General features: G+C 32.1%; 6 protein-coding genes across 8 annotated transcripts in view; 3 read left to right on the top strand and 3 right to left on the bottom strand.

Moving 5' to 3' along the window:
* Nucleotides 1-2,683, top strand: part of LOC107926155 (zinc finger protein WIP2) — a 3,201-nt gene extending 518 nt beyond the window's left edge. Inside the window, exons 1-2 of the mRNA XM_016856957.2 lie at nt 1-137; nt 2,061-2,683. The exon at nt 1-137 is cut by the window's left edge and continues 518 nt beyond it. Of these exons, the coding sequence (XP_016712446.1) occupies nt 1-137; nt 2,061-2,489 (566 nt within the window). The 3' untranslated portion in view covers nt 2,490-2,683. The remainder of the gene's footprint in view (nt 138-2,060) is intronic.
* Nucleotides 2,684-28,126: 25,443 nt separating this feature from the next.
* Nucleotides 28,127-33,450, top strand: LOC107926225 (putative RING-type E3 ubiquitin transferase C3H69). 2 transcript variants are annotated; one of them, XM_016857014.2, is made up of 8 exons: nt 28,127-28,359; nt 28,671-28,758; nt 28,847-29,640; nt 29,795-29,864; nt 32,053-32,141; nt 32,278-32,337; nt 32,932-33,017; nt 33,126-33,450. In XM_016857014.2, the coding sequence occupies exons 1-6, from the start codon at nt 28,343-28,345 to the stop codon at nt 32,312-32,314; spliced, it is 1,095 nt and encodes a 364-aa protein (XP_016712503.2). In that variant the 5' UTR covers nt 28,127-28,342; the 3' UTR covers nt 32,315-32,337; nt 32,932-33,017; nt 33,126-33,450. The 2 variants fall into 2 exon arrangements, with proteins under 2 accessions (XP_016712503.2, XP_016712501.2); XM_016857012.2 differs by lacking the exons at nt 32,053-32,141; nt 32,278-32,337; nt 32,932-33,017; nt 33,126-33,450 and adding an exon at nt 31,252-31,681 and having other exon boundaries at nt 28,146-28,359.
* Nucleotides 33,451-33,895: 445 nt separating this feature from the next.
* LOC107926185 (uncharacterized) lies at nt 33,896-39,411 on the bottom strand. Of its 2 annotated transcripts, XM_041075633.1 has the most exons (10): nt 38,947-39,407; nt 38,088-38,188; nt 37,575-37,929; nt 36,362-37,234; nt 36,220-36,277; nt 35,965-36,026; nt 35,767-35,873; nt 35,598-35,685; nt 34,479-34,794; nt 33,896-34,356 (listed from the first exon to the last, which is right to left on the bottom strand). In XM_041075633.1, the coding sequence occupies exons 1-9, from the start codon at nt 39,085-39,087 to the stop codon at nt 34,486-34,488; spliced, it is 2,094 nt and encodes a 697-aa protein (XP_040931567.1). In that variant the 5' UTR covers nt 39,088-39,407; the 3' UTR covers nt 33,896-34,356; nt 34,479-34,485. The 2 variants fall into 2 exon arrangements, with proteins under 2 accessions (XP_040931567.1, XP_016712469.2); XM_016856980.2 differs by having other exon boundaries at nt 33,896-34,794; nt 38,947-39,411.
* Nucleotides 39,412-45,524: 6,113 nt separating this feature from the next.
* LOC107926249 (zinc finger A20 and AN1 domain-containing stress-associated protein 5) lies at nt 45,525-46,579 on the top strand. The gene has a single exon (XM_016857042.2). The coding sequence runs from the start codon at nt 45,701-45,703 to the stop codon at nt 46,220-46,222; it is 522 nt and encodes a 173-aa protein (XP_016712531.1). The 5' UTR covers nt 45,525-45,700; the 3' UTR covers nt 46,223-46,579.
* Nucleotides 46,580-48,214: 1,635 nt separating this feature from the next.
* Nucleotides 48,215-51,506, bottom strand: LOC107926248 (sm-like protein LSM7). The gene is made up of 6 exons (XM_016857041.2): nt 51,120-51,506; nt 50,687-50,787; nt 50,468-50,549; nt 50,067-50,138; nt 48,792-48,844; nt 48,215-48,469 (listed from the first exon to the last, which is right to left on the bottom strand). Exons 2-6 carry the CDS (start codon nt 50,687-50,689, stop codon nt 48,380-48,382), a joined length of 300 nt encoding a protein of 99 aa, XP_016712530.2. The 5' UTR covers nt 50,690-50,787; nt 51,120-51,506; the 3' UTR covers nt 48,215-48,379.
* A 15,126-nt stretch (nt 51,507-66,632) lies between these two features.
* Nucleotides 66,633-68,176, bottom strand: LOC107926247 (DNA-damage-repair/toleration protein DRT100-like). Its single transcript, NM_001327259.2, has one exon. The coding sequence runs from the start codon at nt 68,025-68,027 to the stop codon at nt 66,915-66,917; it is 1,113 nt and encodes a 370-aa protein (NP_001314188.1). The 5' UTR covers nt 68,028-68,176; the 3' UTR covers nt 66,633-66,914.
* Between the last annotated feature and the right edge of the window lie 3,913 nt (nt 68,177-72,089).

Here is a 72,089-nt window from a genome sequence, read left to right as displayed (position 1 = left end):
CAGCTTCTGGGAATAGTACTACTCCATTAAGCAAAGGACAGTATTGGATTCCTACACCTTCCCAGATTCTCGTTGGTCCTACACAGTTTTCATGCCCTCTTTGCTGTAAAACCTTTAATAGATACAACAACTTGCAGGTATGCCCTTATGAATACGCCTCTCATTGCATGACAGCCATTCATAACCCTTTTTTACTTTGATATACCTTGTTGTCATCTTAATTAAGTGATATCTGTGATCCGTCTTAAGTTTTACACTGATCAGCTCTTTGGGTTTTTCTTAAAGATCATTTTGCATATTAATATATATGTGTGTCTGCGCATCTTATTGCATGGCAGCCATTGATACTTGATCTACCTTGCTTCCATCTTAATTATTAAGTGATATTTGTGATCTGTCTTAAGGTTTACATTAACCAGCTCTTTGGGTTTTCCTTAAATATCATTTTGCATATATATTTGTATATATATATATATGTATGTATTTGCAGGTATGGCCTTAATATGTGCCTCACATTGCATGACAGCCATTGATAACCCTTTTTACTTTGATATTCCTTTCTGCAATCTTAATTATTAAGTGATATTTGTGATCTGTCTTAAGGTTTACATTAACCAGCGCTTTGGGTTTTCCTTAAATATCATTTTGCTTAGATATATATATGTGTGTATGTATTTGCAGGTATGGCCTTAATATGTGCCTCACATTGCATGACAGCCATTGATAACCCTTTTTACTTTGATATTCCTTTCTGCCATCTTAATTATTAAGTGATATTTGTGATCTGTCTTAAGTTTTACATTAATCACCTCTTTGGGTTTTTCTTAAATATCATTTTGCATATATATATATATGTATGTATATGTATATGTCTTTGAAGATGTTCTTTCTGATTATTGGAACTTTGAAGAGTGTGCTAAAGTGCATGGTGAATTGCAAGACTGATAATGAGATTTCAGTGTTTAAGTTCAGTGTTTCAGACTGGTATCAATTGGATCTTTTAAGTGTTTCCAGTCTTTAGAGAACTGTTTGCTACAGCTATATATATGCATATACATATATATATATAGTTTTTGTTATTTCTCATGGCTTAAAAAGGAAACACCTTGGATTCAGATGCTTTTTTGCAACAGGCAGTCAGACAAATATATATATAAACTGACACTCCAGCCCCTAAATTAGTGGCCCTTATTTAGAGATAAACCTTCGTATAGGGCACCTATGGAATCCTCATTATAACCTAGAAGAATATACAAAATGTGCTGTGTCGTTGATATTTTTGTAGTGATGATCATTGGCTTGAGCTAAGTATATATAATTCGTTGCAATGCATGTTGATTCCATTACAAGTTAAAATATCTAATGGTTATTCGTCATATACAAGTAATTAATATATATGGGGTGAAAAAATTCATGAAAAAATTTATATAAAAAGCTTTTGATTGAAATGTACAAGTCATGATGTTATTGGGATGTAAGTATCGATTATGAGGTGTTTGGTTCACGAATTGTAATTACTTCGAAGTCATATTATCAAGTATGGATGAAAAATATTATTAATAGTATAAAGATATTGTAATATATTGTCTCTCTCAGTCCCATCATAGATTTTTGTCTTCATCATAGATGCACACATGCATGTATATGGCTCTCTTTCACTCCGATCTCTAATACTTGGTTTATATGCTTTTCATCTCATCTCTCTCTCAACCCCAGCATAGATTTATGTCTCCATCACACGTACATACATTTTGCAGATGCATCTTGGTTCATGGATGGGCTGTAGATTTTTTTTTTACTCAACAAAATATAAGATTACCAACATTACCAAGATACGAAAATATAGTATCTCTCTCAATCCCATCATAAATTTTTGACTTCATCATACATACATACATACATACATACATACATGTTATGGACCTTTTTCATTCTTATTTCTAGTACTTCGTTCATATGCTTTTCATCTCATCTATCTATACCCCATCATAGATTTGTATCTTCATCATGCATACATACATACATGCATACATGTATGTATGTATATATGGATTGTGCAGATGCATATGTGGGGACATGGATCTCAATACAGAAAAGGACCAGACTCTCTAAAAGGAACCCAACCAACCGCCATGCTAAGGCTACCATGCTATTGTTGTTCACCTGGTTGCAAGCACAACATCGACAACCCAAGAGCCAAGCCCTTAAAAGATTTCAAAACCCTTCAAACGCACTATAAAAGAAAACATGGCATTAAGCCCTTCGTATGTAGGAAATGTGAGAAAGCTTTTGCCGTCAAAGGTGATTGGCGAACCCACGAGAAGAACTGCGGCAAGGTTTGGTATTGTATATGCGGCTCCGATTTCAAGCACAAACGGTCTTTGAAAGATCATACCAAGGCTTTCGGTCCGACCGGTCATGGTGCGGTGGGTGGTGTCGATTCTTTAGACGAAGACGATGAACCTGGATCAGAAGTTGAACCGATATGAATCGAATAGAGATTATTCAAAGATCAAATTCGGGTTAAATTAGTTTTTTCTCTTCTATTGTCCCCACAAAAATAAATATGGATAAACGTTAACAGCCATGTCGAATTGTTCTATATATGTGCGTGTGTGCTTTGTATGTGTAAATTAATAAAGAAATGAATGGGTTTTAATTAATCCATGCAATAGTAGTCTAATTAATTTATCTCTTACCAATATTAGTTTAATTAGCATCGATGATTTCGTGAATGTTTAAAACTGCCTGTTGGAGTGGGGTGAGTTATGTTTTGTCAAGGGTCGTGATTTTGGGATCGGATTAGATTAATTGATTGAACCAATTAGATTGAAAATCAGTCTATATCCATCTAAATAAAAAAAGTTAAATCGACTTTTAAATAAACTGTTCAAAATGAAAAAAAAACTGATAGTTATAGTAATCATATTTTTATCTGAATTGTCGAAACCATTCTTTTGAAAAGGGGGATCGACTTTGTTTGAAAGTGAAAATTAAAACGGAAGTCGCCACCAATCTTTTATCAGGTGTGATCAGATCACCTTTGTTTTAATAAATCAATTTTAGTTTACTAAAACAGGGCTTTTGGTCTACGAAACTTGATAGAATGAGTTCGGGAGTCAGTTACGTGCGAGGAAGGATTAGCACCTTCGACACGCCCAAAAAATTGGTACCGAATTGATTAGTTAGTGTCTTAATGTCGAAAATTAAAAATCAGGAAGGGACTTGAAATACGATCTTTTCTATTAATACTGATTTTAAAATTCTTGAATTAGCTTAAATCGATTTGTTTAAAGATTTCCTTATCTCGAGATATCGGAGTATCACATCCCGTAAGTTAGGACACAATACCATGAATTCCCGAGCACAAGGTCGTCTTTTAATTTAAATTGGAAATCCGTGCATTTCAAAACTCAAAATGATATTTAGCTATTTAGAACCAATAAGAGAACCGAAACCCCGTAAGTTAGGGCACAATTCTTTGATGTTCCAAAATGCGAAACATTGTCTTATTTATTGAAATTAGTAAAAACATGAATAAAAATATTTAAAGTAATGAACAACAGAATGATATAAAATAGGCGGGAGACAAAAATAAACGAGTTGGAAATACATTGAAACAAATAATAAATATGACAACAATATTAAAACAATTACAATGCATGCGATATATTAAACGTAATAATAGTATCCAATGTGAAATAAAAACAACGAATATATACATAATAAAGATATTAAAAGTATGTACGTAAAATATATATATATTTATAAATAGTAATAGTGTTAGAAATATACTATATATAGTGTTTGAAGTATATACATAAAATAGTGAAAATATAACTAGTAATGTTAAGATATATATAATATATACATATGTATAAAATAGATATAAAAAAATATGTACATAATATAGTGTAAAAATACATACATAATATAATTAAAATATATACATAAGATAACATGTAGAAAAAAATATATAAATAATATAGTATTAAAGATATATACATAAAATAGTATAATATATATACGTAATATAGAATTTAGAATATACTTAATATATTAAAAGAATATATACATAATATAATATTAAGAAATATAATAATAACCAAAAAAAGAGAGGGAGAGAGTGGGTGATTTCCGGCCACAAGGCCGGCCACCGTTCGGTCACCGGACCGCCGCCGGCCACCATCGGTGCCACCGTACACTGCAGCCGGACCTCAAAAAAAACTTTTTCGGTAAAAATGAGAAAGCTTCCTCCTTTTATTTTTACTTTCGTATAAAAGAAACAAAATAAAACTGAAAGGAAAACAATAAGCAAACAAAGAACTTGAAACGAGAATAGACCAAGAAACCTTTTTGCTTTGATATTTGATTAATCTCCAAAAAAAACTAGCCTCTCCAAAAACTAGCCTTTACAATAACTCTTCTCCTTGATTACTCTCAAAAAACCTCTCAAAAATCCTTTACAATAACTTTCTCCCCCAAAACTTCTTCCTCCCCTAAATACAAAATATGAGAAGGCTTATATAGTTATTTACAAAATATTTTTTATTGTTTATATCTTCATTTGTAGGTACAAGTGGTGGTGGAGCAAGTGTGGCTAATGGAGTAGGTGGTAGAGCAAGTGTGGCTAGTAGAGTAGGTGGTGGAGCAAGTGTGGCTAGTGGAGTTGGTGGTGGAGCAAGTGTGGCTAGTGGAGTTGGTGGTGGAGCAAGTGTGGCTAGTGGAGTTGGTGGTGGCAAAGGCTAGGATTTAGTTGAGAAAAGTTTAGGTTGTGGGCTAGGGTTTTTTTATTTTAATTTGGGCTTAGGGTTTGGGCCATTGGGATTTTGATGTAAATTGGGCTTTGGATAGTTAAGATTTTGGGTTTTGGGTTTAATTTTGGTGGGTTAGGTAAGGTTAAATTGGGTTTTGATGTAAATGGGTTAAAATTGGCCTACAACAGCTGCCTCTCTTTGCTTATTATCGTGTAACGGGAATAAAGCAAAGACACAAAGAAAGGCCAATTTTGCCCGATCTTACTAAGTATGGACTTCTTTAGTGCTCTTCTTATCCAGGTAGTCTCTTTCCAAACCACTGTATCTTGTTGTATTGATCAAATCCACTGCATCTTCTGATATATGCCTTGTAGCTTCGATTTACTCCAAGGTGACTTCAAAAAGATAAGATCTACAGCTTCAATCTGCTCTTCCATCGCTTTAGTCATATAAAATTTGTGGTCTTCTCTTCTGCAACTTTTAGAAAGGCAAGATCTGATATCATCGATCAGCTCCACTGCAACTTCAATTAGCTCATGAGCTTAACTCATTTCTCGCAATATGAATTGACTCTTTAAAACTAGACATTAAAAACAGAAATTGAAAATAGCTCAGCACGTGAGCCAAGGCTCAACTCACTTCTCGCAATATGAGTTGATTTTTAAAACAAAATTTGTAAAATAAATTTTGAAAATACCTCGGTATGTGACCCGAGGCTCAACTCACCTCTCGTAATATGAGTTGATTTTTGCAAAGCATGAATTGAAAAAAAAATCAATTGAAAATACCTCGGCGTGTGATCTGAGGCTCAACTCACCTCTCACAATATGAGTTGATTTTTTTGACAAACATAAATTGAAAAAAAAAATTGAAAATATCTCAGCGTGTCCTGAGGCTGAACTCACCTCTCGCAATATGAGTTGATTTTTTGGAAAAACAGAATTTGAAAATACCTCAGCGTGTGAGTCAAGGCTCAACTCACCACTCGCAATATGAGCTGATTTTTTTGAAACACAGAAATTGAAGAACAGAAATGGAAAACACTTCAGCGTCTTGAGGTTCAACTCACCTCTCGCAATATGAGCTGATTTTTTTTAAAAGACAAAAATTGAAAATACCTCAACGTGTCTTGAGGCTCAACTCACATCTCGCAATATGAGTTTATTTTTGACAAACAAAAATTGAAATTACCTTAGCGTCTTGAGGTTCAACTCACCTATCGAAATATGAGTTGATTTTTTTGAAAAACAGAAATTGAAAATACCTCAACGTGTCTTGAGGTTCAACTCACCTCTCGCAATATGAGCTGATTTTTTTTAAAGACAGAAATTAAAAATACCTCAACGTGTCTTGAGGCTCAACTCACCTCTCGCAATATGAGCTGATTTTTTTTAAAGACAGAAATTAAAAATACCTCAACGTGTCTTGAGGCTCAACTCACCTCTCGCAATATGAGTTGATTTTTGACAAACAAAAATTGAAATTACCTCAGCGTGTCCTGAGGCTCAACTCGCCTATCGCAATATGAGTTGATTTTTTTGAAAAACAGAAATTGAAAACACCTCAACGTGTCTTGAGGCTCAACTCACCTCTTGCAATATGAGTTGAGTTTTGACAAACAAAAATTGAAATTACCTCAGCGTGTCCTGAGGCTCAACTCACTTCTCGCAATATGAGTTAATTTTTTTAGAAACATAAATTAAAAAAACGAAAATTGAAAATACCTCAGTGTGTCCTGAGGCTCAACTCACCTCTCGCAATATGAGTTGATTTGAAAAGCAGAATTTGTAAGACAAAAATTGAAAAACAGAAATTGAAAATACCTCAGCGTGCCCTGAGGCTCAACTCACCTCTCGCAATATAAGTTGATTTTTGAAAAACAGAAATTAAAAGCAGAAATTGAAAAACAGAAATTAAAAATACATCGGCGTGCCCCGAGGCTCAGCTCACCTCTCGCAATATGAGTTGATTTTTGAAAAGCATAAATTGAAAAAACGGAAATTGAAAATACCTCAGCGTGTAACCTGAGGCCCAACTCACCTCTTGCAATATGAGTTGATTTTTTTAAAAGATAGAAATAAAAACATCAAAATACCAAAAGATGTCATCTGGCGGAACTCAGGTATCCTTTCTTTTGATTCAGTACAGCTATTATCGAAATCTCTTGTTCTGCTGAAATAAATGTATATGTCATGCATGATGTTATCATGAAATGCACATGTTTGCCTTAAATGCCTTTATGCCTACATGATCATGCTATGTGCCTTAGGCTTGCTTGTCATATGTCCCTTTCCGTCATGATTTTTGATGATCTGCGTTCATTACTTTGACTCTTGACTTTCTCTTCAGGCCCTGTACCCATCCTCTAGCTTCACGACTAATCTACGTTTCTCAGATATCACTCTTTTGCCCCTGGTTGAACTTTGTCCTTGCTTTGAGGCTCTTGTACTTATCAAATTCTTATCCGGGTAATGCTTAGCACTTCTTTTGTTTAGAGTATGTCATTTCACTATTTATCATGTAAATGAACCACATAATGAGATGCATGAAAATGGTCAGGTAGGGACAAAAGGATACCTCACATTTATTCATTTCAAATGTAGCAAACAAAGAAAGTTAATCAATGATAGTTAAAAAAAGTGTCATAAAGAGAAAGGGGATCGCATTTCAACAAATACAAATGCTCTAGATATTCAACGCATGAACTCTTCCACGTTTCTCAATCAAGAATCTTTTCGAGCATGGCTTTCTTGCGTAAGAGATTTCGAGTTTTCAGAAATGCTTCAAATACTGCAGTCTCTCTGTTTGACCCACCGTTCAAAACACCTTGCTTTTTAAGCCAGTGCTTGCTTCATTAGAACGCCCTTTAGAGTTTTCATCCTAATCTTTTGTGTTAATCAAGACACCCTTTTCAGGTTTTCACCTTGATCCCTCTCTCTTTTTCTTTTTTCTTTTCTTTTCTCTTTTTTTAAGATGCCCTTTTTCGAGTTTTCATCTTGATTTTCCTTTTTTTAAGCATAATATTTCTTCACAGCATCTGAATTCACTGGATTCGGTAACTCCTTCCCATCCATCTCAGTGAGAATCAAAGCTCCACCTGAGAATGCTTTCTTTACGGCGTATGGTCCTTCCCAATTTGGGGCCCATTTTCCTCGGAAGTCCTTTTGTATTGGGAGAATCTTTCTCAGCACAAGTTCTCATTCGTGGAATTCTCTTGGTCGTACTTCCTTGTCATGGGCCGCGATTATTCTCTTTTGGTACATCTGTCCGTGACAAATTGCCTTTAGACGTTTTTCTTCGATGAGGTTTAATTGATCATATCGAGCTCGAACCCATTCTGCTTCTTATAGTTTCGATTCCATTAAGACTCATAGAGAAGGGATCTCAACCTCGATAGGTAGCACAGCTTCCATTCCATATACTAGAGAGAAAGGAGTTGCTCCCGTAGATGTCCACACAGATGTACGATATGCATACAAAGCAAATGGTAGCTTCTCGTGCCAATCTTTATATGTCTCGGTCATTTTCCCAATAATCTTCTTAATATTCTTGTTGGCTGCTTCAACAGCTCCGTTCATTTTCGGGCGATAGGGTGACGAGTTATGATGTTTTATTTGAAACTGCTCACACATTTCCTTCATCTTTTTGTTGTTCAGATTCAAGACGTTATCTGAAATGATTCTCTCAGGCAAACCATATCGACAAATGATTTCCTTTTTCAAAAACCTACAAACTGCAGTCTTTGTCACATTGGCAAACGAAGAAGCTTCTATCCATTTTGTGAAGTAATCAATAACCACAAAAATGAACTGGTGTCCATTAGAAGCTTTTGGGGAAATTGGCCCTATAACATCCATACCCCACATAGAAAAGGGTCACGGAGAAGTCATGACATGAAGGGGCGAAGGGGCTACATGAATCTTATCGCCATAAATTTGACATTTGTGGCATTTTCTTGCAAAACTAATGCAGTCGCTTTCCATCATCAGCCAGTAGTAACCGAGTCCCATAATCTTCCTGGCCATAGTGAAACCATTGACATGTGTCCTACAAATTCCCTCGTGGACATCTTCAAGTATTTTTTTGGCTTCAACAGCATCTACGCATCTCAAGAGCACTTGATCTTTTCCTCTTTTGTATAGAATGTTCCCATCAAGAACAAATCCTGCTGCCATTCTTCTGATTGTTCGTTTGTCATTCTCATTTGCTTGTTCGGGATACTTTTGGTTCTTGACATATTCTAAGATATCATGGAACCATGGCCGTCCATCTGGCTCTTTTTCAATGCTGAAACAATATGCAGGGACTTCATATATGCTCATTTGAAGAGGCATTATTTCTGTTTCTCTGTTTGCTTTGAACATTGAAGCCAAAGTGGCCAGGGCATCAGCCAATTGGTTTTCTTCTCGTGAGAGGTGATTAAAAGTTATTTCTTCGAATTCTTTAATCAGCTCTGCCACTAGATCACTGTATTTGACCAGTTTCGAATCTCTCACTTCCTAATCTCTACGGATTTGGTATATCACCAAGGTTGAGTCTTCGTATACCTCTAAAGTTTTGATGTTTCGTCCAATTGTTGCACGAAGTCCCATGATACAAGCCTCATATTCTGCTATGTTATTGGTACAGAAAAAGTTCAGCCTGGCAGTGAGTGGGTAATGGTTTCCTTCTGGTGATACTAAGACTGCTCCAATCCCATGCCCCAATGCATTCGATGCACCATCAAAGCTCATCTTTCATGACTTTTCTTTTGATGACTCACATTCTTTTTCTGTAATGCACATCAAGTTTTCATCTGGGAAATCAAATCTCAATGGCTCGTATTCCTCCGTTGTTTGAGTTGCTAAGAAGTTAGCTATTGCGCTCCTTTTTATCGAATTTTGGCTTACATAGACGATATCATATTCTGATAGTAAGATCTGCCATCGTGCCATTCTTCTTGGGAGTGCAGGTGATTCCATCATGTACTTTATTGAGTCTAACTTTGAAATTAGCCATGTCGTATGATACAGCATATATTGCCTGAGTCTCCGAGCTACCAAAACCAGAGCGCAACAGTATTTTTCTATGGACGAATACTTTGCCTTATATTCAGTGAACTTTTTGCTGAGGTAGTAAATCGTCTTTTTTTTCTTTCCGGACTCGTCATGTTGCCCCAGTACGCAACCCATTGAATTCTCGAATACAATCAAATACAATATCAATGGTCTTCCCGGCATTGGTGGTACTAGCACTGGAGGACTAGATAAATACTGTTTTATCTTGTTAAAAGCCACTTGGCACTCCTCGTTTCATTCTCCGGGATTATGTTTTCGAATGAGTCGAAAGATTGGGTCGCATTGGTTGGTAAGTTGAGCGATAAATCGGGCGATGTAGTTTAATCTCCCTAAAAATCCTTTGAATTCCTTTTGCGTGCGCGGAGGTGGTAACTCTTGAATGGCTTTTATTTTATCTGGATCAACTTCAATGCCTCTCTCGCTGACAATGAAGCTAAGCAATTTTCCTGAGGTAGCCCCAAACGTACATTTGGCCGGATTGAGCTTTAGCTAGAACTTTCTTAGTCTGTCGAACAACTTCTTCAGGTTCACTACATGCTCTTCTTCCCCTCAGGATTTAGCAATCATATCGTCGACATAGACCTCTATTTCTTTATGCATCATGTCATGGAATAACGTCACCATAGCCCTCTGATATGTTGCCCCAGCATTCTTTAACCCAAATGGCATCACCTTGTAGCAGAATGTTCCCCACATTGTTACGAAGATAGTTTTCTCCATATCCTCAGTGGCCATCTTGATCTGATTATACCCCGAGAATCCATCCATGAAAGAAAACAATGAATGTTTTGCTGTGTTATTCACCAACGTATCAATGTGTGGTAAGGGAAAATTATTTTTGGGACTTGCTCGATTCAGGTCACGATAATCCACGCACATTCGTACTTTGACGTCTTTCTTTGGTACCGGAACTATGTTGGCCACCCACTCTGGATATTTGGAGGTTTGTAGGAAGCCAGCATCAAATTGCTTCTTGACTTCCTCTTTTATTTTCAACAACATCTCAGGTCTCATCCGTCTTAGCTTTTGTTGAATGGTTTGCATTATGGCTTCAATGGGAGCTTATGGACCACTACATATTCATCCAATCCTGGTATATCCTAATATGACCATGCGAATACATCTTTGTACTCACGGAGTAAAGTAATCAAATTATGTCTGGTGCCCCCTGAAATAGAGGTCCCAATCTTCACTTCTTGCTTCCTTTCTTCAGCTCCCAAGTTTATTGTTTCAACAGATTCTTGATGAGGCAAAATCTGTTTATCCTCTTGTTCTACCATTCCTAGCAAGTCAGGAGATAAGACATAGTCTTCAGCATTTTCTTCGGCTTCGAATTCTCCTAAACAAGCAGCCTTCTCAAAATCGATTTCAGGACTCGTAACGGGTTTGTTCATGCAATTGATATCTGAGCACCTGAAAATTGAATGGAAAAGGAAACTATAGAGGGGCATCTAAGTATTGAAACCAATAAACTGAATGTTATGGTATGGTATGAGGCAAATGTAAAGAGAGGATATGAAATGATTATGGAATTAGTGATAATGCGAAAAATTGTGACAAAATGCATCTTCATTGATATTCATTTAAATGATAAATAGCGAATGCAAACTCTTACAAAAGAATTCTATTATATCTAAGGACATAACAGAATGTTAACGTTTGAGCATTACTCTAAAGACTTATAAACTACAAGAAGATCCTCGACAGTCCAATTGTTCAACATGAAACCCGGGGGACAAGAGCGTATCTTTGAGACGTCTTTACTCGCATCAGCTCCTTTGTCAATGACATTTATACTGATATTTTGAAAACCCTCTTCGATCAGTAACATTGTGCTTTGTGCACTATACTGCCCTGGGTATATCATTCCCGCAGACGTAAATGTTCTTGACAAATGAGGGAATTCCATGGGCTCCTATTCTGGTTCTTAGCCTAATGTTCTCGCGATCCTTCTTTCTTGATCTTTCTTCCACTGCTTTCTTTTTTGACGCATGTCCGGCTGGAACCCTAAACCGTATCGGGCCTTGTGGTGTACTAGTTTTAGAGCCCTGACTATTCCTTGTAGATATCTCCCTAAACCTCTTCTCGCTCGAGCTCCCCTTCCTACAGTCAACTTGACACCCATTCTGGTATTTCTTGACAGTTTTGGCACCGAAATTCTATTTCCCTCAGCGACAAAAGTGGCATTGACAAATTCAAGGGATCGGAAGGAACATTCCACTGCGTCTTTACTTACTTCAAGATATGGCCCATCAGCAGAGATAGATGCGATAATATCTTCTTCTCCCTCGACAGTGACCAAACAACCATCCATGATGAACTTTACTTTTTTATGGAGAGAGGATGGGACTGCTCCAGCAGAATGGATCCAGGGCCTTCCCAGAAGGCAGTTATACGAGGGTGTGATGTACATGACTTGGAAATCGACATTGTAAATGTAAGGGCCCACTTCTAAAGGGATATCAATCTTTCCCACAACTTCACGCCTTATCCCATCGAATACCCTTACTGTGGAATGACAGGGCCTTAAATAGGACAAATCTATTGGAATTCTGGAAAGCGTGGCCAAAGGCATGACATTGAGTGTCGAGCCATTATCGATAAGCACATTCGGTATTATGTAGCCCTTGTAACAAGTCGTAACATGTAGTGATTTTACGGAGCCTCTACTATTGGGTGGTATTTCGTCATTACTAAAAGAAATGAAATTATCCGCATTCAAGTTGTTCACCCATCTGTCCAGCTTCTCCACGGATATATTGTTTGCCACGTAAGCTTGATTCAACACCTTCAGCAAAGCGTTCCGGTGTGGCTCCGAATTTAGCAGCAGAGATAAAACCGAGATTCGTGCTGGTTGCTTCTTCAATTATTCCACCACATTGTATTCACTGTGTTTGATAAATTTCAAGAACTCCTATGCTTCCTCCTCATCCACAGGCTTTTTAGTTTCTTACACGGGTGGAATTTCTTGCTCGACTTCGGCCTCATGCATCACTGCTTTCCCTTTTTACTTTCAGTCACTGTTATTCTTCACTGGTTCGACCTCTTTCGAATAACATCTTCCACTTCGGGTAAAACGACCTACCTCTCCAACATCTCCAGTTATGGCTTTGAGCTTTTCATCCTCCGGTGTGACGATATTGATGTCATATTTCCATGGTACGGCTTTGTCGTCCTTGTACAGGAAAGGAGACGGTACTTCGATTATCATTTTTGGTTTCACCGGCTCTTTCGTCGCGTCGTAATAAATTACTAACGATCGATCCGCGCTATAAGGGAGACCTGATGACTGGTTGTCAGAGGTGCATACTTCTCTTTCATTGGTCTCTTCCCTCTTGTTAAGGACCTTAATCTCCTTATTATCCATCCGGTCTTGAAGTAACCTTTTAAATTCCTCACACGACATTCAGTCGTGTCCTACAATTCCATGAAAATTGCAAAAACTTTGACCTTCTTCTCAAAGAATTCTATCGGGGTGACAAAGTAATCCTTTCTTAACCAGTACCTCCCAGATTTTCTGCAGAGGCGTCCTTATTTCCGAAACACATCTTCTGACTTTCCATTCGTCCTCTTTCCCCACTGTGCTCACATTCCCTTCAGCATGGTTAGGGAACGGGTTCCCAATTGCGTTACTGGCACTATCGAACCGTAGGATACCCGCGTCAATGAGTCCTTGAACTCTTCTCTAAAAGGCTAGGCAATTCTTCGTGGAATGCCCCTGGTTCCCCCCGTGGTATGCACAACTAGCGTTTAGATCGTACCACTTTGGGTATGGAGGTTTAAGGGGTGCCATGTAATGGGGAGAAATCAGTTATTTCTCCAAAAGTTTTGGGATAGGAGTAAATTACGGTCTCTCGGGATTAGGCCTTACTGGTCTTGGTTCGTTTCTGGGCTGGCTTTGAGCGGGTACCGTGTTTTGTGGGAATGTGGTGACGGGCCTTTGGTTGTTCGTGGCGTATACGGGGTAGGAAGAAGGGGGTGCTTGGTAGTAAGGGGTTTGAGGGGGATAATAGAAATTTAGAGGTGGATAACTTCGAGGTCGGGGTTGGTTTGGATATGGATTAGGGGCATAACGGCTTCCCATTCCTACCATGTGGGCTTTTGGTTCTTTCTTCTTCATGCGTGCTACCCTTCTTGAACTTTCTTGACCTTCTATTTTACCATTTTTGACGGCGTTCTCTATAAGCACACCGGATATCCGCGAAGTCTTTCGTGGCGCTTTCCACTAGTTTGTCATAAAACGGCATTTTTAAGGTTTTGATAAAAAGGACGGTTATCTCCGTTTTCGTTAGTGGGGGTTCCACTTGGGCTGAGACGTCCCTTCATCTCTGCGCGTACTGTCTAAAAGTTTCTGACGGCTTTTTCTCTATCATTTGTAAAGTCATCCGATCAGGCACCATATCTGATACATGCTTGTACTGCTTACAGAGTGCCGACGCCAAGGCTTTCCAAGATCGGATCCTTTCCTTACTGAGCTGGTTGTACCACCGAAGAGCCGATCCTACTAGACTGTCTTGAAAACAATGTACAAGTAGCTTATCTTCGCTCACGTAACCGGTCATTTTTCGACAAAACATGACAAGATGTGCTTTTGGACATCTTGTCCCATCGTACTTTTCGAAATCAGGCACCTTGAACTTCGGAGGCAGGATTAGGTCAGGTACCAAACTGAGTTCTTTAGCACCTAGTACCGAGAATACTTGACTGCCTTCTATTACCTTGAGTCTTTCTTCCAAATTCCTATACTTCTCTTGAGCCTCGTGATCATCTATTTTCAACTTGGCTATTTCGACTGGATCATCTAAATCTGGAACTACAAGATTGGCAGGGGTTGCTCTGGGATTTGACATAAATGTTCCTTGCCCTAGATGAGCAAATGGCATAGGTCGTTGTTCCAAGCCAGTGGATTCCCCTTGAGTATAACCTCTTTGTGCTACGTGGGCATGTGGTGGAGTAAATCCTGAGGGATAGAGTGGATGCTGGTTATGATTAATTCTTGATTGAGGTTCCATACTGTCGGGGTTCTGCATGGGTCCTTTTCCTTTGACCAAAACTGATATCATCTTCATCATTCTAGCCATTTGATCCTTTTGTTCAAGTGATTCCTCTCGAGATCTTACTATCAAATCCCTCGTTTCTTGCTGTGACTTAGCCAGTTATTCCTATAATTCCTGTAATTCCTTTTAGACTCTTTCCATCCTTTCGATTCTTTCATTGAACTCAGCTTCCATTGCTTTAGCTTGTCGACGCGTTTTATACGAATGGCGAGGTTCCAGATTTGAAGTGTTGCAACTGCGAATTATATGATTCTAACCTTAGCGAATGATTATGGGATATGTATATGCAATGAATGGATGAATGGATGTAGAAAGAGGCGTTGATTCCAATTCAATATCATTAGAAGAACTTCACTAAAAGAAAAATTTCTTTACATAGAATGGATGATTACATATACGACTTCACCCTAATGCCCAAAGTCTTAACTTTCCTAAGAAGCCAAGCTAAGCTTCGGCCTCGGTCTGATTCCGACTCGTACTTTAAGCTTAATATATCAGCCTGAACTGCCAAGGTTTGCAAGTGATCAGCTATCTCCCGAACCTGAGTTATAACTTCGCCCATAACATAGTCTCTATCTCTAATCTGGTTTTGAGAGTGGTGAAGCTGTTCTCTATAATGGTCGTTGTTTGTCTCAAGAAGTTCCACTCGAATTTTTCTATCTCGCAGTGCGGTCTTGAGTTCTTCTATTTTCCCTTTCAACTCTTTGATCCTGCTCAGACTAGCCTTTAGCTTAATTATCGAATTATGGCTACGATGTTGCTGAAGTAATCTTTCCAATTCAGCCACCCGAGGTAGTAACTTCTCCTTTTCGTTTTGGGTTTCTAACAAACTCTTCTTCAAAATGTCCTCTCGTACTCGGGCATCTTGAAATCTTTTATCCCAATGGTCGGCTCTAGTCTTTTCCTCTTTAATCTCTTGACGCCATTGCTCTGACGTTTTACCTAATCCGGCAGTTTTTATCGTTATACGAAGTTTCTTGTAATCGGTTTTCAGACTATCTAAATCTTCCTCGGCCTTGTTCTTTCCTTTCCTTAACTTCTCGGCCTCTAGCTTATGGATATCGACGTCTAACCCCAACTTCATTTTATCTTCTTCTAGCTGCTCTATCTTCTTCCCCAACTCCGAGTTTCTTTTCTCAAAATCTTGCTTAATGATCTCTAACTCGGATGGGATGACCCGTAAATGCTCCTCTATCGATTGTGTGTTCCCTTGATTCTGCCTAGGGATGTTGTCGTTGACTCTCCTACCCCACCACTATTCATACTCGGGGGTCGTCATCGGGCCTGCAGTGAATTTTTTCATTCTTCGAGTTTGGTTCCATACATTTGATATCTCGCGAACCCTCTTTTTATAATTGTTGTCTTTATAGGGGAACTCACATTGTGCCAACCTTTGTGTCACCGGTATAAACTGCCTTGATCGATACTGCCTTAACACCATCAGTGAAGCGTATCCAATGGATCCCCATATTCCAGCGAGAGGGACCCAGTCAAAATCACCGCACTTATATAAGATCTCGTCAGGAATCAACCACGGAGCCCTCCATTCAACGTCTTCGATCCGTAAATTTTGGAGAATAGTTATCCACCTCTCTTCGGAGATGTCGTCCCGCCTCGATGTGGCCACTAATTCTCTTAATGGGGAATAATCCTTAGAGAATACCCGATAGGAGACCTTCTCCACCTTCCAAAAATGACTGTGGAACCAAGCCAAAAAAAGCTGTGCGCAACCAATAAATCTTCCTTCGCCCGCTCTCCGGCATGTATTCAAGGATCGAAAAGTTTCTGCTAGGATTGCCGGGACGGGTGTGGTACCTTTATCAAGTCGATCGAATAAATATGAGACGGCTTCATCTATGTGTCCAAGTGCTTTAGGAAAGACGATCAAACCGTAGAGACTTAAGGCAAAAACATCAACCCTTTTCTTTGAATCCGGGTGCGCAAGAATAAAATCCCTCAAATTCCTCCAAGGAATACATTTACTATCCCCTTTTTGCTTGATGCGGGCTGCAACCCATTGCTCGCTCATCCCCGTGATATTCATCAATTTCTTCAAAAAGGGAGGGACATTAACAGGTTTTTAATAGGCCCTATCAGCCTGAATCTTCGGGCAATTAAGTAACGCCATGTATTCCTCCACCGTAGGTACTAAATCAACTCCTCCGAAAGTGAAGAAACTGTAAGCGGGGTTCCAAAATTACGCGAGGGCCCAAAACAAGTACTTGTCCACCTTTACATCGAGCAAATAGGGTAGGTCACCGTAGTTACAGTAAAAGAGTTGTTTGACTTCGCCATTCCAACTATTCCATATATCCCTTAACTCTTGCAGGTCGTTCTGAGTCACACTGATGCGAGTGAAATCCCACAACTCTGATTCATATCCCTCGGTCAAACTATCTCCTTTCTCCTGTTGCGTTCTCTCAGACCACACTCGGACGACCGCATTATCCTCCATTCTATCAAGAAATCCTTTTTCCATGCTAAACCCTTCTAATTAGTAACCGAACGTAAATCAACACCCTTTTATGATGAAATGTCATGCGAAAATGATCAAAATATAACAAGTTAGTATTATATACAAAGAATAGAATTCAAAGCAAATAGTGAGTAAATAAGCACCTAATCAGGTAACCACTAGGGTTTGGTGTGGTTCTACCTAGGGTAGGCTCCTAGGGCTCATTACATGTCGCTTGGTTCTAAAGTAAAGGTACCTGAACCAGCAGATTCCTCGATCCTCACCCATTATAGGTTCATACAGACCGAGTTTGATTCAGGGGAATACATTTCCCTACGGCTATACGGAGGTGAAAACCCCACGAAGACGCAGGTACGGATGTATCCCGAAAGCGATCCACTATCCTATACGGAGGTGAAGACCTCGCGAAGGAGTAGTTTTTCACTTCCACTTAAGAGGGTGAAATTGACCAATAATGCGATGTGATATGCAAAGATACCTTAAAAAATTAAACCACTTAAAGCAAGCATATTATGAAAAGAGTCGCGAAAATAACAGACAACATGCAATGCAGTAAATTTAAAATCGATTTTCAATTTTTGACAAAAGACAAAAAAATAATCAATTTAAAGCTCGACTCTCGAATTCCCCAGTGGAGTTGCCAAGCTATCGAAACCATTCTTTTGAAAACGGGGATCGACTTTGTTTGAAAGTGAAAATTAAAACGGAAGTCGCCACCAATCTTTTATCAGGTGTGATCGGATCACCTTTGTTTTAATAAATCAATTTTAGTTTACTAAAACAGGGCCTTTGGTCTACGAAACTTGAGAGAATGAGTTCGGGAGTCGGTTACGTGCGAGGAAGGATTAGCACCCTCGACACGCCCAAAAAATTGGTACTGAATTGATTAGTTAGTGCCTTAATGTCGAAAATTAAAAATCGGGAAGGGACTTGAAATACGATCTTTTCTATTAATACTGATTTTAAAATTATTGAATTAGCTTAAATCGATTTGTTTAAAGATTTCCTTATCTCGAGATATCGGAGTATCACATCCCATAAGTTAGGACACAATACCATGAATTCCCGAGCACAAGGTCGTCTTTTAATTTAAATTGGAAATCCGTGCATTTCAAAACTCAAAAGGATATTTAGCTATTTAGAACCAACAAGAGAACCGAAACCCCGTAAGTTAGGGCACAATTCTTCGATGTTCAAAAATGCGAAACATTGCCTTATTTATTGAAATTAGTAAAAACATGAATAAAAATCTTTAAAGTAATGAACAACAGAATGATATAAAATAGGCGGGAAACAAAAATAAACGAGTTGGAAATACATTGAAACAAATAATAAATATGACAACAATATTAAAACAATAACAATGCATGCGATATATTAAACGTAATAATAGTATCCAATGTGAAATAAAAACAATGAATATATACATAATAAAGATATTAAGAGTATGTACGTAAAATATATATATATTTATAAATAGTAATAGTGTTAGAAATATACTATATATAGTGTTTGAAGTATATACATAAAATAGTGAAAATATAACTAGTAATGTTAAGATATATATAATATATACATATGTATAAAATAGATATAAAAAAATATGTACATAATATAGTGTAAAAAATACATACATAATATAATTAAAATATATACATAAGATAACATGTAGAAAAAAATATATATAAATAATATAGTATTAAAGATATATACATAAAATAGTATAATATATATATACGTAATATAGAATTTAGAATATACCTAATATATTAAAAAAATATATACATAATATAATATTAAGAAATATAATAATAACAAAAAAAAGAGTGAGAGAGTGGGTGATTTCCGGCCACAAGGCCGGCCACCGTCCGGTCACCGGACCGCCGCCGACCACCGTCGGTGCCACCGTACACGGCAGCCGGACCTCAAAAAAAACTTTTTCGGTAAAAATGGGAAAGCTTCCTTCTTTTATTTTTACTTTCGTATAAAAGAAACAAAAAAAACTGAAAGGAAAACAATAAGCAAACAAAGAACTTGAAACGAGAATAGACCAAGAAACCTCTTTTGCTTTGATATTTGATTAATCTCCAAAAAAAAAAACTAGCCTCTCCAAAAACTAGCCTTTACAATAACTCTTCTCCTTGATTACTCTCAAAAAATCTCTCAAAAATCCTTTACAATAACTTTCTCTCCCAAAACTTCTTCCTCCCCTAAATACAAAATATGATAAGGCTTATATAGTCATTTACAAAATATTTTTTATTGTTTATTTCTTCATTTGTAGGTACAAGTGGTGGTGGAGCAAGTGTGGCTAATGGAGTAGGTGGTGGAGCAAGTGTGGCTAGTGGAGTAGGTGGTGGAGCGAGTGTGGCTAGTAGAGTTGGTGGTGGAGCAAATGTGGCTAGTGGAGTTGGTGTTTTTTTTATTTTAATTTGGGCTTAGGGTTTGGGCCATTGGGGTTTTGATGTAAATTGGGCTTTGGATAGTTAAGATTTTTGGTTTTGGGTTTAATTTTGGTGGGTTAGGTAAGATTAAATTGGGTTTTGATGTAAATGGGTTAAAATTGACCTACAACATGAATCATATCCAGGTCAAGCTTAAATTGAGTTTGCATTAGATATATTGTTTTTTTTCAGTTTTAATTATTTAGGATTTATTAACATAATTATTATAATAAATGTCAATAATAAAGGTAGAATGATCTTAAAGCAATAATAAGAAAGGAAAAAAATAAGAACACATAGATTTTACATGGAAAATTCTTTCGGGAAAAACCACGGGTAGAGGAGGAGAAATTCACTAATGTTGAAAAACGAATGATACAAGAGGAGTTTCGACTACATCTATATAAGGGTTGAAAAATCATGTTCTAATCAAAGTCAAATAGAAGAAGAACAGTTCTATGCGGATTCAACTTGTGTTGTATGATTCGTCCAGCGGAGTCTCCGCCCTCACACTCAAGTCACAATCTTAGTCTAGTTTTATGCTTAATAGGGATTTGCGGTAGGCTCTGACTTTACCCCTTCGCCCCCTACAAATTTTCTTATTTTTTCACTGTATTTATTTTTTTAATAAATGACTGAACTTAGAGCATATAATCTTTAAAAATAATAAAAATGAAAAAGATAAGATAAGAATAAAAGTCAAAATTATCTATATATGTGTGGTTATATATTATATTATATGTGGATATAAGGGCGGTTCGAAAAGGGAGAGAGGAGTAAATTTTGACTTGAAAAAAATTCCAAAGGACGAGTTAATGGGCAGTTACAATAAGACGCAGTTCGACGTGAGGCTTTTGGGGGGACGAATTAAAAAATAATTTTTAAAATTTAAAATATTATAAAAATTCTAAATTTTATATTTTTTAAAATATTATAAAAAATTTTAAAATTTAAAAAATATATAAATAAAATTAAAATTTTAAAATTTTTCTGAAATAATAATTTTTGGAACCTAAATAAGTTAATTAATGATTCAAGTTTACCATACTAAATTATTTTTTTATTATTTTGCTTTGAAAAAGTTTTCAAATATATACGACTTTAAATTTATGTGTTATAACATAAAATTAGTTATACTGTAACAATTTTAATTTAACATGTTTAATTTTTTAATTTAACTCGAACAATTTCACTCGATTCAATTTGACTCAACTTGAATTTCATTTCACTCGACTTGATTTGAAAAAAATTTCAAATCGAATTAGGATGTTAAAATAGGACTCGTCAACTTGATTAACTCAAAAAACTTTCACTCGATTCGATCGAACGCTCATCACTAATCAATAACGGCAACAGATACAATATTTCGAAGTCAGTTACTATATTTGAGTTGTCGATTGTCCGTTGTAAACAAAGGGGAAAGAAAGATAGAAGTAAAAAAAAAGGGCTCAAAGTACTAAAACAGTTACTTTTGTTTCCCTCTAATTACATTTTAGTCACTTATGTTTGAAATGTTACGTTTTAGTCACTTACGTTTTCGTGTTGTAACATTTTAGTCACTGACTCGTTAGTTTTCCTTAACGGTATAATGGTAAGATGATGTGGCACGTTAAATCATAATTTCAAACAAAAATTTTAGGTTAATTTATACAATCGATCCCCGTAGTTTTTCGTTTTGAGTAATTTATTTTTTTTTCTTTTATGTTTTCTTAACTTCCTTTCTTTTTCTTTCTTTTCTACTCTTTTCTGCTTCTCTCTCTGTTTTCCTCCCTTCTCCATTTCTTTTAACGTAATTTTCCTATGTTTTATTTTTTGAACAATTTAATTTTTTCGAGTGAAGCAAGCTTATGGACTAGTTTTAACAAATGGAAAACATTGAAAAACTACGTTAAAATAAATAAAGAAGGGAGGAAAATAGAGGAAGAAGTAGAAGAGAATGGAAAAAAGGAAAATTAAAAGAACATAAAAGAAATTTTTTAAATTGCTAAAAATGAAAAAATATAGGGACCAATTGTAGAATTTAACCTAAAATTTTCGTTTGAAATGATGATTTAATGTGCCACGTCAGCTTACCGTTACACCATTAATGGCAATTAACGCATCAGTGCCTAAAATGTTACAACACAATAACGTAAGTGACTAAAACATAATATTTCAAACATAAGTGACTAAAATGCAACCTTAGACAAACAGAAGTGATTATTTTAATAGTTTACCAAAAAAAAAAGAGAAATTACAAGCACCCATCTCTCGGATTTTGTAGTTCCTCTAAATCGAGCCTTCATCGAGAATCAGAGTCGGTGAGGAGGGATTATAATTCGAGCCAACATTTCAACGGGTGGCCAATGATAGATTAAAGGAAAAGAGAATACGAACTCAAATGAACCAGATTAAGGTGAAAACAAGATCAAGAAACGGTTTCAAACTTACAGGTTCGTGAAAATCAAATCTAGAGTTGCTGCTCAAAGTTTATGGTCTCGGTAAAAATCTTGCTTTACTTCCATCCTCTTTTTACATGTAATTTTAGTATACTTCAATTGTTTGAGATTATGAGCATTTACATATTTTCTTATTATCATATGTATGTATGCTGCCATGATTCTCTTATCATTATTATATATTTTGAAAATCTAGTGTGGAAAATTCTAAGTTTGAGAGAAATACGACTATCCCGACTTGATTTCAGGCTGCACTTAGGATGGTCAACACCCTTAACTATCAGGCTATCATATTATTAAGTTTCATTGTATACTTGACATGTTTCTATCATGGCATTTTGTATATGTATCAACCCAATATTATTTAAGTACTTTTTTGTGAATTACAATAACAGGACAAAGCCTAAACAATTAACGCGACTAGTTCGACTCGAATCTAAGCCATACCTGGGGCGATGAACACTCTTGACGATATTACCATCACATGAGGTTTAAGTATTTATTTTTTTAACATTAGTTTCACTATAGGTTCTTATTATATCTGTTATTTTTTATACAATACCTAGAATTATCTATAATCTCTCCTTAACCCTTAAATAGGAGGATAACGCGCTTCAGCCTACTAAAATTCATGCTCCTACAGTGGCAACAATGCCAATGCCAATTGAGTTAAGACTCAATCTGCATTATTTAAGTATTTATTCGCTTATGATTAATTGGCATTAAAATTATTTTTTAGAAAGGGTTGTGTTTTTTTTAAATAAAAATAATTAGGCAACATGATCGTTGCTAAAATTACTAGATACAATCTCGTTTATTATTCTTAATTTTAAAATGTCATTCATACAATTTTTTTGTGTGCTCTAACCTTCTTTATACGTAACTGACTCATCATTTTACTTTAGTTTTTTAATGCAAATCCAAAATGTAAACCCAAAAATTATCTTTTGAAGAGATTTTCATATTTTTTTAAATAAAAAACTAGTGTTTTTAAAAATTAAAATTTCATGTTTTCTCAAATATTGTCAATCTAATTTTTATTTAAAAATGGTTTTGAAAATGGTTGAATTATTTTATATATTTCTAATAAAATTTAAAATTTTTAATGAATTTCTTAATTAATTAATTAATTAATTAATTAGGTTAAAATGTGTTATATACTTTTTATCATATTTTGAATTTAGTCCCACTACTTTTATCTCAAGAAATTTAGTTCTTCTACTTTTCAAATTTAAAAATGTAAGCCTAATTGTAAACACTGTTAAACCTTTTTTTTGTTAGATTCAAGTTCGATATTTTTTTATTACATGACTACCAAATGAGTATTTGTTAAATTCGAAAAGCAAGACTAGCGAAATTTATAGAATAATTTTATGGTGACATTAACGATTTGACTTGAATTTTAAAATAAAATGTATCGGGAATAAAAAGTAAAGGGACTGAATTCTGTATTTATAAAGAGTACAAAGATTTGGAGCATATTTTAATTATTGTTGAATTGGTCAAACTAGAAACGATGATCTAACTAGTTCAACTACCTATTCGATTCTTAAAACACTGATTAAGGGTTAGTTTTGTTTATTACTAGTGTATCTCATTATTTTTAAGCTTATTATTAGATATTCTACAATGGAATTAAAAAATAGTTTTATTTTATTTAATATAGTATATATTAATTTCACATAATTTAGAATCTTATTATAGATTTTAATTATATATGATCTTTTTGATACAATGCCTAGAATTACTCATAGTCCTTTTCAACCTATAAATAAAAGGATAATGCGCTTCAGTGTACTTGAACCCATGTCCTCTTATATTACCAACAACACCCATTTCTCTAAATAATAATTAATTATAAATTTATTTAAAATAAATAAAAATAATATATAATAAATTGATTTATTTGGTTTAAATTTTAATTTATTAAATCAATTATAACCAATTTCCACTCCTCCTTAAAAATAACATCACTTGATTTAAAAAAAATTATTTTATTTATTTGTTTATAAAACCTTTAATAAATTCACATAATAGTATTCACTAATACAAACTCAAACAAATATAAACCAATTATTTATATCCATTAAACTTAGTTTTTTTTTCTTTCTATTTTTGTCTTTTTAAAAAAAAATTATATTCATAAATTATATTGGAATAAATTCGAATTAAGCAACGAACAATAATGAATAAAGAAAATTGGACATAAATATTTATGTGAAAAAACTTCTCTAAAGAGGATAAAAAATCACGAGCAAATAAAACTTCACTAAAGCGGCAAATAACCGAAGAAGGATTGTAATATGCAGAAACAAAAACAAACTCGAACCCAAAATACAAATTTCTCACGAAACTCTCTCTTAATTGTGTTGTTCAATCAATCTCTCTAGGGTTGCTAAAAGCCCTGTTTATAGGTTGAAATTTGTAGGCTAATCTAATTAAAATATTCCCAAATTTATTAGAGTTCAACTGAAAAAAATAACAAAATTTAACTAAAAGAAGAAACTTGATTTAGTAGGTAGCAAATAATAATACCAACTAATTTAAACTTTGTATTTTATTCGAATTTATTTTAATATATACAACTAAAAGGAAAATAAAAGAAGTTATATAAAACAAGGTCCAAATTTACTTCAAATTGTGGCCTTATTTATCCATTGAAAATAAAAGATAAGAAAAAGAAATGAGGAGTGGTAGCTTTCATGCATGTACGTATCAATTTGCTGACTTTCATAATTATACTTATCATCTATATAAAATTATAACAAAAAGGGGTAAACTCCTAAAATAGTCACTATAATTTCCCTCATGTTATATTTTAGTCACTTATGTTTGAAATATTACGTTTTAGTCACTTACGTTAGTGTGTTGTAACATTTTAGTCATTGAGCCATTAATTATCATTAACGGTGTAACGGTAAGCTGGCATGACATGTTCAATTATCATTTCAAACAAAAATTTTAAATTAAATTATACAATTCCTCCTCATGTTTTTTTGTTTTGAGCAATTTATTTTTTTCTTTCATGTTTTTTTAACTTTCTTTCTTTTTTTCCATTCTCTTTTGCTTCTCCCTCTGTTTTTCTCCCTTCTTCATCTATTTTAATGTAAAAGAAATAAAAATTAAATTGCTTAAAATAAAAAAATTATAGGGACCAATTGTATAATTTAACCTAAAATTTTTGTTTAAAATAATGATTTAACGTGCCACGTCAACTTACCATTACACTGTTAACAACAATTAATACTTAGTGACTAAAATGTTACAACACGATAACGTAAGTGACTAAAACGTAACATTTCAAACATAAATGACTAAAATGTAACTGAGGGAAACAAAAGTGAGTATTTTGATAGTTTCCCCTAACAAAAAGTTCAAAACTATTTTTATTTTGCCATTAGTCCTTATCTAATACTTATATTTAGTTAAATTCTGTCATTAGTCCTTGTACTTTGTGAAAAATATGGTTTTAATCCATGTACTTTTATTTGGTTATTTTTAGTCACTATACTTTTCAAATTTTAAAATTTTAGTCCTCACCAAAAAATAACGGTTAAATTCTTTAAGTAAAATTCTGTTATTTTTAAAATCTGATGTGACAAATATATCATCATATATGTAACGTCATGTCAACTCATTATTTCCATATATTACTCACCAAGAATATGTTAACAACTGTCATTTGTATCAAGATTGAAATTTCAAAATTTGAAAAGTATAATAACTTAGAATGATCCAATTGGAAAAATAATGGACAAAATATATGACTGTAAGCATAGTACAAGACTAGTAATTCAATTTAAGCTAATGAATTTAATTGCTATTGTTTAAAATTTTAAATTTTGAAAAATACAGAGACTTAAAGTGACCACTTCAAAACTATAAGGACTAAAATTCATCAACTAAAAGTACATGACTAAATTTACAACTTTCACAAAATACAAGGATTAATTGTAGAATTTAACCTTATATTTAAACACTTTAATGGGTTACTGTCACCCTTAAGCGGATCACTAACCCAATTATGGAAATATACAAATATCATTTTTTAAATTATAATTAATATTATTATGAATTGTGGTACCAACTTGGAAATTTCTAGTATAGCCTCTATCGCATGTGAATTACGCATTTAATATTTAATTAGTTTTTTAAAATATTGTATTTTTTATTATAGTAATTGACATAAAATAATATTTTTTATTTAAATTATTGAATATAACAAAAATATATTAACTTTTCAATTCAAACTTTATAATCGAAGAACGATTGTTATTATGATAAGGAAATCAACCCTGAATGGTTCAAAGCGGTGAGCAAAAATAGACAAAAAAAATCGAGCATTCACCAAATTAGAGAGAACGACAGCAAAATCATCTTTAAAATCACTTATAAAACTAAGATTACGTGCATAAACAATACTAGAAAACGTGTTATAAGAGGAAATAAAAGCTTCTAAAATTGAAGATTTATTAAACAATAGAAAAACACAGTAAAAACATATAAAATTTAAGATAAAACGGGTCCAAATCGACTCGTGAAATCATTTATTTATTTGGAAATACTCTCAAAACATAAACAAATTAAGAAGTTGATGAAGAGCCACCCACTTTCCAAAAAAAAACTAGTGGTGACCGGTGGAGTTTTAACGAACGACAGACACATTCATCTGTCCATCACAATTTGTGAAAAGAATAAAAATACCCATAAAATAGATCAATAAAATCACAATTTTTTCCTTATAGTTTATACTTAGATTTCTATTCAAATAATAAATCTATATTAAAATTAGCATAACTTTTTTTTTCATCAAATTTTTAAAAAAATAAATTATAATTATCACAATTTTTTCTTTATAGTTAATAATTAGAGTTTTATTAAAATAATAATTCTATTTTAAAATTAAGATAACTTTTTAACTAATAATTGTAATTTAAATTCTAACTAATTTTAATTATGTATTTATCACAATTTCTAGTAAATTATAATTATTTTTAAATATATAATTATCACCACTTTTATTTCATTTAAACTTTTTAACAAATAATTAATATTATAATTATTTTTAAACATGAATTTAATAATATTTGTAACATAAAAAGTATTCTCAACAGTTCAAAAGTTTTACCAGACTCGTGCTTTTACATATACATATATAATTATAAATTATATATATGAATGATGTTACTTTGTTAATAAAATGTATCTTTGAAAATTTGTGCGTGACTAATGTCATGATTGTTAGAAACAGACTGATTAATTAAATCAAGAAACAATGGTTCATATGGATCAAGCAGCGTTATAAAACCGAAGAAAGATTAAACTAGTAAAAAATCGATTGAACTGAATAGAAAATTAGTAACTAATTAAAAACACGAATTTTAAGATATGCAATTTTGTTGTTACAACTTATAAAATGAAGGTTTATGTTTCCATTTTTTATTTATTCGTGTTTATCAATTTTTTATATTTTTAATGATTTTTTTATTTCACATAAATCGAGCTAATAATTTAGCTTATTGAATAAAAAAACTGATGATTTGATTGATTTAATTATCAATCTAGTTAACGAATTAATTGATTCAACCATCACTACAAAAGAGTCAAAGCATGAGAAGAAAAGCTAATACAGGCGGAGGTGGCTTTGCCTGAGGGGAGTTGCCGACGGTGGAGAAGGTGGAGGAGAGGATAAGGTTGGTAATGGAGATGGGTGGCCGTAAATGCATTATTTGTTTAGAATAAGAAGTATTAATTAATTAATTAAATTTCAAATCCTGATTAAAATAAATAATCGTTTGCTTAACTATAATTAAGGCTCGAAAGGGCCATTCCAGTAATTATGCCAAATCCATGGGCCCTTTCTATACGGAGAGACCCAAAAAAAATTTTAAAAAAAAAACCCTAGGTAGCTGCTTCTTTAATCTTAAAATGTTTCGATGTTGTGTTTGGGGCTTCAATTTCGCTTCTCCTCCCTCTTTTCTCACCTATCATTCAAACTGATATTTTTGTAATAAATTAAATTAAATTTTTAATTTAAAAAAAATCCTTTAGCCTCCTTTCATTTTCCCTCAAAATCCATTTCCATTCGCTATTCGTTATTCGCTATTTCGTCCATGCCTAAGACTAAGAGGTGATTCTTCTTTTTTTCCCCAATCAATCCCCCTTTTATTGATTACCAAATTTTCTGTTTCAATTTCAGCAAATTTTCGTTTTTTTAATCGTTTTTTGTTATCGGGTATTTGATGATGATTGTGATGATAGCTTTATATTTGTTAATGATTCTGTATTTTTTTGTTTTTTTCGTGGTAGCAATTTTGAATTGAACGCTTTGACTGTTTAGTTGGTTCTTTTTGGAACTTAAATTTTGGTAATTATGAAAATACTAATTTTCTGGAATTCTTGATTGTGGGTTTTTATTGATTTTTTTTTCTTATTATTCAGGGTTCTTTGTAAGTTCTTTGCTCATGGAGCATGCTTCAAAGGGGAGAATTGTGAGTTTTCTCATGATTGGAAGGATCCACCAAATAATGTAGGAAGTGCTCTTTGTGACCTTTCTGTTCTTTATTTACCTGTTGCTGATTAAACTTAATAGTTGCTTCTTACTTGGGTCATTGTAGATTTGCACATACTATCAGAAAGGAATCTGTTCTTATGGTAGTCAATGCAGATATGAACATGTGAAGGCATCTCAAACGGATTTATCTGCTTCGTCTTCATCGACAAAGCCTCGTCAATTTGGGGTCTCTGGTTCTGCTCCTTTAGGTCCTTCAACGAGTACATATCGTGGTTCCGTTGTACTCCCAGCTACTTCTGGCGAGTTTCCTGGTTCTAATGGAGGCTTCCTACCTCCCTCAACGAATCAAGCATGGCATTTGGAATCTGGGCAACAAGATCTTTTGGATGATGGTGATGTTTTGCAGCCTAGGAGTGCTAATCTAGTCGAACGTCCTATTTGCTCATTTGCTGCAGCTGGTAATTGCCCCCGTGGAGATAATTGTCCCCATATTCATGGAGACTTGTGTCCCACCTGTGGAAAACATTGTTTACATCCTTTCAGAGCTGAGGAAAGGGAGGAGCATATAAAAATGTGTGAGAAAAAGCAAAAGCACCTCGAGGCATTGAAATATAGTCAAGAAATAGAATGCAGTGTGTGCCTGGATCGTGTTCTCTCGAAGTCCACAGCAGCTGAACGGAAGTTTGGGTTGCTCTCGGAATGTGATCATCCGTTTTGCATATCCTGTATTAGAAATTGGCGCAGCAGTTCCCCGTCCTCTGGAATGGATGTCAATACTGCATTAAGGGCTTGCCCAATCTGTCGCAAGCTATCGTACTTTGTCATTCCAAGTGTCATTTGGTATTCAACTCCAGAAGAAAAGCAGGAAATCATCGATAGCTACAAGGCAAAACTGAGGTAATGCCTCTGCAGTTTCAATGTTTCTTTTGTTTCCTACTTGTACCACATGAATTATAATTTTGTTTAAATTCTTAATTGTACTTCTACAATTGAAGGGTTGTTTAGATGATCCGTAATATCTATCTTAGACATATAATATTTTAATCTTCAGGTCAATAGATTGCAAGCACTTCAACTTCGGAAATGGGAACTGCCCTTTTGGTACTAGTTGTTTCTACAAGGTAAAAATTGTCTATTTTATTCAGCTTTGTAAAATGGAGAATTTCTCTTTCTTAGTATTTCCAAATTTGCATCCTTTAATATCCCATCAAGTATCAACTATAAGCTTTTTAATGTGATTTTATGTTAAAATTCTCTATTTTCCTGCGTGCACTTTCCTCTTTATGGTTGTTCCTCACCCTTTTTTCTCACTTTGTCACTATGGTCGTGCAATCTATGAGCTGTTTCTTCTTAGCCAAATCTCAACCAAGATATCTACCGGTTTGGACTTTTATCTGAAGAGGTTGGTTTAGGAGTAAAAATATGTTTTTATCTCAACATCATTGGACAACAACAATCTTTGATCTCAATTTCCTTGAATAAAACTGCTGTTAATATTCAGTAAGAAGAATAAGGATGAATTGGTGGGTGATTGGTGGAAAACTAATTGGTAAAGCAAAGATTATAATTATGGAATTATAACTTTTGTACGAGGAGTAATTGTCAGTAGACGGCTACTGATGATAAATTTAAGAATTTAGTTATAATTTGGAGGCATTTCGCTTTGTTTATAAGGGTTCTTTATTCCTGCCCGCTCTATTTTTCACTCCCTTTGCCACAGATACATGCATCACAGGAGCACTTGCAATTTTCACAATGCTTTTAAGATTTTGATTCTCTAATCTCTAAGTTGACTTTAATTTTAATTGATAGTCATTGATAAAAAGTTTACTTTTGAGGATCGAAAGAACATAAGCAGAATATCCCGTAAGTCTACGAAGTAGTACTTGGTGATATATTTTGGTTACTAATCTTGAAGCTAGTAAGCCAATAGGAAAATCAGGATATCTATGGTGCCTTTTTACCAAAATACTCTTCTATTGTTCTATTAATGGTGCTGCTCTTGAAATCATTCTGCAAGTGAGGAAAAATAATTCTCATGTCAAATTGCAAGTTTCATCTGGCCAAGCCCAACTGATTATTAATCTATTCTCAATTTTATGTTGCTTTTTAGTTCAAAAACCCTTTTAGGCCAGTGGTGCCTTTTTTGCTTCCATTTTTGTGATATGTAATGCATTGGGATTCATAGATTTTATTTATCCCGTGTTTCTGCTTTCTTATGTATGTGCTACTGCCATTACTTCCTCTCTCTCTCTCTCTCTATCTATCTATCTAATTTCCCCATAAAGGGTTGGGGGGTGTGGGAGATAAAGAATGGGTTTTAGATGTCTTGTCACAGTGTCACTTCCTTTGTAGTGTAGGATCTGGTGATGTTTATGTAGACACCCAAAATCAATTTTAGCGTATTATCTCCTTGCTATTTTGTACATTTATATGCCATTTACTTTAGTCATAGAGAGTGTTAGCTTTTACGATTCGTTTAATGGATACACTTGTGTTGTCTTCCAGCATACGGTCAAGCCAGGCTCTTATGCATGGAAATACCACAGGCCACCTCCTCGCAGATCCAATGTTATAGATATGGACTCAATTTTTGATGTCTTCGAGCACTTAATTGCAGAAGATGAAATGAATATTTTTGATGCTGAAGATTTGGAAAACGATGATATATCTATGGAGATGGCCTTATTTTTAATGCAGCTAGATTATGATTCAAGTGACTCCTCAAGTGATGAGGAGAATTTTCACTATTAAATTCCTAAATTTAGTTTTGCTCCTTTTTGCTCGAATTATGGAAATGTTGGTAGTGTTGGTGTTTATGTAGGCTACCACCGTTTTCGTTTTGGAGAATATTGATTTGGAGTTTGTTTTGGTTGTTGCTGACTGTCTTGTTATGACTTAAAACATTGTTAATTAGATTGAAATCTGGATTAAGTTACTAGAGTTTGGATTACTTTTCTTCGCTGGTTAGATTTGTTTGAGGCCTTCAATGTGGTTGGTTTTAATGCGTAAAGGCATTCCCTTGCAATCATGGGATTCGTATTAACTGTTCTTTTGATGGTTCTTTCCATGCCTTCTGCTGCATGTGTATTTTAAAAAACCTAATGGTTTTCGTATGTTAGCCAATATTTTCTCGATAAAGAAGCAAATTGTGGATTTATGAAGTCATGTCATTCAAATTATGGGCTTAAAAAAGTGTTATCTTTCACCTGTTACCATCCTTGTCCACTATATGTTTTCATTTCTCTTGATGCTGTGGTTTCCCACAGAATTTTTTTGTTTATTTTCATGGATGCTATGTATTTGTAGCATGCGTATCGAGATGGTCGGTTGGAGGAAGTTGCTCTACGGCATCTTGGAGCTGAAGATGGGCACACCGTTATAGCTAAAAATATTAGGTATTTTTGCCCCATTTCTATTCTTTTTCCTTTATTTGTATAGACTTGGCTAATAGAACAAAAGCAATATCTTCTCATTTGTTTTTGTATGTTATTTTCTTTTCGTTCTTTCTTACTATGTTGATTACCTTTTCAGGTTGTTGGACTTCCTCAGTGACTTGCACATTAGGTGAATGTTCACAACATCTACTACAATGTAAGTTTTATCTTCAACACTGGCTTTTCTTCTTCTCAACTACTTCCGAATTTTAATAACTGATACAGATGGCTACATAGACGAATTGTACATTCAAGTCACTCTTCCCTTTGTATAAGATGATCATTTATGAAGATCTTGAAATTCAGTAAAAGTATCATGGAGTTCCTTGTATTAGTAACAGGATTACATTTTGCTCCCTTTACTCAAATGGGCAAATTAGTCCTTTTGTTAAAAATTCCATTCATTTCCACAGTTAAAAACTGGTCCTTCTATATTAACATGAGTTATACATGGCACGCTAGGTGTAATTGTTTGATTATTCTGTCAGCTATGCCAGTTTTTAACCGTAGAAATTGATGAAAAGGATCGGTTTGCTTTTTAATCTATTGTACAGGGATTAATTTTCCTATTTTTTTTAAAGGGGGCAGAGTGCAATCTGATGCTTAGTACAGGGGTCTTCATGGTGCTTTTACCCTTGAAATTCCAATCATTTCAACGATCTTACTATACATATAATAGCCATTTTGAAAGCTCCAATTTCTTGTTTCCAAGATGTATCTATATATTTTGTATGGATTTTTTTGCATGCAGGATTATATAAATAATGCAAAGGACCTATATGCAGCTTTGATGAAAAACTTTCTTGGGTTTCTAGTGTTGCACTCTCTTTGAAAAAGGTAAACATCTAACTAGTTCATTATTTCTGGTAATCCCGCGTACGGTATAGCTCGAGTGATTAATAGTTCTAAACATTTCTTTTTTAAAAAAAAAAACCCAAATTGCAGGATTTTGCTGATTGGAGAAACCAAAGGTTGGAATCATGGGAGCATGAGGGGGTTTTATGCAATAAACTGCATCTAAAATATTAAATGAAGTAGTAAAAAAAAAAAAAAAGAAAGATACTATTTTGGGGGTGAAAATGCTGATTGATGGATAGAAATGTTTTGTTGAAGGGTTTGGAATTTTAGTAGCCAATGGTGATTAATTTGAATAATCAAATCAATGTGTGGGTGGCAGTGTTTTTTTATTGTGCATGCTTCCCTCAAATCAGTGGGACACTCGGAACTGTATTCTCGCTCTATATATATATACATATATATCATTGATATACATGTAGGAATTATATACGTATGTAGGGGTTATGCTGTGTTGTGATATGATGCTCAGGTGGGTGGTGGTGACGGTAGACTTAGAGAATGCATAATATTGAAAAGCGTAGCTGAGAGTTTAATAATCTGAAGTTTGTGTGTGTGCTTGATGTTGTACATGTAATACTGTTTACATATTTGACTTTATTATGGAATATGAATACAATCAAATATACGTTAGCTAATTTGTCACCCTCTTTCAACATTTCTTGTCATAACTTGGACTGAATAAATTTGCAATTTTCTTCTATTTCAGTCTTGTGGCATAAATGTGTTCAAGTTCACATTTTTTTTGTGTCAATTAATAATATATTTATATATTTTTTTTTAAAAAGTATATAAAGGCATTTAAACTCACTCTGCTAATCAAGTAAATGTTAGCTCAACAATAATATGAAAAATATATGTAAATTTAAACAAGGTTTTGATTCATAGATGAAAATTACAGTAGTGAAAGAACAATCAACCCATGACAGGAAAATGCCTTTGGCCATAAAAAATTTCAAAATATTATCAGGACCATATTTTTTTTTCATTTTTTAGATCATTTTTTTCTATTTTCTTTTTTCTTTATAATATATATATATAAAATGAGAAGTCTAACAAAAATATAAAAAGAGCAATGTCAAATAGCTTCCTCCCAATCCCAAATCTAAAAACTAGACAGATAATTTCCCCTCCCCTCCCACACCCAGAAATCAATGCCTGAAATAGCAAAATTTTCTTTTGGAGAAGACCAGTTTTGCCACTTCTATTACATGCACGTATATATATATGTATCTCCATTTGTAGACATGTCTTCCCAGGTGTTGAAGAATCATCGCGTTTGCAATTTTATCCTCATCCTTTGATCCACATATGATACTCTCTTTGTGCAATCAATCCATTCAAACATTTCAAGGTGAAAAAAAAACAGAAGGAAAAATTAACATAAAAATTGAAAACTGATGCGACCCCCCAGAGAAGGAATGTGAGACTGCGGTAGCAAACCTCTTGACTAGCGAGTAGCATTCCCTTCTGACTTAGGTTCTGTTCGGACATAGGTGAGACTGCGGAAAGTGGGAGAAGAAATGTTTGTCCCAGTGACGGCGTCGGTTGGGGTGGTGGTCGTCTGAGCATCACGCTTCCATTGAAAGCTTCTGGCACCGGGTTTAATTGGAAGGTGAGGCCTAAAAGCACCTGGCATGCCTCTGGCAAATGAAGCTCTACCAAACCTTGCTGCAACAAATGGAGAGCCCCGAGCTACACGAGGCCATGTCATGACAGGAGCAGCGGCTTCTTGAGGAGCTGAACTTTTCTTCACGACCTTTGGCAAAGGAAATCAAACAGGTTGAATTAGTCGCTTTATGTTTTGGAACAACAAACCAATATGCATGCTATGAAATTGGTAGAAATACAATAGACACCGAGCCCGAATCATTTTAGGACGGTACCAACCTCACGGTCCAAGTTTCCTATAAGTCCAGCAAAATGAAATTTTGCTTTTAACATCTAGAAAATAGACAAGTTCTGTCATGTGGGACATAGAAGATGGAATATTCATACTGGATGCATCTGCCGTCTCGGTAACCTTTCCTAGCACTCATATCTAATAGTATTTCCTAGAACTTTTTACACACTGACAAGATGAGTAATTTCCTCAAAACACACAGAGCCGATGGATCCAAGACTCAAAACACGTTTTGGTCCAACATAACATCAATGGATCAGGTCTTCCAATAAGCAGAAACTTCAAGAGGCTGGCTATATTGAAATATAGAAAACTTGCTACAGGCCCGCTAACATTACATTATATTGTATTTTTAATAACCATCCAGTGACAGCCAGGTCATAATAACAGCGTTATGGCAACCATTGACCCAAATCACGAACCATAATAACATAGAGTTTCCCAGAAAAAGTTCAAGACATTACATAATGATAAAATTTTACATTACTAGGCATCTAAGTCGAAACAAAGTTCCAGATAAGAGTAAAATATTTATCACACAAGACTCTCCCATGAACTCCACATAAGCTAACAATAGAGAAATATCAAAATATGCATGGCCAGTTACAGAGAGAAACTCGATGAAAGGTTTAATAAAACAACAGACAAGGATTAAATACCTTAAGAATCCGTGACATGAATGAGGTACCATCCAGAGACAAAGCATTGTCTGCTGCTTCCTTCCGTATGAACTCCACATAAGCTGACCTGTGTACACATAGTACCTCGGTAAAATAAAATGTTTTCCAGGAGAAGGCAAATCCAGAACAAGTATTTCAAACACCTTACCCTTTCGGTTGCCCCGTTGCCGCATCTGTAACTATAATAACTTTTAGCACGTCTCCAAACTTGTTAAAATGTCGAGAAAGACTGTCCTTGGTAGCAGCAAAATGAACCTGCTTATCAATGGTTACAGTACAATATATTGTCAAAACTAAGGGAGACATATCTTCTTTCTACACTAAAGAGAGAATTTCTGTTTCTTACATTGCTTACAAAGATGGTTCGAGAATCAGCATCCTCTAGAGGACGAGCAGCAGCATAAGAAGCTGCAAAATGAAAGTAGCAATTTAAATAAAAAAGGTTAAATATGCAAGGAAAAAAATCCAACAGAACAGAATAAAGTTCTTTAGCACAGCAATTAAAAAACAAAAAAGACATAGGTTGCAGTACACAAGGGAATTCCTTATCCAACACATGCAATATCCAAATAATCAATCCTAACAATAGAAGACAACTCACCAGAAGAAGGCTGCACTGCTTTCTGAGACAGTTCTTGGTCGTAAGCAGCACCTTTTACCTAAAATTAACAACAAAAGTAAATTTCAACAGCCCCAGTGCAAAGAATAAGAGAGAGGAAATAATATAGGTTAGAAAATCCTACATTTCCATTACCAACATTAACTGGGTTGCCATTCTCCATCAACCTATGATTAGCTTTGTTAGCAACTGCTTCACTCTCTGGAAGAGATTTTCGGCCGTCCAGTTCTGAAACTTCCCTTGCCTCTTGATAATGAGGTGGTTTCCAGGTATTTACATTGACAGAGATGTTAACTATCTTACGAGAAGTATTTGTTGCTATAGTTGATTGATTTTGATCTTTGTTCCTCGTTTGCAAGATTTCATCATCCTTAGCTACATTATACTGCACCATAAGTGAATTATCACCCTTGTTTCCACCTGATCTACCGGTATGGCCAGTATGAGACTCATCCATAACTCCATGGCCAACAACATCAACATCACCATACCATTCATTGTCAGACAGAGACTCTGAAGCCAACCCAGTCTGACTTTCTAAAGCAGTTACGTTACCAACATGTCGACCAGCATACTCTTCTCTTTGATAATATGCTGAATGGGTTTTCTCCAAAGGCTGGTTAAGATCTCCATATTCTTCATCCTCAGTAAGAGACTCTCTGAATTCTGGATGTAGGTCACGGGTCTCCAAAACATCCATTCCAGGACCAAGCCTGTCAAACACACTTCCTGCATTTTTTACCTTTGTCACATCTTCAGCAGCTTCTGCCACAGCCTTGATCACTGTCGCCATTGGATTTGGCACTCTTGCAACAGACTGAATTCTCTTAGGACGAGCTGGCAACTCTCCAGAAGATGTTGACACAACAGATCGAAGGCGCTTGGAAGATGGCTCCTTTGCTGAAATAGGTGCCCTTGAAGTTCCAACTGCATCTCGCACAGCAAACTGAAGCAACCGCCTAGGGGCATCAATGTTCATCTGAGGAACTGCTTCTCTCTGCAAAAGGAGTTCATCCATGGATCAGAAGCTAGCCAAATGAATGAAAAAGGCATATATTGGCATTTGGCACAACATGAAACAGCTATACAATGTACACAAATATTTCATTAAGAAAAAAAACCTTTTGAATTATTTTCAGAGCAGAAAACAGAAGTATTTAATGACTGACATGTCACTCTCAGGATAATTAAGAAATTTATCGCTACAACAGCCACTCTAAACGTCTAAAGCATTTCCATTTAAGGATATATTTTGTCCAATGAAAGGAGAACAATTCTTCTTAATTCTAGCAAATGGTAATCAACTAATTACGGATAAGGAACCTAGAAATTGAAACCTTTATAGGTTGTCGGTCATCAGGCCTACTCCTTTTCTTCTGAGTAGGTCGAGGAGAGGTAGATCGTCCACGGCTTACTTTACGACTGGATTTTTCTTCAAAACGAATATTCTCAACCTCAGAGCTCCGAAGAGGAGGTGGTTCAGCTGCATCCCTAACTAGTCCCTTCCAATCTCTGTTGTGCCGGTTCCTGGGAAACTTAGTAGACTTTCCTCTTTCAGAATCAGTATCCAACAGGTGAGACTCAGCACCAATAGACTGGTTCCCCAAAACAGTTGTTCTGGTTCCTTCATCAAGGTGAGGTTCCCGAGAAGGAGCATATAGATCCAAATTTGAAGCCAGATGATCCCACAACCTGTTCATAGAATATAATATATATATACAAAAACACATGCATATAAGAAAACTAAAAGTATCAGATATAAGGATAACTTAGGGCTAAATCCCAACAACTATGATTATAAAAGCACTGACTTTCCCCAGTAGAGAAAGTTGGAAAAATAATATAAATACCAGGAGACAAAAGAATCGCTGTCATCCCCAAGAAAAACATTCAACTCATTCATTGCTTCGTCTTTACGTCTTCCATTTCTCAATAAGACAATCACATATTCCTGCCATTCAAAACAATGAGAGAATGTGATTAGACACCAACAGAAATATCTGATCTTTCACATTTTCTACAAGATTTGCAAATTTGTGCATTCCGACTATATCAGATTTCAAAGATTGGAAGTAAAACATGCATCAGAGCACCACAGAAAATACTTAAAGGTTAAGAGAATGATAAACAAAGTACAACTAACGAGAGATACATTGTCATGGAAAAGATTAAAGACAGATATTTAGGGCCACCCAAAATCCACATAGCGATGAAATCTTAAGCAAAGAAATTAGGACAAGAATCCTTTTAATTCCTCAGACGTTCAGTACAAAAATTATCACCAGGCTAAATTCAATTACTATTCAGATTTTTACGTTTTAGCCCTAGCTAAAGGAAAACTTCAGCCTGTGCTCCTCAATCCGTTGTTTTAACCAGTGCCACAAGCCCTTGATAATGACAGAGAACATGAAGATAAAAGGAACAAACTATAGTAGTTTTAAGAATTCAAATTCCAGCACTTAAAAACATGCAATCATTATCCAATTGAATCGAAGCAAATTCCAAATTCTCAACTACAAAAGCCCAAATACAATATAAGCTAAATCTCGAAATAAACCAAAATGCAGAAACAACGCTATGATCAATGCAACAATTCAGAGATTAAAAGAAAATTACAACATCCACAGATTTTTATAAACAAACGAAAATGCATAAAAATCATATAAATCGAAAATTAAATAGCTAAAAAGGGAGAGAAAAATAAAGTACCACAAGAGTATCATCAGTGTAGTCACCCATAAACTCCTTGAGTTTCTCCTTGACTCTATCTTTCAACTTGGCTGCTCCATCTCCGCTAAAATTAACTTTAAATGTCAAATCATCAACTCGATCCACGCTGCCCATCTTCATGCGATTTCCCTTTCAAAACCCTAACCTAACCTCTAACAGATATAAAAGAAAACCAAAAGCAAAACAAAAAAATGGATAATCCGCTATTCCAGAAACCCTAACTCCGGGTGTTTGCAAGCATCGAGAACAGACAGAAGCAGCGAACGAATTGGTGGAACGCGGTGGCGCGTGAGAGGATAGGGATGCCTGCAAGAGAGTGTGGGAAAAAATCGGGTTTCATGGCATAGGAATCCCCCACGATCGTAAGAGGAGGCTTTGAGGGGGTTAAAGAGATAAAAATAAAAAGAATAGTATTGAGAGGATCGAAATAAGGGAGATGAAGCAAAAACATAAATGTGCGTTTCGTTTCTCTCTTTTTTCTTTTGGTGTAATTATTTAATAGTCCCTGTACTCTTTAAAATTTTATACTTAATCCCTCTGCTTTTGAGGTGTTCATGGTCGGGACTGCTTTTGGGCTTAAATTTTTCTCCGTTTTACTATTTAGAAATAATTAAAAATAAATTTATACATTTTTATAATTAAATTTAAATAAAATAATATTTTATTATTTCTTGAACCAGTCTCAGACATTTTTGAGTCATAGGCGAAATAATAAATTTGATCCCTTTTAAAAATAAATATAATATATAATATAATAAAAATTAAAAAAAATTATAGGCTTAAATGAAGCATTTATAATGAAAAATTAAAAGCCCCAAATATTTAATTAATTTATTTTAATTTAAATTTTTTTCACACATTAAAAGCTGAAAAATATGTTTTTTGGTCCCTTCCAAGTGGTTGTACTCATAAATAACCCCAAGGCTAGGCCTGTCTTGAACAATGAAATAGGTCATTTAGGCAGGTTGGGCATGTGTCCGGGTTTGGAAAAATTTTAAAATTGATTTTTGATCCAACTCAGACTATGAATACATTTACTTTGTAGTTTGCTTTTAATTTTAAGGTTTTGATCCAAAACCAAACCTACTCTTAATTTTCATATTTGTTTATTTAAAAATTAAAGTTCAATTGTTCATGAAACCACGTGGCAAAAAACTTATATTCAATTCTACAATTAACATACATCTCGAATTTAATCCTTAAATAACTTTTACTTTTTATCCTCGTCAAAGAAAATGAATTCCACTTAATAATGCTCCTAATTAGGGATGTTCAAATTTTGGTTACAATTAAATTAATTGACCGAAACGATCTATTTTGGTTAATTGGTCAATTAATCAATCTAATTCGGTCAAAAGTCGGTTAATATTTTTTAGAAGTTTGGTTATCGATAATTCAGTTTGAAATCGGGTAATTAACAGAACTTAATAATTAATAATATATATTATATGTATCAAGACATAATTCAAATAATTCAGATAATTCGGTCAAATGAACATTATCAAATTTCTTTATATTTTTATACTCGTTTTAATAAAAACAAAAAAAAACAAAAATATATAAATTTTGGTTAATTCAGTTAACCGCTCAAATTATCTGAAATATTTCGATTTGACTAGTTTTTTTTTCATTTCGATTAACGGTTAAAGGATTAAAAAGTTCGATTATTTCAATTAATACTAGTTCAGTTTGGTTAACCGTCTGAACACTCCTAATCCTAATGACTTGTGTTAAATTTGAATATATGTTATTTAAAATTCAAAAGCCTTTAATTGATAACACATTATTCAAAGTTCCAAAAAGTATAGGGACTTGGGCCATAATTATACCTTTATACGTATAAAAAATTGGGCCGATTGGCATATCAAAGAACGAGAATTCAGTGGGCCGATCACGTTTAAAAATTTAAAACAAGTGGGTCATCTTAAAGTGTATTTATACATAATTGTATCGTCTTCAAAGCAAGGCTTTTTGTTTGCTTTATAATCGGGTTGGGTCAGCCCATTAACATCGGAGCACACGCACGCTTGTCTTGAATAAAGTGGCTATGGGAGGTAGGGGTGTTCAGTTGATTAACCGACCCGAAATAACATTAACCGAGTTAATTGACTCTTCAAAAATTTTAAATGTTAATCGAACTGAAATTTTTTCAAAAAAATTAACTGAACGGAAATTTTTTCTGTTAATTCAGTTGGTTAACCGAATTAACCGAAAATTATATTTTTTTTATTTTTGGTTAAAATAAGTATAAAATTAACCGAATTAATCGAATTAACTGAATTACCCGAATTAACCGAATTATTTGTATAAAATTATATGTTTTTTTTAGATTTTTTATTTATTAAATTATTTGTATTTTTTATAATTGGGTTGAGTACCTGGGTTAATATATATTAGATTGAGTATTTGGGTTTATGTTGGATTGGGTTTGAGTGAATAGTGGACGATTTATATATTATAATTTTATTTATTATTTTTTCAGTTAAACCAAAAAAATTTAGTTAATCGACCGGTTTCGAACCGAATTAACCGTTAATCGAAAACTCAAAAAATTATTAAACGACCCCCGACTAAATTAATTCGGTTAACCGAATTTTTTCAATTTTACCCGAATTTTGCACACCCCTAATGGGAGGGGTATTTTTTCTCCCACCTTGTCGGACCCGATATTTCTAACTTAACTCGATTTTGACTCAAAATTAAACTTTAATTTATCTTTTCTAAAAATTAAAACTATACTTAATTCTAACTGACTCGATACAACACAAATTTCATTTTTTTATATTATTTATCAAAATAAAATAATAATTTTATTGAGTCATTTGATTGAAATTCGTCTTATCCATTATTTATTGAGTCGGAATTTGAAGGTCATTGTTCGTCATATTCCGAGGTCGCAAAATACAGTAGTTGATCATATGGCCAAGTGTATGGCGACTAATTCCACAAAAATTCATTAGTTTGAAGAATTCCCACAATCAGCTAGAAGTTTAGTTGAGGCGGATTATGTTTTTACTTTTAAGTCACTAATGTAATTTTTTTGAGTTTTTCGCTTTAAGTTGTCTTTTACTACCAATAAAAATAAATTAATAATTTTATTATTTTTTAATGATATTGTTAATTGTTTTTAGGTATAATTATGTTAGAGCAAATATTAATGTAATTTTTATTATATACTTTAAATTAATATTATATAGGAGGATATTTTGGTAATTAACAGGTTAGGGTAGGACTTAGCGGGTTTTTTCTAAACTCAACACTAACTCGATTTAATTAATCAAAGAATTAAGCCCAACCCAACTCATTTTGAAATTCGATTTTAAAAAACGAGATGTCAAATCAGGTCGGGTCAATTAGGGTTTAGGTTTTTTTGGAGCATAAATCTGATTTTGATAATGACACTTGTCATTTTGTGGTAAGGATATTACTATAACAATCTATTTCTCTTCCCTAATGACAGGGGCGAAGTCAGAACAAATTTTTAAGGGTAGATAAAATTTTAATTTTTTATAGTTTATATATTTATAATTTGTAAATGATTAAATCAAACTTTTATAATTTTAGGGGGTAAAGTGTAATTTTACCTTTACTAATTTAAAATTTTTTAAAAATTTTAAAGGCTAAAAGAGCAAATTTACATTTTAGGGGGGCCAGGGCCCATGCCAGCCCCTCTGGCTTCGCCCCTGCCTAATGACGTGTTTGGTGAGCTATATAACGCATTATTTGGGTTAAATTAAATTATAGTCCATGTACTTTGATTTCTTTTATTTAACCCTTGTACTTTTTGAAATACTAAATTTCAGTCCTAAACTAATCATAGCCGTTAATTTTGTTAAATTATGTTATTTTTCAAGATTTGGTGCACCAAACATATTATCACATTTGTAACATCACATACCTTGTTGTTTTCACATATTACTGATAGAAATGTCGATCGGTAGATATAAAGGTTATTGTTTGCATCAATACTGAAAATTTAAAATTAAAAAATACAGGGACTAATAATAATCCAACCAGTGAACGTGGATTAAATCTATAATTTTACGCATAGTACACGACTAATAGCATAATTTAATCAAACAAGTTTAATGGTTACCGTTCAGGTCATGCTTGATATTTCAAAAAAAATTATGTATTAAAATTGACCAATTAAAAAAAATAACGAGACTAAAACTTACCAAATTAAAGTATAAGGCTAACTGGATAGCTCACGTATAATACAGAGACTAATAACAATATTTGACTACATTATTTGTATGCCTACAGTACTAAGTCACATTACATTGTGGCGAAGAAAACATGAATTTGAAAATTAAAAATGATATTATTAAGAAAAGCATGTACAAATCCCAAGAGAATTAATCTGCATGAACAATAAAAAATCAGATACCTTAGTTCTAAAAAATTGAATACAAAATTTGGTAATAATAAATAATGAAATAATGATAATAATGGTAAGACACATTACACTCTCAATGGGAGGATTCAAGTTTGAACATTGGACAGAGGCATAGGTGGGGGACTGGCATTGGCCTGGCCACCCTTTAAAAAGGAAAATTTTTTATTTAGATATTTTAAAATTTTAAATTAGTAAAGGTAAAACTACATTTTGAACTCTCTAAAAATGATAAAATTTTGATTTAATCATTTAAAAATTATAAAGATATAAACTATTAAAATGATAAAATTATATTTTTTTATCGTAAAAATTATAAATTAATTTCGGTCCCTCTAAAAAATTTTATAGCTCCGCCACTGACTTTGGAGACAACATTATTAAAAGAAATAAGCATGAATCTCGAACATAAATCGTAAAATCGATATAAAGTATATAAAATTAATAATGATAATAATGAAGATAAGATTCAATTTAATTTTAATTTGTAAGGTGCGCGGTTGACGAATTGGAGATAGTAAAAGACGCGTAAGCGCATTTCACAATGATCTCGATAATGACGATTAACAAATAACACGTCAGCATTGTTTAAAACTGATAGAAGAACAGTAAGATAATGCAAGCAATTGGAGACGTATTTAAATGTTTATTTCTCCTTCTCAATCCTTGTACTCTTCATTTTTTTAATTTAGTCCCCATGTTTTTAATTTCATAAATATGACTATTCTACTTATCATATTTTATTTTTTTAAATTGGAAAATGTGCTTCATAAATAAAAACACAATAAACATGTTTGGTTTACTTATTTAACTATGATGGAAACACGAGGACAAGTGGTTGGTTGTAATGGTTAAACGCATTGCACTCTTAAAAGGAAGATCTAGGCTTGAGTTTTGGAGGCGATATTATTGGAAGGGACAATCATTAATTTTGAACATAGACCGTAAAACGGACGTGAAGAACATAAAACAAAAACCTTTACATTTATATGTGGTTGAATTAGGGTTAAATTATTAATTAAATTTATATTTAAAAAATCATTAATTTTATTTTTTAACTTTTATAATAATTTTTTATTATATTCTAATTTTTACATATTTTTTATTTCCATTTTTGAAAAAGTATTTTAACTTTTTTTTAACTATTTTTAGAGTATTTGTTATTACATTGTTTGGATAAATAATTGATTTAAGAAAAATTAAGTAATTGAAATTCTACAAATTAAAAAATATTTATAAAATCAGAACAATTATATTAAAAATAAATAATATAAAAATATTGAATATCAATATCATTCTATTTGTAAAATTTTATAAATAATTTTAATAAAAGAAAAATTTTAAAATATATATTGTAATTAAATAAAAATGATTTTTGAAGTTTAAGTATTTTATCATATACTAAGACCATATGTATCAAATCAAATAAAATTTGAAAAAAAAAACAACTTATTTACCTTAAATTTGAAAAAGGAAATTAAGGGTGGGTTTGGATGGGCATGCATCTAGCTGCGATTAGTGTAAAAACAACGGTAGCTGTGAAATTAAATGAAACAAAAAATAAGTTAAACACACCGCATCGCACCTAATTGCCTATCCAAACCCACCCTAAGTTATTAAAATCACCTCTTAAAATTCCTTACAAATTTTAAAATTCTCTAATATATTTACCCAAACAAGTAATACTATTTTTAGAATTTTGAAAAATGTTGATACAAATGAAATCATTCCTACAAATTGCTTGCCTAAACAAGAATTAAGGGTTAGTTTAGCTCTGCTTTTGAAAAATGGTGCAAGTAGCTCGATCATTAAACATATTTATCTGAAAATTAAAGTAAATGGATTGTCGATTAAGTCGTAACTCAATGGACATAAGCATAGTTGTCAATGCTGGAGGACATGGGTTTGAGTGTACTAAAGCGTAATAACCTCCTGCTTATGGGTTGTAAAGGAGCTACGATTAGTTTTAGGCATTGTGTCAAAAAAATGATTTGATATGATCAGAACCTATATTGATATTAATCAGAAAAAAGTAAATAGATTAAATTTCAAAAAATCCAAAACGTACAAGGACTAAAGAAGAAATTAAACAAAAAAGTAAGGGAAGGTTATTTTGGTAAATACAAAATAAAACAAGACTAATACTATGAGGCCCATATTCCATCGCCATTACCGACCTCGCAATCCCTTCAAATCCCCCCTCCCAATCTCCTCTCTTTTCCCCTAAAGCCAAAAAATCCCCAAATCTCTCTTTGTCTCTCTTTTCATTTCCATTTTTTTCTCTCTTCTATTTCATCCCTTTTGCAGGGCAAAGGAGAAAAAAAAAAGCAACAAAAAATGGCTCAAAGAACCGAAAAAGAAGAAACCGAGTTCAAGGTACCGGAAACCTTAACGCTTTGCGTCAACGATTGTGGTGTTATAGGAAATCCGGCCACCAATAACATGTGTCAAAATTGTTTCAACGCTACAACGCCTAAATCAACCGCTGCCGTTGTCTCCTCTTCAACCGGTGGTGCTAGTTCAGCTGGTGTTTCGATCCTGAACCAAAGATCTACCACGTCGCGTTCTATAAACAAGCGATCCGATCTTTCTCCGCCTAAAACGACGACGTTTGTTAGGAGTTCTGGTTCGAGGAACGATCCGGAGCCTGGTACGGAAAAGAAGGTGGTGAACCGGTGTTCTGGATGTAGAAAACGTGTCGGTTTGACCGGGTTTAGGTGTCGATGCGGTGAACTGTTTTGTGCCGATCATCGGTACTCGGATCGTCACGATTGTAGTTATGATTACAAGACGGTCGGTCGTGAGGCCATCGCTAGGGAAAATCCGGTTGTTAAAGCGGCCAAGATAATTAAAGTCTGATATATATTTTTTATGAAACCCTATTAAAATCATATTATTCGGAAACATTTTTCGACCCGGAATTCGGAACAGCTATGGAAATTCAACTTCGATCTCATCAGCAATCCATGGAGGAAGATGACGACATATCTCACAAGATCGTTTCAAGTTGAAGAAGATTATAGTATTTTTAATTTTACTTAATTTTCTTTTTTTCCAAAAAAAGAAAAATGAAAATTATTGTGGCTTTAATTTTACATTTTGTATTAGGATTCTGACAATTTTTATTTTTTAGATTTCCATTTCAGCAGATGTACCTTTTTAGATTTGTTTCGTTCTAAAGTTTCTAAATTTGATGAAATTTGATTATTTGCAAAATTTAAATTGTGTTTTTATGGTATTTTAACAAAATTTGGGGATTTATCTCCAAATCCTTTATTTTTATTTATTTTATACATAAAGCAAAAAACTTGGGAAAGTGTAAAGTTAACATTTTGATTCTCGAAGCAATTGCAAGTTGCAAATAACTTTTTTTTCCTGAAATTTTTCGATATTGATAATTAATTTAACTTTTTCTAAAAATAATTAAATTACAATTTTTATTGCTGTATGTAAATATATATTTTTTTCTAATTTTTAGATAAAAAGAAATAAATAATAATTTAAATACTAAAATACGAGAGAATAATTTTAAATATTAAAATGAAAAAGTAAGAAATGATGAATTAATTAAGCTAATATTTATTACATGATAAATAGTGCGGCCCATAATTATCGTTGCTTGGCTTAGCTAGCATAGCTGTCGGCAACGACAGTGGGTAAATCCAGATCTGTTGTAGGCCTGGTTACGGTGGCTTCACTTCAGTTTTTAATTATTATTTTTATAATAAAAAATTATATCTAATTAATATAAATATATATTTTTTATTTTAAAAATAATAAAAATGCGTTTTTGGGGATAAGTAGGACTTCGAACTTACGCATTCACATAAGAATCATAAACAAATATCTATACTGTTATACGAATTTAGAAAATTTTATTGGAAAGTTACGATAGTAAAAATATTTATAATTTTTAAAAATTAAATTAGAATTTTTATCATTTTTAAAAGATTAAAATATAATTTTATTATAATTAATATAAATTTTATAAATTATAAAAAGACCTCAATGAAAATTTTGTAACCAGAACTACTGCAGCACCCGCTAAACTTATAATTAATATCTATACTATTTTTTAAAAATAACCCAAATTAATATTAATATTACTTATCTTTTTATATTTTATATAAACATCTAAAAAGTTATGTGCACCTACTTGAATTTAAACCTAAAACATCATAATTTTCACATGTCAACATTATCATTTAAACTAAAATCACATTTAATTTTTATATTAATTTTTAATATAAAAACAACCAAAAAAGGGTTAGGTAACATGGTTCTTAAGGACCATATGTAAAATAAAATAAATCTTATGCGTTTGGCATGTGAAAAATCAGACACAAAATCCATTATGGTTTGTCTTAATTAATTCTAATTTTAGCTAATCACACATGCATTACTTATGATTATACCTATAATTATACCGTAAACTCCTTTTTAAAAAAGCATGTCCATTAAAAGCATGGTTTATGGCTTGCTGCCCTTTCGGGTGGCATCATCATCTGCCAAAGACGGTGACGTTTACTCCTCATTACTTTTTAAGTGACAAAACATGCAAGTGAATTATGCTAATTGTCCTAAACTTGTAAAAATAAATAGTAGCATATATGTATATAGTATGTGTGTATATATAAATACCACCCAAGGAACTGTCGACCCGAGCACAAGTGGCAAAATACTCGTATTCAAGTCTTTAGTTGACAGCCATTTCCACTCTCGGGTTTTGATTCTAGAACAAAAAAACATTCATTTTGACAATTTTGTGATGACGGTGTAGAAAATGATGCTCCAAATGATAGAGCAAAGAAAGCAGTCAGTCTAATTAATATACCTACTAGGAAGCTATGGTGTTTCAACTCCAAATGATATTAAGATTTAAGGCTTTGATGGTTTGGTTTTTTGGTAGCTTTCAAAGAGATAACAACATGCTCATAGAAATACAGACTTGAAAATGTTAAGAGAATATATAAGTAGTAGAGCAAAGGAAATGCCATATTTTGAAAACGGATCAGATCAGGCTCCATCTGGCTGGATGAAAGGATTGGCAATCTCATCTGTGCCATCGGTAGGTGACACCAGCATGACTGCTGTGCCCCTACAAACCTGCATCAAAGAATCGTCAATGCTCCTGAAATTTTGTTACCTCTACCAAACAATGCACCATCATCTAGACACTAACATTTCGTGGCTGGTTTTTGGATTTGGTTACTAACGCAACAGGCCATGGAATGTATATAATGAACCCAAAATACATATCATAGTAGTTCTGGAGAATTTCAGGACTCAATTTTCAGTCATTACTACTTTTATCATGCCTAAGTTTTCTAGAAACATAAGCAGCTAGAATATTCCCAGATCATAGGTTCAGGTTATTAAACTCGACAATAAACCTTAAAAAGGGTACATAAGGGAAGAAGGAACATACTATCAAGCCAAGACGCCTAGTCTGATCAGTAGTCTTCAACGGATCATCCTGGTCTGTAGAGTATCCATAAACAGCAAATGAATCTTGTGTTTTCATCCAGTAGTTCAGACACATGAACAAGTTATACATATATATGTATATGTATATGTATATGTATATGTATATCAATTTCAGATAAAAGAGATCCAAGTGGTTCAGAGAAAGCAGATAAAACTCGACGGGAAGTTTCATGTTTCAGTTTGCAACACCTCAAATAGACTAGAGAACAGTAAGTACCAACCTACTGGTAATAAGATTTGACTTTTGCTATAAAAAGTTTCCTATAAGTCCAATGCTCCAAACAGGCCATCCATATTACATGTTTAGAGATTTTATCCAGAAAGCCCTTGTTTTCCTTCGCTAGGTAAATTATAAAGAAATTGCATGAACTTACGCCACACTCAACCAAAATCAAAGATCAGATCCTCAAAACTGCCATGCATTTAGGATTTGGCAAGAAGTAGCAATTATTCCAAGAAATTATTTAAATGAACTATACTAATCGCTAAAATGCCGGCAAGCATGTATACTGGCAGAGCTCTATCATGCTTACTTTTGCCTCCATGAAGTAGCACAAGTTCAACAAGTTAATCAGAGGAGAGATTTTATAGCTCTATATGAAGCTTATGAAACAGATTTGCATGATCTGTTTACCGAGTGCTTTCAAAGCTAAATAAATTATCGAAAGCAATAATCACACTGCAAACTGCAACTTTCACTTTGAGAGAACATCAGCAGCATATCCTACTCACTTTTTCATTTAAACTGCATAGCAAAAGATGCAGTCACTTCCATGTAATACAAGAGAATTGACAGTAGAAAATTCATAGAAGAATCCTTAGAGGAGGTGGAGAAAAGAGAAATTCCAAATAATTTAAGTGCAGAAAAAAAAAATTGATACTCGCATTAAACCTATGCCACTCGGACTTGGTTGTGAGTGATGGATATGGATTTGCGTCCAATAAGGGTATGATGAATATTTCTATGTTGTCCAAGTATTTGGTTGTTCTTGGAGGATTAATGAGGGTACTTCAAGAAAAATGAATGATAGGAGCAAGATAACATGGAACCATGAACTGTTACATGGGTAAATCTAATTCCAATCTACTCAGCACAGGTCAGTGGACTTCATAGAAACAAGGCACCAGACATTCATCAAAGAATATAGCTCAAAAGTTAGCAAGACATGTAAAACCACAGCAATAAGCATGTTTAAAATGTGCAACAGATAATTACCTCGAAGAAACTCTACAGCTTCATCCAGGACAAGATTCAGTAGCTGGTCGTATCCTTTTAGGGTCCCTGTGACTGAGACAGAAGAAAAAAAAAGGCTAATGAGATAGATGATACATAAACTCGATCAATCAAACAATGGGAAAAAGAAAACGACTTCCATACATCTAGAGCACATGACATGTTGAATACTTGGCATTAGATCCTAGAAGGTAGTATTATTAGTTGATGAGAAAATATTAGATTCCCAATGTCACATTATTTCTATACGGCAATTCTCTAGCTTCACCCATAATCTAAACCCAACATAACATCCGATTCTCGATTAAAGAATCAGTCCTTTTATATTCCCATAAAGACCTTTAGAATGAACTAAAAGAGAAACCGAAAGCTTAAAAATGGACCTTGTCTACCACCGGTGAGTTTGACCTGAACACCTTTGTCAACAAACTTAGCCAAATCCAACACTGTTTCCTTCCTGCCTGACTGAAAACATGTTCATCCATTACAAGTCAACAAATGGTACATTAATAAAAGAAAGGAAAATTAGCCTTAATCCCTTAACTAGCAATTCTAAGAACAATATTTTACCAAAAGAGCTTAGAGTTAGAGTAAAAAATTACCATGTTGTAGGTAGTTCTGGCACCTTTGTGTTAAGATTTCTGTACCCTTTAGGAAAGCAACTCTTTCCGCACTTCACCCAGAAATCAAAAAATCCAAAAAACTGTAAACAAAAAGCAAAAGCAAAGAAACGGTGAGAAGTAGATTAGGGTTTCAAATAGTGGTGGCGTAGCGGCCCCGTCCGCCAGTGTGAACAAATTTAACACCGATAGCAGCGGATCGCCGTCGCAAGTAGCAGATTAACAGAAAACGGCGGCAACAACGGTCCGCTATTTCCGCTAAACAAATAGCTTTAAAAAAATTCTCCTTCGCAACAAAGTAAACAGAAAAAAGAGTAACAAGCAGTAGGATCGAAAACGGAAAATAACATATAGCAGAGACCAGATAACTCAAAATCACCGTAGACATCTTCAAGTTTAGGGTTTCAAGAATTACCGGACTGTCGGAAGTGGTGGCGAGAGGCTTGTCTGGCGGCGACGGAGGTGTTTTAAGAGAGGTTAGAGTAGGTCGGGAAATTTTTAAAAGGAATTTTTTGAATTTGGGCTTTAAAAATAAAGGAGCGTAATTTTATTTGCATAAAATTTAATGAAAAATTAGAATTTTAATAAAAATAAAGTTTAAGGAGTGTTGAATTTAATTTGTTAAATTTATTTGGTATATTTAATTTTTTGTGAGATATAATTAGATTGTTGAATAAATGTAATTTTTAAAATTTTAAATGTAAAATATTTAAATGATAATGGGTTGAATCTATTCAAACTGAGTTTTAGTTCAATTGACATCAACATTATTGTTACTGTCGGAGAACATGTCTTTGAGCACAATGAAGTGCATGTATCCTCTTTAAGAGTTGAAAAGTGGTTATGAGTAATTATAGATAGTGTTAATTATCAAAATAGTCACTTTTGTTTGCCTCAAATTATATTTTAGTTACTTATGTTTGAAATGTTGCGTTTTAGTCACTTACGTTATTGTGTGGTAACATTTTAGTCATTGGTCCGTTAACGATGTAACGGTAAGCTGACGTGGCACGTTAAACCATAATTTCAAACAAAAATTTTAGGTTAAATTATAAAATTGGTTCTTATATTCCTTCGTTTTGAGCAATTTAAATATTTTCTTTTATATTGTTTGAACTTTCTCTTTTTTTCCATTTTATCTTGCTTCTCATTTTGTTCTTCGAACCAACCAATCATTGCCAGTTGCTGACATAAATAATTGAAAGAAGTAGAAGAAAATGGAAAACAAATAAGGAAAAAAAAAAGAAAGTTAAAAGAACATAAAAGAAAAAAATTAATCTGCTCTAAATAAAAAAAAGGACTAATTGTATAATTTAACCTAAAATTTTCACCTGAAAATGATGATTTAACGTGCCACATCAACTTACCGTTACACCGTTAATGACAAATAACAGCTCAATGACTAAAATATTACAACATAGCAATGTAAGTGACTAAAACGTAACATTTCAAATATAAGTGACTAAAATGTAATCTGAGACAAACAAAAATAACTATTTTGACAATTTACCCTTCTAAATATTATATAAAAAATAATAAATACAATACAATATAATTTAAAAAATAAATTAAACGATAAGTACCTCCTCATTTGTTATCATTATTCTCATTTTTTTTATTAAAAAATATCTATCATTTTTTTATGAATACAAACATGCTTTAAAAATTAAATTACTAAAAATATTATTATTTTTAGTTGTTTTATTATTTTAATGGATTATCAAATAAAGCCTAAGTTTAAACCTTTCTAACTCAATCTGTCATCCATTTTCAAATATATTTTTTACTGTTGTAATTTATGGCATCTAATTTTAAAATATTTATTTAAATATATTTTTTTTAAAAATACAATATTCACTCATAAAAATATAAATTATTTTGTAAAAAAAATTATTTTTAACCAAATTAATTAATATCTGATTTATTCATAACAATAATTCAATCAGATTTTTTAAAGCATTAATCTCATTATTAGTTTTTATTATATTTGCTCTCTTTTTTTTATATACAATACCTAAAACTATTCATAGCTCTTCCTCAACCCTTAAATAATAAGATAATGTACTTCACTGTACTCAAATCTGTATCTTTTTATACTAATAAGAATATCAATATCTTTCAAATTAAGACTCAATCAGTAATTTAATCAAAATTAATCGTGACTCGTGAAAGTTGTTTTCTTTTTTGGGGCTTTAGGACTGGTAATTGTAATTGTTAAGAGCATTTAAAAGGCTACTGGTTTAGCCCAATGATAATGAGCGATCAAGGGTCATTATAATAAAAAGCCTAAGAAAATAAAGCCTTTTAGTGTGTATAAGATCTTATGTACGTATAGAGTTTATTGTTAGTATTTTTGTCCAATGAAGACCCTTTGATCGTCGATCAAGTCTTAACTCGATTGATATAGATATAGTTGTTAATATAAAATATGGGTTTGAGTGCGCTGAAGTACATTATCCTCCTATTTATGGGTCAAATGATGGACTATGAATAGTTCTAAGTATTTTATCAAAAAATATATATAATCAGAACGGTTAAGAAAATCATAAAATCGATATCAGAAATGAAGCCAGAATTATATAACGAGGGCTCAAAATAAATTAAAAAAATTCAAACTTTCGAAATGGGTCAAAATTGTAATTGTTTTATTTAAATAAAAGTTAAGATAATATAATCATAATTATACTACGCCCTTGCTTGACGTTAGTCAAATCGGTAGAGGTAAGTATGGTATCAAATTAATTTCTCTATTATTAAATTGATAAATTTATTCTTTATATTAATAAAAATATCAAATTTCAATAGAGTTCATATTTACTATTAAAAAAATATCGATATTGTTTAATAGAGTTAATATTTCAAAAGCTCTTTATGATTCTATAGTAAAATTGGTTTAATCAGTTCAATCGATTTTTAATCTGATTCGTGGGTCAATCGATCCAATTTCTTATTCTATATCGTTAATTTGATTAATTTATTATTCAGTTGATCCAACAGGTTAATCTAATCCAATTATGAAAACTATGGTTTTTTTTTTAGCGGCAACGTAAACTAGTTTCTAAAGAGAAGAATATTGCGTGCTTAAGTGCATTTCTAATCCATCTTTTAGGTTGATGCAATGGCAACAATACCAACCCGTTTAAGACTTAATCAACTATTTTTTTACTAATTATTATATAAAATATTATTTTTATATCCATAACTTCACTTTAAAGTCTAAAATTAATTTTAGCATTTAACATATTATTATTTTTCACTACAAACTGAAATTTTTACCAATACAGAAAAAATAGTTGGTAATTCTAGTTTACTGCTAGAATGATGTGCATCTACCAGTACAATTGAACCTGGTACAAGATCGATTACATCAGTTCAAACCCTGTTCTTGTCATCCTCTTGTGTTTAATATGCACCAAGAAAAATGTAATACCCCCTACCCGTATTCATTGTCGGAATGGGGTACGAGGTATTACTGGAGTTTACGAATTTATTTATTTATTTATTTATTTTAGGAAAACTCAATATAATCCCTTTACAGATATCTAACCTTCCCTGCAATATTATATCGAGACCAATCCAAATCAACCAATCCAATTCAATATATTTTCAAGATAAATTCATGTATATTTGTAAAATAACGTCATCACATACCCAAAACCAAGTTTGTTAACCATACCAATGGCTAACTCTACATTCATTTCACAGAATCATTTACTTTATTAGCTTATACATGCCATTAATTTCCAAAATAAAGTTTCTTTATATGCCGAAGTCCTGAGGTTGATAGTGTGATGTGTCTCCGACCAAATCCGACCTCCAAGCTCTTAACACTACAAAACAGGGAAAAAGGAAACGGGGTAAGCACTTTCAGCTTAGTAAGCTCATGTAACAAGAATTATACTTACCTAATATTTTCAATACAATACAATAAACATTTCTATATCCATTTAATGCATTATTACCCTAATATGCACAAACTCAACATTCAAGTTAGTACAATAATTTCCATGTACCAATAATATAAACTATGATTGATGATTGATGTGTTCATCCAATACCATGATTTCCATTTCCTTTTATTTTTCCATATTTATCTCGTTGAATTTATCGGAATTTCGATAGATTTTTAGATGTACACTTTTAGTGTACAATTCCGGGTCCGTAAATTCATATTCATGTGCGCACATATCCATTTCAGAGAGCACACTCCCGCGAACCTCAACCTTGCAGCGGGATTACCAGTCCAGGCTAAATCCCCTGCAATATAAACTCATAGAGTATTGTCGGGATTACCAGTCCAGGCTAAATCCCCTGCAACGACAATTACTCTAATGAGCTTGGATCTGAATTACTAGTCCAGGCTAAATTCAGACCCTAATTTGGATTACCCGTCCTGCCTAAATCCATTTTACACATATTATTCGGGAGGGCTATATCAAGATAGGATTACCCGTCCGGGCTAGATCCTTTTTACCGTCAATTCCTTTTCAAAAATCCATCGAATTTTCCTTTCATTCAACCGAGATTTCTTCCCATTTTATCAAATATATCAATGTTTCATAAAGTTCCATATAATGAACATTCAAATCATATTCATATAAAAAACATACAATCTCAAGCATTTAAGAATATAATTCAAATTACACGAACTTACCTTGATACTTGTTTGTAAACAAAAAAAATCTACTAATCCCTAACTTTTTCCTTTCCTCGATCTAGCTTCGTATTTAAATCTTCTGGATCTAAATAAATAAATTTAATTTTCAATTTAATACATCTCATGTTCATATGCAACATTCTCTATAATTCAACTATTATTTATAGTTCATTCAAAGCTGTCTACTTGAGTCATAGTCACTAAATTATTTTTATCTTGAGATACAGAACTCCAAATTAGGATCCGATAATTTTCCCTGAAACTAGACTCACATATCTTCTTACCATAAAATTTTCAGAATTTTTGGTTTAGCCAATCAGTACAGTTTATTCTTTAAAGTCACCCCTTTCTGCTGTTGACAATTCTGACCCTTCTTCACTAAAAATTAATTATCTCTTCATACAGAATTCAAATGATATTCTCGTTTATTTCTATTAAAAATGGACTCATTAAAGATTCTATACATATAAATTTAAGCCTTTAATTGTTTTTCTTAATTTTTTATGATTTTTCAAAGTCAAAACAGGGGAATCCAAATTCATTCTGGCCGTGTCTTACAAAATTCATTATATCTCAAAATTTAAAAATCTATTGCTTGCACTATTTCTTCTATGAGAAACTAGACTCAATAAGCTTTAATTCCATATTTTTTTTCATATTCTAATTAGATTTCTACAATTTATGGTGATTTTTCAAAGTTAGTCTACTGCTGCTAAACTGTTTTTGTGCAAGCTGTTTATTACCATTTTTCCCCTAAGCTTTTAATAAATGATAATTTCGTCCCTACTCAATTAGCCTCTCAATTGAACTGATTTTTCTCAATTAATATTTTATTATATCACCTTAAACTAGTTTACAACCTTTAGGAATCATAATTTCAGCAATAGACTTTAATTCCAAGTATTTTCACAATTAGGTCCTAAAAATCAATTTCTATTGAAATTACCTAATAAAATCATCTCATAAACAAATTAAAGCTTTAATTTCATTCTATTTCATCATAAACTTACATCACTCAACCATTGTGACTTTCAATTTCATCCATGAAATCAAAAACTAATGAATTTAATAGTAGGACCTAGTTGTAAAAGTCTTAGAAACACAAAAATTACAAGAAAAAGGCAAGGATTAACTCACTTGGTGCAAAAATTATGAAATACCAGCTTATAGAACCCTCCTATGGCGTTTTTAGCTGCTGGAATTGAAGAGAAATGAAGAGAAATCTAGATATTTCCTATTTAGTCCTAGCTTTATTTAGTTAATTTTGCAATATTCCAATTTTACCCTTAATTTATCAATTTTTCTGCTGATTTCATACCCTTGCCGTCCAGCCCAAATAACCTTTGGGTCTAATTTCCTTTTAAATCCTTTCTCATTAGACTCTTAAGTTATTTAATCATTCTAGCAACTTTTACACCTATTACAATTTAGTCCTTTTCATTTAATTGACTACCCAAACATTAAAATTTCCTAACGAAATTTTAATACCACACTAATAACATTTCATAAATATTTATAAAATTATTTTTGACTCGGTTTTACAAGATAGAGGTCCCGATATCTTGTTTTTACCCAATTTCTTCAATAATTTTTTTTTCTAACTAACCACTAAATCGGTAAAATTTTTTCTATCAATATTTTCATACGATTTTCCTATCATATCAATTTCCATGCAAAAATATTGAAATAAATTTCTCTTTAAATCAGATTTGTGGTTACGAAACCACTGTTCCGATAATCTTGAATTTATGACATTACAAAAAATACATTTGTACCCCTTTAATAGGAGTTTATAAGTAAATTAACCCTTGAATTATACCTAAACTCTTATATTGGTTCCTAAAATTTTTGTATTTGATGTCATGCTTGAACTATCAATTTTGTCTTATTTTACCCAAAAAGTATACGACGTTTAATAAAAACGTATCACTTGTCATATTAATTGGTTAGTATTTTTTTAAGGTAAACAAAGATGGTAGTGAATTTCAATTAACTCTTTTTTCCATGAATGTAAAGTGAGGTCTTTTGTCTGCTTATAGTAGCACAAGCATATATATATTCGTAATTTTCTTTTGAATAATTTCATTGTATATTCTGATCATATCTATTTTTTTAATATAATGTTTAAAACTATTCATAGCTCTTTTCTAACCCATAATAGGAGGATAATACGCTCCAATATACTCGAACCCACGTTCTCCTGTATTGACAATAATATTCATATTAATTGAATTAAAAATCGAGACATTTATTCATAATTAAATGAGTGCTAAATTAAAATTATATATATACCCAAAGCCATAAAGTTAAAAAAGTGAATGACAATGGAGTAATTGAATTGTATGATCTTAGAGATCTGAACCAATAATAAATGCAGGCAGACAGAAAAGTTGGGTCCTGAAAACCAAAATTTACTTTAAAAATGAAGAAAGTTGAACAATTCTATATTTTTGCCTGATCCGCCGAGCTATTTGGGGGGGCCTCCACTCCCCATCAATTATGGGGTTTGGATTGATTAATGGGCAAATTCATATGTGCTTGAAAAGTTTCTACTATCATATCTAACATAATGACTATTGTTGCTCCTATTCATGAACTTAGTCTCAAACTTGTTACATCAGTAAATAGACGGTAAAAGTATCGTGGAGGTTTTTGAACAATGAGTTAGATTGTATTTTGTTTCATCTATTTAGAAAATGATTAAATTAGTTTCTGTATGCTAGATCAAAGAGTGAATTGGTCATTGTGTTAAATAGTTCATCCATTTCTATTATGAAAAATTGGTTTTTATACGTCAACATGAGGTATGTATGCCACATACACCACGTGTAATTGTCTGGTTATTTCGTTTAAAGACAAAAAAGGAAAAGAAAGGGTTTGGAGGGAAATTAGCCTTCTAAGTTACTAACTACGTCATGATTGTAGCATGTATTAATGTTTTCTTCTTCTTCTTCTTCGGATCTAGTTTATTTTAGTTTCAAGTTAAAAAACTTACTGATTTATGGGTTAATGGAGATGACGATAATATAGATATTGTTGAGTACTAGTGAAGGGATGGACTTTGGTGAGATGGAGATAAGCAAGATACATTTTTTTTAGAAATACTTTTAAAAAAATGCTTTGAAGAAGTTATTTTGAGAAATACTTTTGAAAATTTTGGTTTAAGATTTAAGTGTTTAGTATTGCTGTCAAAAAGTATTTTTAATAAATAAAATGTCCATTTTAGATATGATATTATAAAGTAACAAACAAACATTTAAATAATATTCAAATTAGTTAATATTATGATATTTTAATATATAAAAAATAAATTTTAAATATTTTTTAAGCTATTAATCAAAGAAGGGAAAGAAACATGTGTTAGAGGTTAAAACTTAATTAAACTATCAAAAATATTTTTTGGAAAGAAAAGCTAAAATATTTAACTCCTCTAATTTGGGAAAAATGCTTTTGAAAAGTCAAAAATTTCTTTTCAAAAATTGCTTATTTAGCATTCATTTTGCATCAAAAATATTGTTCACGTCAAAAGTATTTCTAAAAAACGCTGCTAAACATGACCTAACTAACAATGGGGAATTGAAAGGTGAAAGGGACCATATTAGATTTAAAAACGGAAAATAAGGTCGTCGGATTCTGAGATTAGTCTTTGGAATCTATAAATTTATGAATTTCCCGATAAAGCCATGAGTTTACCAGTTGAAGGAGTTAAAATGTTTAAGGGCTTATCATCTAAAAATTTTACATGAATTTATGATTTATTTATAGAAATAAGTTGGAATGACTATTTCTGTAAATAATAAACGTGGAACATCATTTAAATATAATTTAAATTTTGAAGTGAGTTTAAAAAAATTTATGTATTTTGTATTTTTTGTTAAAAATGGTATCAGAAACACTGAGAAAGCATATAATGATCCAACTTCTTTAGTTTTGTTTTTGTTTTCAATTTGTTATTAGATTCTATTGAGTGATAAATATATTTATTTCCCATACATATTAGTTCTTCAACAACAACATATTAGAGATTTTATTTCTTTGAAATTTTTATATAAAATTTTTATTTTTAATTTTTAAATAATTTTAAGTTTTTTCAATATTTTTTTTATATGAAATGGGTTTCAAATTATTAGAAGATATAAAAATTAAAGATTAAAATTGTTATTATACCAAATAAACAAGTGTCACTTAATAATCGTGTGATGAAAAAAAATACAATTTTAAAAATATCAGTGACCTAATTGTAAATTTTTTAATTAAGTACCCATAGTTTAGTAACTAATGAGGTAGGTTTCTGTATCAAAAATATTTGATGTTGGAGACTCCGCAATCTCAAATTTTTGATCAAAATTGTAAAAACAAAATTAATTCGATAATATAATCTTTAACGTGGAGCATATCGACATATTTGTTTTTAGTTTATTTAAAGTAAAATGAAAGATGATGTGCTTAGTATTTTTCAATTTAAAAATACAAAAAATAGGTAAAATAGAAAAAATAATTAAAATGCAAAAAATCTTAAAATAACACACACAAAAAACTTTCTACCATCCTTTATGTAAGTATCTTATTTATAGTGTGTCACGTACAATAATTGAACTTAATGTTGTGCATTTTAATTGACATAATTACATATTTTTAATTGTCATATATGCTACAATAACTCTTGAATTGTTGGTATCTTTAATTTATTTATTGTATGGGGAAAATTTTAACATAAGATGTGAAATTTTGTATTTTTAGTTTTATTTTTTTATGAATTTAATAAATTTATGGGTAAATTATCAAAATAGTCCCTTTTTCTCTCTCTCTCTTTCTTTGCTTTAGGTTATATTTTAGTCACTTATGTTTGAAATGTTACGTTTTAGTCACTTACATTATCGTTTTGCTAAAAAATAGTCACTTTGTCGTCAAGATTTGTTACCTCCCAAATGACCGTTAAAATGAGTTTTAAATGCCAATATAGATGTCCAATTGGGATGAGAAAAGTTATTTTTTTATGAAAATAGAATACAAAATTTTGTTCTAAAACCTAATTTTCTCCTGTATAAAAAGAGGCGACAGTTGGTTTTTTTGTTACCATTAGAGAAGAGAATAGCAAAACGACAAAGAAGAAGAATAAGAAATGGATGCATCGACTTTTTATACCTACTTGCTATGTGGTTGCCCACAATACATAAATAAATAAAGATGAAAATGTCATTTTTGTCTGTCGCATATACAGAAAAACATGAAAAGATTGAGTACCTTTTTGCAAAAAAACCATAATATATGATTCCAAAACTCAGTAAAGAACAAAAAAAGAAGAAAAAAAAAACCATTACTTATTGTAATCCATGCCTGGATCATCCATTGAATCGATCATCTGCTCTTCCATTTTGAATAAAAAATCCAACTGATTGATGGAGCACTCAATTTGATTTCTACTGTTTCGATTCAACAAAGATGACTATAAAAATGAATGATTTTTTTTCCAGTCAAAATGGAAACAAAAACTAAAAGAAAAAGGAGACCAATGGTTCTTTCTTTTCAATTCAAGGATTAATCTGATACATTGGTTTTGATTATTTGAGGAAACCAAATTAACGTTTTCCTTTAATTAATTTAGAAAATTCAATTAATTCAATTTATTTAATTAAAAAATGAATTAATTTACTTGGTTGGACATTCACGTTGACATTTAAAACTCATTTTAACTACGACGTCAGACTGTCATTTAAAAGGTAATAGATCTTAACGATAGAGTGACCATTTCGTAACAAAACAATAACTTAAATAACTAAAATGTAACCTGAAGCAAACAAAATAACTTAATTTATTATTTCAAATTAATTGATTTATCAAAAACTAATCCCATAGCATTATTACAAATTAGTTTAATATTATAGGAATATAAATACTTAAAAGTTAAATTATTATTTTTTTTCAAATTCAACACATGTAATTAAATGTTTGTATGAAAAAAAATTAGTAAGAAAATAAACGAAATGTTTTGTAAAATATTCTAACTTCTATTGATCAATTAGAAAGGATAAATTACATATTACTATATTTAAAACATTTTTAAAACATTAAAAATAATTATATATTTACTTCTATAAATTCTAAATGTCTTCTATTAAAAAAGATGTCAATCATATGTAACTTTTTAAAATGTTTTCAACACCCTTTTAGGGCCCATTAGATGGACGGTACGTTATCTGCAGTTAATGTAAAAATAACAGTAACGGTGATATTAGTTCTGTAGCGTAAGAGAAAAAAAAAACTAAACGTATCGTATTGGAAGTAAGCACCTATTCAAATGTGCTATTAGTGTAGTGATTGTGACTCTTGTACCTTAAGATCTGAAGTTAAAACCTTTATTTTTTATTTTTTTATCTCTATTTGTTTTTAGCGAAATAATAAAAATACAACAATTAATTATTGATATTGTTAATTATATCAATTTAGTCTATTAGAATCAGTTCTCAGTTCAAGTTTTATCAGTGTAAGATTAATAGAGAAAACATTTGAACATTAGTGGCCAAATTTATGATTAACCCAATTTTTATTATTATCTAAGTTTGATTTTAGAAGATAAAAGGCAATAGCTTGAAAATGTGTGCTTGCTTCAATTAGAATGACATAATGCTTTTAAACATATTGTCGTATTAGCATGTTGAACATAGGGATTGAATTTAATAAATAAAAACTGAAATCAAAGGCTTAACCACATAGAACACATACTATGGAGGACCGATACTGAAATTATCCCATTTTAGAAAAATCACGTGAATCGAGCTCGAAACGTTTTTGTAATCTTTACACTTATTTCATTTGTTAAAAAAATTAGGATTTTTCTAAAAAAAAAACACTTGTTTTCCTCGTTAAAAATTAAAAAAAAATCTATTTTCTAATTTTATTTTTGAATTTGAATTTGGTAAATTTTCTCACATTGGGTTTAATTTTTTTATTTAAGTTAAACCCTTAATTTGACAATCGTTTTCAGATTGTGGCTTGGACTTTTACTCATCAAAATTAATCATTAAAAAACCTAAAATTTAGATCTCAATAGGGACCAATTTTCGAATTTAGGCCCCAATATAAGAATAACTGTTAAGTTCAATGACTAACTTGAAAAAAAAAATTCAAACCCCAATATAGTAAAATTTGTCAAATTTAAAACCTAATTTTGACAAAAAAATTTCAAATTCTAATATAAAAATAATTACTATATTGAAATCCCAAATAATAATTTAACCGTTTTAATAATCTTAATTTTCACGTGAGGTAATAAATTTCGGTAAGGTTCACCAACCAATCAAATTTACTTCCTTGTTTTTCACTTCACTTGAAACTATGATGAACTCACAAAACTAAAGAAGTAAATAAGAAAAGCGCGAAAAGGAATGATTCAGTGGTAGAGCCACTAAGAGACCCGAGGGCATGGCGCTTTAAGGTGTAAGATTTTTTAATTTCTTCTTTTATATAATATTATGGAGCTTCTTTAATATTTTTATAGTATTAAAAATAATATTAAGAAAAATTATTATTGATAAAAATAAAGAGAAAATATTTTTGAAGAAGTCAAATTTGAAGAGTAAAAATTAGAATATGAAAAGAGTCGTCCCCACTCTTAGCACTCACATAGACCTATTCAAGGGCTGAGCTACCCGCATAGGCCCGAAGGCCCGCCTGAATTTTGGGAAAAAATATTAGACCCAGAATTGGGCTTAGGTAAAAAAATTAAGCCTATTTAAAATATGGGTTCAACTTGGGCTTGAACATTCAAGGCCCGAGCCTAGCTCGACCTGTTTTAATTTTATAATACTATTTTTATATATTACGTAATTTAGAGCACATTAAAAAAAATAAACTTATAGTAAATATATAATACTACTCTAATGTAAATATTAAAATAACATTAATATGACTATATAATAATTTTTTAATAAATAAAAAATGTATAAAATTATTAAATATAAAATAAAATAAATATTTAAAAATTTTAAAAAATATGGGCGGACATAAAATGAGCTTGGGTTAGTCTTTTGTAAATATAGACAAGTTTGAGCAAAAACTTAAGCTTAAATTTCAGGCTAGGTCAAGCTTGAGTAAGCATAAAGTATACTAATATTATATTTAGGTTTGACTCGGCCCATGAGCATCTCTACACTCACACTATTTTCCTCATCTCTTATCATTATAAAAGTTAAAATAAGAATTATTTTTTTTACATAGCACGTCTAATTTTTACATTTTGACTCCGCCACCACCGAATAATTGTAATGTGAACATGATTTATGCACATTAAACCACAAACTTCACAAATTCCAAGTGAATAATTTGTTATGTACCCTCAATTTTGGTAATGGTAATTGAGGGTGGTCCACAAATCCCAATCATACAAAAAGAAAAAAAATAAAAACTATACATTAAAAAAAGATGATATAAAGTAGGGTATCTTTTGATCTTTTGTATTTGCAACTTGCTTACTTTTTATTTTATTTTATTTTTTATTTTTTATGAATCCTATGCATTTCATCACGTGCATGCAAGCTCACCTTGTCTCTCTCACTTAAAAACAATGGTAAAAGTGTAAAGGAGTTTATTATACAAACGGTTTGATTGTATTTTTCTTCTTTATTTAAAAAATGAGTAGATTAATTTTTTGTTAAATTTTTTACACATTTTTATTGTTAAAAATTGTGTTTGTACATCAATATAATGTACACGTGGCGTGTAACTATTTAGTTATTCAATCAACCGAGTCAGTTTTAACCATACAAGTAGATGAATTTTAATAGAAATAACTAATTTACTTTTTTTAATTTAACGTATAAAGACTAATTTATCTATTTCTAAGTAAAGAGGATAAAAGACAATCTTACTCCTATAATAAAGTCTCCATAATACTTTTACACGCAAATTTTTTAAATTTATTACTTTATAAAAATGATATATATTTTTATAATATCATATTGTGTTGAATCTGATTAAAGTGATATATTAATTTAATTAATCTCTTAAATAATAATAGCAGTAATATAAATATATAATTAATGAGGCATTATTAAATACTTAAATCACCTTTTATCTTATCTCAACTTGGTGTGTATCATATGAATGTTCAGAATCTATGTCTGATTTAGGACCCAACTGAACCCGACAAAACATTTTTTAACTTTAAACCTACATTAATATTACAATCTTTCTACTTTAGAATTTACATATATTGCCTGTAATAATTATGTCAACCTAATTTATATATTAGATTTAAGAAAAAATTATGTAATAAATATATTTATTAAAATTTTATATAAAAAAATAAATTATATTTTGGTTGAAATGATAAGTTAAGAGGTTTAATATTTATAATAATATTTTTATTTTATGCAAAATTGTAATGATTTATAAAGATGTAAAAAAATGAATTTTTAATAATTTTGTAACTGAATTTGTGGGGTGTGTTGCATTTATCGAATTCTTTGCAAGTAGTATAGAAAGACGTTTGATGAGCAACTGACAACGTTGAAATGGCGAAGCAGAGACGACGTATTCTCCATATAAGCGGCTGTTTTTTTTTACTTCAAGTAAAACTTCTTCTCCCAGTTAAGCACTATTTATTCCAATGATATTTTAGTATGATTAGAACTATAATCTTAGCCTATTTAAAGGGGTCATTGTATCCGTATTTTGAGTGGCCAAAATTAACACACCAATCAACAATGACTTTTCTTTTAGGCGACAAGATGTAGTCGTATATGAGTTTTGGTGAAAGTTTCGTAATAATTATGGAGAGCATTTCGTTTCCAAGTTAAGACTTTGTTTTCGGGGTTTGAGATTGTACGTTTAGTACTTTTAAGTTAGTTTCTGCATATTGTACTATCGTTTGTTTACTCATTTAGTGAAAAGTCAATACATCATTAGCTCGTGGTTTTTCTCTTTTTGAAGGTTTGCCACGTAAAATATTTATGTCTTTTATTCTCCACTTTTTCTATCTCGTTGTTTATACGAGTCGGTCCTCAATAGAATTTAAATCCGTTTTGATGAATGATATTTACGAGTCGGTCCTCAATAGAATTTAAATCCGTTTTGATGAATGATATTAACTTAGTTGGATAACCAATCCTAATTCTCAAAGCGTGAAGAAGCTTAAAGCATTGCTTTAATTTTTGATTAAAATTTACAAATTTGGCCAGAAAAATTCAAATCTATTTGATTTAATCTATTGAATTTAAATTCGAAACAATTTAAATTTAAAACGATTTGAACTTGAAACGATTAGCACTTAAAATTATTCAAACAAGTAATGATCATGTTCAAAAAATAGAAGCCTTAAAACCTAAACTACTCGCCTTCACCTAAATGATTTGAATATGAAATTAACCTGAATTAGTCTGGGAAATATTAAAAATTGAATTCACCCAAATCAAATTGATCCCACCAGCATTCTTTATACATTTGAAATTTAGTTTCTATATTTTTATTTTCAAGAATTTAGTTATTCTACTTTTCAAATTTTAAAATTCAAGTCTAATTGTTAACGGTATTAAAATCGTTATGTTAAATTTACTGATGTAACATTTTGAAATGAAAGAAATATTCACTTAGTAGCTATGTAACAAAAAAATAGCATTGAATTGAACTTGAATTTAATATAAAATTTTTAATTAATTAGACTTGTATTTCTAAAGCAGAAAAATATGGGGTGAAATTCTAAACGTGTAAAAAGTAAAGGGACCTTAAGCAGAACTTATCCAATTACCAACTCACAGGTCTAATTGCATGTGTTCACGTGCTTCGTCAGAATGGCATACGCCATCAGGCAAATTTTTTATATATATAAATATTATTTATTATTTATTATACCATTTTTGTTTTTCTCTGTTAAACAAAGAGATCTGCAATAATGCTTGTCTTTTCATTCAATTCATTTCAACTACCTTTTTCATCTATTATTAAATGAGAAATTAAAAAATATATATATATATATATAAAACAGGAATAAGAAATTGTCTCATTCAATTAATTAATAAAAAATTTTAAAAAAATATACTATGATAATGGGTAAATGGATCAATATATACTATGATAATCAGTAAATGAATCAATACTCGAGTAAAATATACATTAAATTTAAGTTAATTTAACGGTCAATATAAGAAATTAGAAAAGAAAATTTTTTTGATTTTAGGTGACATTCAAAATTGTTTTATACTGTAGAAGAAACTGGAAAGAGAACAAACATATAAATCGATTTTAACAACTTAACAACTTAAATTAAAATTCGAATAATTTCGTAACAAACACGTAAATTTATTAATAATTTAGTTACATCGACTGTAGTTTTTAGTATATTTTGCATAGAAAAACACTCATTAAATTAATTAATACACACGCTTACGTTACATAATACGTACACTTTCTACATGTTATTACACATAAATGAAATCGGTGTAATAACCAAAGACAACCTTCAATACTTCTATTATTTATAATAATAACCCAAAATAAAACATTCTATTACAATTTAATCCCCCATGCACAATTATTAATTTCATTAAGCAAATATTATTAGCAAGTCTTGAGTGGGTTACCGCAAAGACAATCATTACTATCAAATGATGAAGCTTCAAGGTGATCGAACGGCGTTCCCACCGGAATCGTACCGCAAAGATGGTTATGGCTGAGATCTAAATGTCCGACGAACTTCGCCGATGATAGAGATCCGGGGACCGCACCTTTCAAGTTATTGAACGATAAATCAAGTGCCATGAAGTACGATTTCGGCCCGAAAACGTCCGGTATGTTGCCTTCAAGGGAGTTTCGACTCAAGTTTAAGATACCCAAACCGGTACTACCCAGAACCGCCGGCGGTATTTCGCCGGTGAGCATGTTGCTGCCTAAGTCCAACGTTGCGAGCACCTTCATTTTGCCTAACTGTGCTGGTATTTGACCCTGTATTTTGTTTCTCGATAAATCCAAGTCGGCTAACCGGTACATGTTGCTGATGGAGATTGGGATCGTACCAGTGAGTTGGTTTCCACTCAGTAATGCACGGCTCAGCATTTTCAGGTTGCCAAAGTTGGCCGGGACTTCGCCGGTGAGGAGGTTGTTGCTCAAATCGAGGTGTTTTAAACTGGAAAGTTGAACAATGGAGCTTGGGATTTCGCCGTTGATTTTATTATCAGCTAAGTTCAAGACGGTGAGCTTTTGAAGGTTCCCTATCTGGTCTGGGATTTTTCCCGATAAGGAATTTCCGATAAGATCCAAGACTCTCAAGTTGGGCAACGACGCCAAGCATGATGGGATCTCACCGGCGATACCTTTCCAATCAGCAATGATTAAAGTAGTGACCCGGTCGAGCTGACAAATAGAAGGGTTAATGGTACCGGTCATGTAACCGGAAGATGAGTGGCCGGTTTTTTGAAGAATGGGGTCTTCGGACTCACCGCGTAGGGAAACGTCGGTGACTCGGTGAGTGGTGGGGTCACAGCTAATACCGTACCAGTTGGAACAACAATCGGTGCCTTTCCATGAATCGAAGATGCCTAAATAAGGCTCCTTTAACGATGAACTTAAAGCTAGCAATGCTTCTCGGTCGGAAGAAGGGCAAGCATTGACGGCGCCAGAGATAATGGCTAATAAGAAGGCCAAAGCTATGGCATTGAAGGAGAAGATCCCCATTGAATCTCCTTTTTTTATGCCCTTTTTGTTTTTGGGTGTTTATATGTATAAATTAAACGAAAATTTGGTTTTGATTTTACGATCTGAAACAATAATGGAGATGAACGAAAGTTAAAGAGAGTGAGCAGTGAGCTCTGACAAGGTTTTGCAAAAATAGAGATATTAGGGGGAGGTACTTTTATAGTAGCTCATGAGCCGAGTTAACTCTAATAAATTAAAAATTAAATATAATATAAATATTCAAGATTTCTTTGGGGATCCCATTCAAATTTCAAAAAAACTTATTTTTTTCCAATAAGCGAATTCAGAAAAATTTAAGGAATAACAACTATGAAAATAAGGGTTTTCGTTTGTAAAATTTGTGAAAAATGTCGCTTAATCCGTAGGAGGGGACAAATTATTTCTATTCTAAAAAAAACAAAGACAATGATAATATTTCTATTCTAAAAAAAACTCCTGAAAGAAAAGAAACTAATCTTAAAGAAAGCGATAAACAAATAAAAATAGAATATCTGTTTTGACATGAAATGGATATATCCATATATTTCTGACTTATCTTTATGAAATGATAAAATATGGCAAAACCTATACCAAAAGTTGGTTCACGTAGGAATGGGCACAGTAGTGCACGGAAAAGTGCACATAGAATACCAAAAGGAGTTATTCATGTTCAAGCAAGTTTCAACAATACCACTGTTATAGTTACAGATGTATGGGGTCGGGTAATCTCTTGGTCCTTCGCCTAGGGGTGTGCAAAATTCGGTTAAAACCGAAAAAATTCGGTTAACCGACCGAATTCTGTTAATCGGTCGGTTAACTGAATATTTTCGGTCGGGGGTCGGTTAAGAATTTTTAAAATTTTCGGTTAACGGTTAAATCAGTTCGAAACCGGTCGGTTAACCGAAAAAATTCGGTTTAACCGAATTTTGTAAGGTAATAGGCCTTAAATTAAGCCCAGCCGGCCAGCCCAATATATTTTTTCTCCTCCAGGCTCTAAGCCCAAGAACTAAGCCCAAGAACAATTCATGTTTCATGTTTCATGTTTCACGATTTCATGTTTCATACTGCATGTTTCATGCTTTCTTCTGTACATTATAGTGCACGCAAATTTATAATGTAAATACTGCATTATACTGCATGTTTCATGCAATACTGCATGTTTCATTTTTTTTCCCAAGTTTGTAATGTAAGTTTATTTATTTTTAAATAAAAATTTTATAAATAATCTGAACCCAAATTTATATCCACATCTTCTCTTGAGCAGCAGTACGTGTCTTTCAAAATATGAATTAATTGTAAATTTATTTTATGTGTTAAAGACTTATGTAATGTTTTTAATTATTTAGTGATTCAAAATTTTATGTAATGTTTTTAGTTATGTAGTGATTCAAAGACTTATGTAATTTTTTTAATTATTTAGTGATTTAAATCGGTTAAGTTGGTTAAATCGGTTAAATCGGTTAAGTCGGTTAATCGGTTAAATAGGTTAAATCGGTTAATTTTTAACCAAAAAAAATCATATGATTTTCGGTTAATTCGGTTAACCGACCGGTTTAACCGAAAAAAATTCGGTTCGGTTAATTTTTTTAAAAAAAATTTCGGTTCGGTTAACGGTTAAAAAATTTTGGAGGTCGGTTAATTCGGTTTTAACTAATTCGGGTCGGTTAACCGGTCGGTTAACCGAATGCACACCCCGACCTTCGCCGGCACTTGTGGATTCAAGAGTACAAGAAGGGGGAAAAGTATGGGTAAATTTAAATTGAGCTAGAATTAGTCATTTATAAATATAAATAAGATTAAGCAAAATTTTATGCTCATATTTCAAGTTGAGCCGAACTTAGAGAAATACATATTCTACTTAAACTTAATGCATAAATATCTGTAATTATGAACAAGTCAATTGAACATGTGCGAGTGTAAATATCCATTTTAATTGTTTTTGTTATTAAATTTTTTTATAATGAGATCTACTAATATTTGATAAATATATAATGTGTTAATTAAATCAGGATTTATGTCTGATAAATTTTTTCAAAATTATTTTCTATTCAAAAGATTCAAACTTGAAAATTTATCTAAATATTTAAATAAATTAATTAATTTTATCGCATCATATATATATTTATTTTGTAATAGTATGTATTACATTACAATTATTTTAGGGGGTCAAAATTAATTTTTAATTTTTATGATAGCAAAAGTGTAATTTCAGAATTTGAATAGCTTATATCTTTATAAATTTTAAAGGATTAAATCAAATTTTTATCATTTTTAGGTGGCTAAAGTACAATTTTTATATTTATTAATTTAAAATTTTAAATGACATAAATAAAAAATATTTCATTTTAAGGGGACGACGCCCCTGCCAGCCCTGACTCCGCTACTAAATTTAATATTTAATATTTGACGATATATATAATTATACAGTAATATATCATATGATGTCATATTTTTTAAATATATTTTTAAAAGTAATAATGTGTTTAAATTATCAAATATAAATAGTCATTAATAATGTTAATATGAAATATGTGGTATTTTTATTTTATTTGTTTATGAATTGATGTCAAATGTCGAGATAATTTTTGATTGAGTCAATTTATACGAGGTTAAATCAAAATTTAAAATATTCGAATCATGTAGAATTTGAGTCGTTCAAATCAACTAATCGATATTTTAAGTTATATTAAATTCAATTCATTTGTATTCGTCAACTTTTACTAAATCGAATTGAAAATAGGATTAATCGGATTTGGTTCTCATACTTTTTAAAAAAATTGAGCTTAACATGAGATATTCACATGCATGCACGACGCTCATTGCCCAATAATATCATGGGATCAATCGGTCACCCTATTAAATTTCAATTTAGGATTTTAATTCTTTTTGAGGGTCCCATTTCCTTTTTTTTTTTACAATTTATTCATTTCATTGGTATAATGATTACTAAGGGATTTATTGTTCAAAAACTTAATGATTACTAAAAGATTTAATATTTAAAGAAAAAACAATGACATTATGGTGAATTGTGGTATGGGTTTAATCATGGAGAAGATTAATTTTGGAGTGTCTATAACATGGATGAATCAATTTCAGTAATCAAGCATGATCTTGCAGCTATTCAATTCACCATGATTAATTTCAGCACTAGTTACAAATTAATCCTGCTTTTCATGATTCAAAATTTGGTGAAAAATAAAGTTGGGTTTAATTGGTAACATTGAAATAGTTAGAGGTTTTATATTCGAATTTCGTTTTTATGTAAATGTGGGTTTTTAAAAAAAAAATTATTTTATGTTATGATAAATATTGATAACGGTGGTAAAATGGTTACAAAGCAATAAGAAAAGAAAAATAAGTACACATAGATTTTACGAGAAAACTCTTTCGAGAAAAACCACGGGCAGAATAGAAGAAATTCATTAATGTTGAAAACAGAATGATACAAGAGGAGTTTCGAATACATCTATTTAAGGGTGAAAAACCTTCTGCCTTTCGCCCCCAGAGGTCCCCTTATTTTGCTACTGTATTTATTTATTCAACAAGTGATATGATTCAGATCATACAATCTCTAAAATTTTGATTATAGTCAATTATTGTAGTGGAATGTGACAATAAACTTTGGAGATCTAATTAAATATTTCAGAAGATTTTATTAAAATTTTCAAAAATTTCAAAGAACCTAATAATAATTTTCCAAAATTTTGAGGAAGCCATGCCAAGTCCCCTTTGGTTTCTCCCACCTTCTACTTCTACCAGTAGTTAGTTAATTTGACTATATGCAAACCCCATAGATTGAATCAAATTATTCGTTATATTATTAAATGGATCAATTTATTCATTGTAGTATTAAAATATAAGAATGGTAAAACTCGAATCGTCTCATGATTTCCAATTTGGAGTGGATCTTTTTTGTTTGAAAAGTGGATGCTAGGTAGAGGCAGATAGATTTCCTTTTTTGGATAATGGGTATGGAACGGTTGCAGTCATTGTTTGTCTTGTTTTGACCTGCTCTACTATATAAAATTATCATTTTATCATTGTATATATAAACTATTAAAA

This window comes from Gossypium hirsutum, chromosome A08, assembly GCF_007990345.1.
Source record: "Gossypium hirsutum isolate 1008001.06 chromosome A08, Gossypium_hirsutum_v2.1, whole genome shotgun sequence".
NCBI classification, from domain to species: domain Eukaryota; kingdom Viridiplantae; phylum Streptophyta; class Magnoliopsida; order Malvales; family Malvaceae; genus Gossypium; species Gossypium hirsutum.
Note: the sequence above shows the minus strand (reverse complement) of the source record. Positions and strands in the feature narration are given on the sequence as shown.

Excerpts from the sequence above, each read along its gene's own strand:
- LOC107926225 (XM_016857012.2), top strand. Across the intron at positions 28,759-28,846 it reads GGAAGGATCCACCAAATAAT|ATTTGCACATACTATCAGAA; the intron begins GTAGGAAGTGCT and ends GGGTCATTGTAG. Across the intron at positions 29,865-31,251 it reads GTACTAGTTGTTTCTACAAG|CATACGGTCAAGCCAGGCTC; the intron begins GTAAAAATTGTC and ends GTTGTCTTCCAG.
- LOC107926185 (XM_016856980.2), bottom strand. The coding sequence starts at position 39,087 with ATGAAGATGGGCAGCGTGGATCGAGTTGATGATTTGACATTTAAAGTT. Across the intron at positions 37,235-37,574 it reads ATGACCGACAACCTATAAAG|AGAGAAGCAGTTCCTCAGAT; the intron begins GTTTCAATTTCT and ends CTCCTTTTGCAG. Across the intron at positions 34,795-35,597 it reads TCATGTCACGGATTCTTAAG|GTCGTGAAGAAAAGTTCAGC; the intron begins GTATTTAATCCT and ends CCTTTGCCAAAG.
- LOC107926249 (XM_016857042.2), top strand. The coding sequence starts at position 45,701 with ATGGCTCAAAGAACCGAAAAAGAAGAAACCGAGTTCAAGGTACCGGAA.
- LOC107926248 (XM_016857041.2), bottom strand. Across the intron at positions 50,139-50,467 it reads ACTCACCGGTGGTAGACAAG|TCACAGGGACCCTAAAAGGA; the intron begins GTCCATTTTTAA and ends CTTCTGTCTCAG. Across the intron at positions 48,470-48,791 it reads CTAGGCGTCTTGGCTTGATA|GTTTGTAGGGGCACAGCAGT; the intron begins GTATGTTCCTTC and ends TCTTTGATGCAG.
- LOC107926247 (NM_001327259.2), bottom strand. The coding sequence starts at position 68,027 with ATGGGGATCTTCTCCTTCAATGCCATAGCTTTGGCCTTCTTATTAGCC.